Here is a 71,132-nt window from a genome sequence, read left to right as displayed (position 1 = left end):
CTTGGACCAGAAACTTATATAGCAGCCCTCGTAGATTTATTATTTATATTACCTTAATTTCCATTTCCCTATTAACAATGCCAATTTTCTATACCCCAGGTATGGTCATTTCATTCAATCTTCTCGATGTTGTTTTTCCATTTTCTTAAACGAAATGTGATCACCAATTTTGGTCAACATAATTAGATTTAAAGAAAAGATGTTTATGTTTTTCCTGCTAGGCCCTTTAGAAATAAGAAAACAGAATATTTTGTCTCTCATCAAAAAAAACCGTATAATATTTTCATTTCGTTTTTTTTCATTGGGCTGTTATGAAAGCAATGCGGTTTGTTATTTCATAATTTTCTTGAGATTAATTTTCAATCAAAACTTGTGCATAAAACTTGTGCCATTTCATCATCAACAAGAACAACAACAACAGCAGCAGCAACGGAAAAAAACATGCACCTTGCCTCGCAGGAAAAGGACTAAGAGCACAGAGCACGTTTCCTGTTTCCGTTGAACATACACACACACACACTCACACACCAGTTTGCTTGCAAGTTGTCCATTACATTGATGTTCACATTGTCATCATGTTTACTTAGGAGGCAGTCAGCCTGTCAGTCACCTGAGGTTATGTTAAAATTTTCCGTACCACACTTTCGGGGAGGAGAAAAAAGGTACAAAAAAAAACATAAAACTACCAGGAAGGAAGCAAAGTAACTTAATCTCTCAAGCTCTGTCCCGCTCTCTCTCTCTCTTACACACACACTCGCTTTTGTATGGCATCTACACTTTAGATTGTGGAGTGGCAAGGTTGTTGGTATGAATAGGGTACTGGTAACCGAACACCCCTACTGGCTTTTGCCTTTTTTTATTCATTGAGTTCTTTTATTTTTGGCATAAACTCAAATTGTTTGCCCAGGAAAAAAAGATTAACAATGCGTTAAAAATTCACAATTTCAACACCGACCAACACAAACAAAACTCTATCGCATAAAGCCATGCGAAAAAACAGGACCAAGATGACGAGCAACATGCCACTATGATGATGTGAAGCTGAATGAAGATCAGTGTTGCCATTTGGATCAATAGAATTGGCTACAATACAATAAACAAAGAAAATTAAAAGGTGTCAAACTTTGTTAGTCGTAGTTACATCGTAAACACTTTTTCGCGATATATTCGAAATAAATACGACCTGCCAATATATGGCTCTTGAAGCCTTTACACCTAATGTGGTTGAAAATTCCCCTAAGCCAGGACGAAACGGCTTTTCTTTTCAATTGCAAGAAGCTGCCGAGATGGGCGAAGGCCAATGGGCTTGGCATAAACCCCAGGAAAACAGGAGATATGGAGAGTTCACGGGATTGGTCTTTGAGCCAGTGGAACTAACGCTCTCTCGGGAGGATAAATACCTGGGCGTTATTCTTGGCCAGAAATTAAACTGGAGAAGGAACTTTGAGGAGAGAGTCAAACGGGGACCGAATGCGCTTAACTCATGTCGCAACTCGGGGGGCAGAAGTTGGGGAGGGACTTAGGTAGAGTACTGTCCACGGGATTTACAATGTAGTGATTCAGTCGATCTTTACCTATGGTTCCTGGTGTGGCATCGGACTCTCTTTCAGATGTGTCTTCGTGGTATGATGGAGAAGGTAGAGGACAATGCGGCGGTGCTGATATAGTGGACGAGAAGGAGTGCTCCGAGAGCAGAGCTGAAATCGATAGTTGATCTAAAACCTTTGCACTTGTAAGTAGATTGGGCGGCATTGAAAACTGTACTCAAACAAAGGGAGCCAGGGACTTGGTGATCTCTGGATTTCGGGCATTCATTTGCTCTGCGGAAGGCTACTGACGTGGGATGACTAGGTGACATTTGCGATGCGGCGGACTATGTGCCGGGCGGATCTCTTCTTCGATGGCAATCTGTAGGTTGTTATCCCGAAAAGGGGGCTTTGGTCTGGGGGCGCCTGGATGGATGTCGGACGTCGGATGGGGGCACCGGGGCAGAGGTTTTGATAAAATCCTTCCAATTATGGAGTCGCATAGACTTCTGGATGGGTGCAATGCAGCAGATGTTTTCATGATCCTCAGGGCCTTGGAAGTGATCCTGAGTCAGGAGCGGCGGCCCTCTCAGACTGTCACGATTTATGTAGACATTCAAGTGGCGCTGAACACCCTGGCTGGGGATCACATAAGGTCGAGGTTTGCCGGGAGATGCAAGGAGCGTCTCGGACAGTTGGGGGCTGCTGTCCGATTGTGCTCGGTTTCGGACAATCATGGGTTGGTAGGTAACGAAGCGGCAGGTAATGAAGCGGTAGAAAACGAAGCGGGTTTCGGATGGATTCTGGGTGTGCGACGGCGATAGTTAACCGTTCAAACTTCACATATCAATGAGTGCTGTCCGATTCAAATTAAAGGTCAATGATTAGGGGCCTTTTTTGTAGTTGAGTCCGAACGGCGTGCCGCAGTGCAACACCTCTTTGTGGAGAAGTTTTTATATGGTTACAATACCAGATGGTACAGTACCTCACAAATGTCACCAACATTAGGAGGGAATAACTACCGCTGAAAAATTTTGAAAAATGTTCTCGCAGGATTCAAACCCAGGCATTCAGCGTCATATGCGGACATGCCAACCTCTGCGCTATGGTGACCTCCCCAATCGCATAGGATGGGGGTTTACTTTTCTAGTCATTCTGTTTGTGACATCCCGAAATGTTGATCTGCGACCCCATAAACTATATACATATATACCGATTTGAGATCTTGGGCCCCTGGAAACCGCAATTGTTATTCGATTTTGCACGTAGTGTTCTGTTGTGACTTCCAATATCTTTGGTATTAATTGCAAATTTGCCCTTTAAGGAACTGGGGCAAACTTCTCACAAATCAATGAGTGATGTCCGATTAAATTTTAAGCTCAATGATAAGGGACCTCCTTTTCATAGCCGAGTCCGAACGGCGTGCCGCAGAGCGACACCTCTTTGGGAGAGGTTTTTACATGGCAAAGTACCTCACAAATGTCGCCAGCATTAGGAGGGGATAACCAGCGCTGAAAAAATTTCTGATGTTCCTGCCAGGATTCGAACCCAGGCGTTCAGCGTCCTAGGCGGGCGCGCTTACCTCTACACTACGATGGTAAGTATTGCCTAAATAGGTCTATTACCTGATATAGCTCCCGATTAGTTCAATTACAACAACCGTACTAAGTGCAATCCAAATCGGTCTATAACCTTTTAAAGCTCCCATATAAACCGCTGTGAGATCTTGAGCCTTTGGAAGTCTCAATTGTTTTCCTATATGGCTGAAATTTCTTTTATAAGTTCTAACACACAAGTTTAGTATGGTCTAAATCCGTCTATAAACTGATATAGCCCGATTGGTGTTTTACAGCCCCAAAAAGCTTAAATTTTTGGCTGAATTGGTAGAAATTTGGTATGTTTGTAAGTACACAGGAGCCCTCCTACTAAATTCGTTTGTATCAATTTGTATTACATACCAAAATTCGGCTTGGCTTTCCTTAATTTGGCTTAGATCGGTCCAGATTTAGATATAGCTGCCAATAGACCGATCTCTCGATTTTAGGTCTATAAAAGGCGCATTTATTGTCCGATTTCGCTGAAATTTGGGACAGTGAGTCGTCTTAGGCCCCACGATATCCTTCTTGAAGACGGCCCAGATCAGGCCAGATTTGGATATAGCTGCGATATAGACCGATCTCTCGTTTGAAGGTCTTGGCCCTATAAACGGCGTATTTATTATCCGATTTCACTGTACACACACACACACTGTACACTTGTCACCGTACACTTGACACAGTAGCTTATGTTAGGCTTTTCGACATTCGTGTCCTATATGGTTCAGATCGGTCTTTATTTGGATATAACTGCCAAATCACCAATATTGAACCAAAATGGAATAGTGACTTGTATTTATTAGACCACTCAATGTCCGTGCCGAATTTGGTCCAAATCGGACCGTATTTCGATAAGCTCCCATGTACCCATAGCGCATAAATAATTCATTTATTACCGGATTATGACGAAGGTAGTTTACATATATACCCGAGGTTGTAGGTATTCAAAGTGCGGCCCGGCCGACCTTAATACTTTTTTACTTGTTTTAGATTAAAATGCTAAGTTAAAAAAATATTCGAAAAATGCTATTTGGACGGTTTTCTATGAATTTAAAATGAGTATCAACAAGCTATCAAAATTTGAAACGGATGGCCATGTCCGTTAGTTAATAGGAAATTATACATATAAAGAAAGCATCTTTATTTTAAATCTTTGGTCCTTTGGCTCGTTTTCATTGCTAAAATCCTACGAATAAGGAAAAATCTTAAATTTTTGCCCAATTTTTTTCTCAGTGTGAAGTGGTGGTGTAGGGTGTAAATATGGACCAATTATTCCAATTATCGCCATCGCACACCAAACAGTAACTCGTTCACAATGAGGTGGCTTCTGCTGAAGTTCACATGGATTAACACCACTCCATTAACGCATGCGTTATTTGATGATGCGGCCGGAAATGGGAAAGTGAGCCTCGTCACTGGAAAAAACTACCTTATCTTCAGGCAGGTTGTCTATCAGCATTCCACATGCATTTTGACAGCGAAGGCCCCCTGCCCTTTAGACCAGAGCATGATGACAACTAACTGGAGAGAGAAACCATCTTGGGGACTTCGGCCTCCAAATGTGCCCACACTCGACCCACTCCCCTCCCAACTGACCGCTCGGAAGATTTCTTTTACGTCGATAGTCAAGAGAAAATCCTTCATGTTCAATTTCGAGAGAATCGGTAAACATATGACCATTTTATTGCAATATTACTGCAAATCGAACGAACATATATATGGGAGCTATATCCAAATCGGAACCGATATGACCCATTTGCAATCCCCATCGACCCAAATTAATAAGAAATATCTGTGCAAAGCGGCTAGCTTTACGCGTTCCACCAATATCGTGGATAAGAATTTCCTCCTCTAGAAGCCCAAGAAGTGTAATCGGAAGATCGGTTTATATAGCGGCTATATCAGGATATAGACTGATTTAGACATAACACAGTCGATGAAAGTAAAAACAAAACACTCCATGCAAAATTTCGGCCAAATCGGATAAGAATTGCGCCCTCTAGAGGCTCAAGAAGTCTATTCGGAAGATCGGTTTATATGACGGCTTTATCAGGTTATGGACTGATATAGACTATACTTGGTACATATGTTGGAAGTCATATTAGAACACTTAAAGCTAAATTTCAGTCAAATCTGATAAGAATTGCGCCCTCTAGAAGTTCTAGAAGTCAAGACCCGAAATCGGTTTACCATACCACAGCACAGTTGTCGAATGTAATACCAAAACACCATGTGCAAAATTTCAGCCAAATCGGATAAGCATTGCGCCCTCTAGAAGCTCAAGGAGTTAAGACCTAAGATCGGTTTATATGGCAGCTTTATCAAAACATGGACCGATTTAGCCGATTTACAATCTCAACTGAACTATACTAATAAGAAGTATTTGTGCAAAATTTTAAGCGCCTAGCTTTACATCTTCCAAAGTTAGCGTGCTACGACAGACGGACGGACGGACGGAAATGGCTAAATCGATTTAAAATGTCAAGAATATATATACTTTATGGGTCTTAGACGCATATTTGGTGTTGCAAACATCCTATGGTCTGGGCTTCATACTGACCGGACATGGTTCCTTTAATGCATTTTTGCATCAGAGGAACTTGTCCGCGACTGATTTGTGCGACTGTGGGAGACCTGAGGACTGGAGGCATGTACTGACAGAATGCCCGTACTATGCAGACATAAGAGATTTAGGCGCGATGGGGATTAGCGAGGCGGTGTGGGATTTCGGTAGGACCCTCGAGGACGAGACGACTGTTGCAAGGCTGGCCACCTTTTCCCGGGAAGTATTTCTTAGTGGAGGGATGAACACACGCTAGTTATCCATAACGAGGTGTTGCTGTACTGGCGCGACTGTGTGATTTGGTGCTGCGCATGGCATGGCCTGGCACCTGCCTTGCCCATGTTGATGCAGCGGTGTTTGCCCATTGTTGGTCCCCTTAGCTGTTGTGGTTGTGTTCGGTCACCCGTGAGAGGGGCCGCGTTGATTGTAAAGTCCCATGTTGATGCTGATATATGTGGCGTAGCCTGTGAGGGCTGCCGTGTCCTGTTTGTGTATATCGTCCCGTTGCATGTTTGATGCATACTTTTGTATGCTGGCTTGAGGTGGGTATAACAACTTTTTTAGGGTCTAGGTGTTCAAATTTGAGGGCTCACTAAAATTTCGGCCATAAAATTTTATCTGGTTAAGACCACAGACATTTTGGTTGCTGCTGGATTCCAAATTTCTTTCTCTATAAGAAGTTTGTCATGATCGGAAAAAAACATTTACTCTTGGCAACACTAGCCGCTATGCTTCCTTTTCACACACACACACACCTCGCTTTAGAAGCCTTCAGTGGTTGTTGTACTTGTACTTGTTCACTTATTTTGTTTCGTTGGTGGAGAAAATTCAAAAAAAAAAAAACAACTCACGGAAAAACGCTGAAAAGTAAAGTAATGTATTTAACCCTGGGGTCGAATCAAGGCACTTTTCAAACATGACTGCTTACGAACCAACGAACCAACATTGTAATCAAAACCAAAAGACCTCATACACACACACACACTAAATACTATAATGGCAGAGTAACCTGCGATCCAACTAGCCTGCGCCTCCAACCGACCACATCCTGTATAACGGTTTTCCATTACCGAGTTTTGTAAAAGTATCCTCGCTTTTTCCTGTTTGGGCATTTTGGCTGCCACTGTTGCTTAAATATTTTCCTCATCGTTTTTGTTCGCTCGCTGTAGTTGCGAAAAGTTCTTTCGTATTCTGCTGCTTGGTTTCAAATTATTTTCCGAAATACTGCGAATGAGCGCCAAAAAAAAAAAAGAAATTGTGAATACGTAACCAGAAACATTTTTAATTGAATCTATTTGCCCAAAGGTGTTGCACAACTGTGGATGAATGTTTAAGATACCAACAAATGATGTGGCATTGCATCAATAGCATAAACTTCTTTACGTACTAGGGCTGATTGTGGAGAAAACCGATATTCTAAAACAATTTTTAAAATTGTGCAGTCTATTAATATTCACTAAAAAGGACTACTTCAATTTAAGGTCACTATACAGGTCAATAAATTGTGGATACCTCAAACACTTAAAACACGATAGATAGGATAAACAAGTAAAAGCGTGCTAAGTTCGGCCGGGCTGCCGAAAATATCAGGGTATCAGGTTTTAAGCAGACTCTATTTATTTATGAACCTGTCGGCGTATGATTCGTTGTGAGATCCTTGTGAACTAAATCGGGCAAAAACTAAGGATTCTAGCAGTAAAATCCGGATTTCGGTTGTTTTTATACCCTCCACCGTTTGTAACTGCTCGAAATATTCGTCTAAGACCCCATAAAGTATACTTTGATCGACATGACATTTTAAGTCGATCTAGCCAAGTCCGTCCGTCTGTCCGTCCGTTCGTCTGTCTGTCGATAGCACTCTAACTTTCGAAGGAGTAAAGCTAGCAGCTTGAAAGTTTGCACAAATACTTCCTATTAGTGTAGGTCGGTTGGGATTGTAAATGGGCCATATCGGTCCATGTTTTGATATAGCTACCATATAAACAGATCTTGGATCTTGACTTCTTGAGCCTCTAGAGGGCGCAATTCTTATCCGATTCGGCTGAAATTTGGTGTGACGTATTTTCGTATAACTTCCAACAAATGTGCTATGTATGGTGGAAATCGGTCTTTAACCTGATATAGCTGTCATATAAACCGATCTGGGGTCTTGACTTCTTGAGCCTCTAGAGGGCGCAATTACTATCAGATTTCGCTGAAATTTTGCGTGATGTATTTTGTTATGACTTCCAACAACTTTACTAAGTATGGTTGAAATCAGTCCATAACCTGATATAGCTGTCATATAAACCGATCTGGGATCTTGACTTCTTGAGCCTCTAGAAGGCGTTATTACTATCCAATTTGGCTAAAATTTTTAACAACGACTCCTTCCATAACCTCCAACGTACGTGTCAAATGCGGTCCGAGTCAATCTATAGCCTGATATAGCTCCCATATAAACCAATCTACCTATTTTACCTCTTGAGCCTCTAGTGGGCGTAATTCCTATCGGATTTGGCATGAAGTGTTTTGTTAAGACTTCAAGTAACCCGATATAGCTGTCATATAAACCGATCTAGGATCCTCTTGAGCCTCCAGAGGGCGCAATTATTATCAGATTTGGCTGAAAATTTGTACATCGGTTTCTCCCATGACCTTAACATATGTGTCAAATATGGTCTGAATCGGTCTATAGCCTGAAACAGCATCGGGGGTATAGCCTGAAACAGCACAACAGAGCTACCGGGAAAAGAATTCGACAAATTTGATCCATGGTGAAGGGTATATAAGATTCGGCCCGGGCGAACTTAGTACGCTTTTACTTACTTGTTCGTTGTAAGATCGTTGTGGATTAAATCGGAAAAAAACTAAGGCTTCTATATATTTTTGAAAGTATCTGGTTCGAATTTGACCTGAGTGTTGGAGGGCATACGTCTACTTCATGTACTAAATTTAGCAAAATCGGATAAAATCTGGGGCTTGCAGGGACTCAAGAAGTCAAATCCAGGATTCGGGTTACATGAGGGCTATACAAGTTTACATGTCGATTCAGATCATACTAATCACAGATGTAGAAAGTTGAGACAAAAGTCTTTATACCAAATTTCAGCAAAATCAATTGAAAATTGAGGTTTCCAGAGGCTCAAGAAGTCGAATCGGGGGATCAGTGTATATTTGGGCAATATCAGATATAAGGGGCCAGCGGCAAAAGATGAAGTTGTCAGACCTATAATGCTTTATGATGTTGAGGTCTGGTGAACAGACCTTTGAAAGTTCACCCACTGTTCAATGCTCAGCCAGATCCAAAGGATGGTTTGTTTGTGCATCACAGCCGCATTGAGACCGACAGTATCTGACGCACTGAATTTAATGCTACACCTAATGCTTTTTAACATTGTGGTTTGACAAATTCGACCACTGCTGTGAGGCTAAGGCAGCTTTCGCTTTGGTCATGCGGCAGCTACGGTCACTGTAAAATCCTTGATACAATGCCCGATGTTCCAGGTAGTGTGGATTACACATTGCCTGAGACACTTTTTGATAAAAAAAATAATACTGACTACTATTCCTGATAGGACCGATTGGGGTTTTTCAATAGGGGCTTGAAATTTGAATTCTATTTGTGAACGCTCTTACTCAACATTTCCATAATGGTAAAGAACATGAACCGTGGCCGTGGTCGTTAAAAGCGGACATGCTAACCTCTGCATGTCCGCCTATAACGCCAAACTCCTGAGTTCTAGTCCCGATGTGCTGGCTACATTTGTGAGTTATCCTGCCATGTTTAAAAGTCTCAACCAAGTGGTGTGGCTATACGGCACGCCGTTCGGATTCGGCAATAAAAAGGAGGCCACTTGTCACTAAAATTAAACATTAATCGGCCTGAAGTCATTGCTATGACAGAAGTATTCCTTGTTCCTTATGGAATGTCCATGGGAACTATGGTAGTAAAGATCACGAACAAACAAAATCTGCAAATCATAATAATGTACTACTGAAATTATGAGACGGTAATCGCTACTTTTTAGAGCAAAATTATCTTCAGTGACGAAGCCATTTTTTGACATAATGGTTTCGGTCAGGTGAAAATTCACATGTACTTCACCAATCATCCATTCGTGCACAAAACAGATTTGTTTGATGCTGATTGCATGCCGGCGGCGTCATTGGACCTTACTTCTTCGTCGACGATGCCAATCGTCACTTTACCGTGAATGGACAACGCTACCTCACCAATGTCACTAATTATTTTTGGCCTGCATTGGTAGCTATGGACCTGGACGACATGTGGTTTCAATAAGACAGTGCCACAATGCACAACACACGTTACAATCGATTTATTGAAGAATAAGTGTGATGACCTTGTTATCTCAAGAAATGGCCTAGTCAATTGTCCGCCTCGTTCGTGCGATTTGACACTGCTAGACTATTTTCTTTGGAGCTATGTCAAGTCTTTGATCTATGCCAACAAGCTGAAGGCGTTGGAAGAGCTCAATGCTAACATTGAACGAGAAATAGCGACCTTTTCGGCTGAAATGTGTAGCCGAGTCATCGAAAATTCGGTCCAGCGTATTGACAGATACAAAGGTGCCCGCGTTACCCATATGAACGAAGTCGTAATCCAGTTTTCCATTTTCGCATAACTCCATTATATTTTTGTATTACGATAATTGTATACGTTATGCTATAAATAAAACAAAAAAGAATTATGAGAGTTGTTGTTTTCGCACATTTAAATGCCTACTTTGGGAAGAATGCCTACTATGGAAGGATTAATATTACTAAACAAAGTATGTACCTTAGAAATTCTGGTTGTGGTTTCTTGTACTTGGCAGCCATTTGTCTGTTGCTCTAATAATTTTTGTTATTGGACATACCAACCTTGCTTGGTAATATTTTCTTGTTTAGGTACACAGTAATGTGCAAGAGTGTTACTATTGTTGCACATTACTAGTCTATACATTTAATACTCACCCTTTCTCTCTAGAAGAAGAGACTCAAGAGAATAATTATTGGCCCGGTAAACGAATTATAATAGTTTCGGCTATGGAAACACTTCAGCCATTAAAGAGTTTTTTGGCTTGGAACAAATTAATGGTCCTTATACCGTAGGCGAAGATGCTAGAGGGTTTAGGTAAGTTAGGTTGAAAAGAGGGTGCGGATATTAATCGGGACCATGCAATTATGGACATATACATAAGCCAGTAATTGGCTTGTTGTGCGCTCTAAATACTATAAAATAAACTCGAAGAAGAAAATTTAAATAAGGAATTCTTAGGTGTCCCCACGTAAGCACCGATGTCTATTAGCCGCGAAAGCCGGCCAATGATATAGAAAATGGTCCAACGTCTCATAATTTTCCCCACATGCTATCAATTGCCTCACTGGTCTTGTAAAGGTGAGCTCGTAATCCAATATGTCCCGTTATAATACTGAAAGCTATAGTGACCTCCTGCTTACTTCCTTTCGGCAATAGCTTAGTCTTCTCACAATCTGAATTTCCCCAAAGGATTTTTGTCGACCATGTCGCTGTTCCACAGTGTTAAATGCGAACTCGTAGTCTACGCCCTTAACTCGGACTGCGTCGACCCAAAAGGCTTCGGGTTAACCAAGTACATCGACTGCTGTCCTCTGGCCTTCACTGCCAAATCGTTTGCTTTTCCATTCCCCCTTGCTCCGATATGACTCGGCACCCAAGCCATGCGGATCGTGCCATCATAAGAGAAGTCGTCAATCTTCTTCTTACACTCCAAGGCTGTTCGCGACCTTACCGTCCATGTTGTTAATGCACTTATAGCCAGTTTACTGTCGGTAAAGACGTTTATACTCGACGTCCTCTAATTAACACCACAACACCTCACACATTTCGTGATCGCCCGCGTCTCCGCCTGAAGGACCATATTAAGGTCAGGCATTGGGAAACTGATCTCTGTTCCTGGATTCTCAAATTAGACCCCAGGCCCACTCTGTCCTATAGCTTAGATCCATCCGTGTAGTATGCAATTGCAGATGGCAATACCAGGGTTCCATTAATCCAAGACTGTGCCCCGGACACTTGACCACAATGCTGTCTCTCGATAGATAACCTCTTTCATTCCTTTTAGGTTTCCTATCGTTGCCTTGTCCAACATCGTTGCCATCTTCCATGGCCTTAAGTCTCTAAGCCACAATGGCTGCCTCAAACTTAATCTGTATGTCAATGGGTCGGATATCTAGAATAGTCTCCAGTGCCCTAGTGGACGTGATCCTCATTGGTAGGCAGAGCAATGAGGATCACGCCCACTAAGGTAGGGCCAAGGTAACATGTTCTCTGAACCTGTTGTATTATTCTTACGTTGCACTTATTCTCCGTCGCAGTCCACCAAACTTCTGAGGGTTAATTAAGTATTAGTCTAATATCGCTACAGTAGAGCCAGTGGACTATTCTCGGATTCAGGTACCATTTCGGGCCTACGGCCCGTCTACATAATGACACTTCCATTTAGGAGTGTTCAAGGTCACTCCTAAGTATTTTACTAAATCGAATATCTATTGAAGAAACGTGGTGCGTCAAATTATCCCACCTTCATCTTCCTCGTGAAAAGGCAGATTTTAGTCTTCTCTGGGTCACCAATGAGACCTCTGGGTCTAGCCCAGTCGTATGCCATCTGCAAGATCTTTTCGGCCCTTTTGCATAACTGGCTCAGATCCCTACCCCTAGAAGTATTATAACATCGTCTACGTAGCAAACGGTTTCAAATCCCTTCTCAGTCAGCATCCGTAATAGGTTACTTATGACGGTCATCCTCAGGAGTGGCAACAATATGCCGTCTCTGTGGCACATTTTCCCTTATATGTGCGTCATGGGCCCCCAATTTATCCATCTGTTCCTTAGCATATGGTTTATCCAGTCTCTAAGGAACCGGTCCACCCGGTACTGGTCTAAGGATTGGATCGGTCGGTCCGCACATTGTTACTTCAGCAGTTCACTGGATGTGGTATCGTGGGTTTATCGTGGTATCCACGATAGGTTCCATGATTTTGAGTAGAAAGAATGTAAGGCTTATAGGTCTGTAGGCCTTTGGTGTCGCATAACTTGCCTTGTCGGGCTTGAGTATAGAAACCACCTGCCATGCTTTCGGAGTATATGCAAGTGCTAGGATGCTGTGAAAATAGTGGCCAGATGAGGCGCCTGATAGCCGGCTTCCTTCTGAAGTAACGCCGGAAATATTCCATCAGTTCTGGGTAACTTAAATGGTTTGAAGCTCCACAAGGCTTCCGTGACCATAAATTCTGTAATGATTAGCCTTCGATGAACCTCATTACTCCAAGATTCCGTTGTCTCAGTGAGTCTTATTGTATCCTGTGGAAAATGCGTTGTCATCAAAAGCCTCAACATGTCCTCCGTTGTCTCTGCTCTCTCTGCCAGTCTTTAAAAATAGAGATATTGAGCTGAAACTATGCCCAGATTCTTTTTGTCCATAAGCAGGTTAAGTTCAAAGATGGGCTATTTCGGACTATATATTAATATAACCCCCATATAACCCGATCCGCCGATCTAGGGTCTTAGGCCCATGTGAGCCACAATTACAATCCGATTTTGCTGAAATTTAGAGCAGTGAGTTGTGTTAGGCCAGTCGACATCATTCTTCAATTTGGATATAGTTGTCATATAGACCGATACCTCGATTTAAGGTCTTGGGCCCATAAAAAGCTCATTTATTATCCGATTTTGCTGAAATTTAGGACAGTTAGTTGTGTTAGGTCTTCAATATCCTTCTTCAATTTGGCTCAGATTGGTCCAGATTTGGATACAACTGCCATATAGACCGACCACTCGAATTAAAGTTTTGGGCCCATAAAGGGCGCATTTATTGTCCGATGTCGCCAAAATTTGGGACTGTGAGTGAAGTTAGGCCCCTCGATATCTTTCTGCAATATGACACAGATTGGTTCAGATTTGGATATAGCTGGCATATAGACCGATTTCTCGATTTAAGGTCTTGGGTCTGTAAAAGGCGCATTTATTGCCCGATTTCGCCGAAATTTGGGACAGCAAGTTGTGTTAGGTCCTTCAACATTCCTCTTCAATTTGGCTGGGATGGGTTTAGATTTGGAAATAGATGTCATGTAGACATGTCATGCATTTTTAATAAAACTTAGAATGAATTAATCATATATACTTTTTATACCCTCCACCATAAGATGGGGGGTATACTAATTTCGTCATTCTGATTGTAACTATTCGAAATATTCGTCTGAGACCCCATAAAGTATATATATTCTTGAACGTCTGTCCGTCCGTCCGTCCGTCTGTCTGTCGAAAGCACGCTAACTTCCGAAGGAGTAAAGCTAGCCGCTTGAAATTTTGCACAAATACTTCTTATTAGTGTAGGTCGGTTGGTATTGTAAATGGGCCATATCGGTCCATGTTTTGATATAGCTGCCATATAAACCGGTCTTGGGGCTTGACTTCTTGAGCCTCTAGAGGGTGCAATTCTTATCCAATTTGGCTGAAATTTCGCAAGATGTTTTTTATTGTTACTTTCAACAACTATGTCAAATAAAGTACAAGTCGGTTCATAACCTGAACCGATCTGGGATCTTGACTTCTTGAGTCTCTAGAGGTCGCAATTATTATCCGATTTGCCTGAAATTTTGTACGACGGATTCTTTCATGATCATCAACATACGTGTTTATTATGGTCTGAATCGGTCCATAGCCCGATACAGCTCCCATATAAATCGATCTCTCTATTTTACTTTTTGAGCTCACAAAGAGCGCAATTCTTATTCGAATTGGCTGACATTTTACACAGGTCTCCAACATATAATTTAATTGTGGTCCAAACCGTACCATATCTTAATATTGCTCTAATAGCAGAGCAAATCTTTTCTTATATCTTTTTTTTGCCAAAGAAGAGATGCCGGGAAAAGAACTCGACAAATGCGATCCATGGTGGAGGGTATATAAGATTCGGCCCGGCCAAACTTAGCACGCTTTTACTTGTTTTACACTTTTTTTCCAAAGCAAGCTAAAAGTAACAGCTGATAACTGACAGAAGAAAGAATGCAATTACAGAGTCACAAGCTGTGAAAAAATTTGTCAACGACGACTATATGAAAAATCCGCAATTACTTTTTGGGCAACCCAATACTTACAAATGGTAGGAGAATACATTTTTCTAAAAATGGGTTTATTTTATTTTGGTTTATTGCCGGGATTTGAAAGGAAATATAAACTGGAAAATTAATAGTAAATGTTCAAAAAGGAGAATGGAGCGAGTAGGAGAGTCCAAAAATGTCTTTGCGCTTTATCCCTTCATTCATTCATTGCTATATGTTTCTTAGCACATATCCTATGTTGTTGGCAGAGTCACCCATGGATCATCTTTAATTTGTTCAATGCGATAACGAATTTTCACCGGGGCCAAAATATGTAAAATAAGATGTTTACACTCATTCGATATGGTAGGTGTCTTGGGAAATACCAGCGAGCTATTGATACTTTTTAGCAAGACATGAACATTTGAGCCATCATAGGGTAGTTTGCCACAGACCATAGCATAGCAGACAACACCACAAGCCCAAATGTCTGAGAGAAAAGGATCATAGGGCATACCTGAGAGAAGATATAATCATAGAATTAAATAATGGTGAAGAAATTTAAATATTTATCGTTAATTTACATAAAAGGTGCCATAACTCAGAATTTAATCAATATATTCAGTTGAAAGTAAGCAACTATCAGCAATAGACGGTTAGTGACGAATTTTTAATCACATTTTCCTTATAATACTTATCTATGACTCTCTTTTCTATGACTCTGTCATAAAAATCCTTGTTATTTTCGTTGTATCCCTCCCTCTGTTTGTAAGGTCTTTTGTGTTAAGGTCAATTTCGTGTCCTAACTCGAGTACTTATTCAGATCTGTAGCCGCAGTGTCCTTATACCCTTGTTCAAGTACTTGTTGCTCTAACAACCTTCAGTTTTCTTGCAAGACTAATTATTATACCCTAGGATAGGGGTATACTAATTTCGTCATTCTGTTTGTAACAGAGCAAAATATTCGTCTAAGACCCTAAAATCCTATATACAGGGTGGCTGATGAATATTGCTACATTTTTTTTTCGGTGTATGGAATACATTTTTCTTTTATTCATGTTAAATTAAATTATTAAATTAATTATTAAATTATTATTAATTAAATTAATTAATTAATTAATTAATTTTTTTGTTAAGGTCAATTTCGTGTCCTAACTCGAGTACTTATTCAGATCTGTAGCCGCAGTGTCCTTATACCCTTGTTCAAGTACTTGTTGCTCTAACAACCTTCAGTTTTCTTGCAAGACTAATTATTATACCCTAGGATAGGGGTATACTAATTTCGTCATTCTGTTTGTAACAGAGCAAAATATTCGTCTAAGACCCTAAAATCCTATATACAGGGTGGCTGATGAATATTGCTACATTTTTTTTTCGGTGTATGGAATACATTTTTCTTTTATTCATGTTAAATTAAATTATTAAATTAATTATTAAATTATTATTAATTAAATTAATTAATTAATTAATTAAATTAATTATTAAATTATTATTATTAAATAGAAAAAAAGTTATTACATTTTTTTTTGGTAGCGGCTTTCATCAGCCACCCTGTATAAAATTAAATTTGTGTTTGTTTGTTTGTCGGTTTGTTTGTTTGTTCCGCATAGACTCAAAAACGGCTGAATCGATTATTTTGAAATTTTCACAGATTGCGTATGTTAGTCTGGAAGGAAACATAGGCTATATAAAATTTTGATATCGGGAGGGGGCGGACCCTCCCCCTTACCCCAAAAGTACTACCCAAAAATAAAAGTGGACCGATCGGGACAATATGCCATTCAAATGAAAGGTATTTAAGAGTAGAGTTCTAATTTCATAATAAAAGTTCCCCCAATTTCATGGGGAACCGCCCCAGCCCCAAAACTCTTATAATAGGTTCATTTGACAATCATGACTATATGGGACACAAATGAAGGGTATTCGGGAGTAGATTACGAATATGGCCAGGAAGTAGGAAGAGGCTTTATAATTTATTGATAACGGAAGAGGGCGGACCCTCCACCGTATCCCAAAAACACCACCCAAAATCAAAAGTGGACCGATCGGGACAATATGTTTATCAAATGAAAAGTATGCGGGAGTAGATAACGAATCTGGCATACAAATTCAGTCGGAGTATAGGGGGTCACCCCACCCCCAAAAAACGCCCAAAATGGCCACATTAGCCAATCACGGATATATGGGACTCGGTTTGTTTGTTCCATATAGACTGAAAAACGGCAGAACCGATTTTCTTGAAATGTTCGCATATTGTATAAGGAAGCATAGGTATATAAAATTGTCGGTGCCCGAAGGGGGGACGGACCCTTCCCTTATGTCAAAAACACAACCCAAAATCCAAAGTGGACCAATCGGGACAATAAAGGTATCAAATGAAAGGACAGTAGAATACGATTATGTTATTAAAATTTTAGTCTAGACACCCATCGGGCAGCCGCAACCCCAAAACTCTCCCAAACAGACATATTGGACGAATTTGATATCAATTTTCATTCCAGTGGAAGTGCAGCACGAATTTGATATCCATATTTGAATCGAAATGTCTGAGGTACCATCCCTCCCCTAATCAGAGCCGAGAAGGGACAAATTCTCACACATCAATGCGTGCTTTCCGATTCAAATTTAAACTCAATAATTAGGGACCTTTTTTCATAGCCGAGTCCGAAAGGCTTCCCGCAGCCTCTTTGGGGAAAATTTTTTAAATGACCATGAATGGCATTGTACCTCGCAAATGTCGCCAAAATTAAGAGGGAATAAACACCGCTTTGTCCGATGTTCTCGTCAGGATTCGAACGCGTTCAGCGTCATAGGCTACAATGGCACTAATTCGATATCCGTATACAGGGCGAAGTGTCCCTTAAAAAAATATTAGACAGTTAAAGAAAGCGCAGCGGAGCGGGCCCGGTTCGGCTAGTTATATATATTCTTGATCATCATGACATTTTAAGTCGATCTAGTCAAGTCCGTCCGTCCATCAATCTGTCGAAAGCTCGCTAACAGTCAAAGGAGTAAAGCTAGGCGCTTGAAATTTTGCACAACTGCTTCTAATTAGTATAGATCGGTGGGGATAATAAATGAGCCAAATTGGTCCATGTTTTGATATAGCTGCCATATAAACCGATCTCCAGATTTGACTTCTTGAGCCTCTGGAGAGCGAAATTCTTATCCGATTTGGCTGACATTTTGCACATTCCGTTTTATTATGACTGTCATACAAACCGATCTTCAGAATTGACTTTTGAGCCTTCGGAAAGCGCTATCACCACCCGATTCGATTGGAATTTTGCACGTGGTGTTTTGGTATTACTTCCAACAACTTTGCTATGTATGGTTCATAACCTGATAAACATAGCTGTCATATAAACTGATCTCCCGATTAGACTTCTTGAGCTTCTAGAGGGCACAGTTCTTATCCGATTTGGCTGAAACTTTGTACGTGGCATTTTGTTACGACTTGCAACAAATGTGCCAAGTATGGTTTGAATTAATCTATAACCTGATATAGCTGTCTCATAATCCGATCTCCCAAATAGTCTTCTCGGGCTTCTAGAGAGTGCAATTCTTATCTGATTTGACTGAAATTTTACACGTGGCGTTTCGTTATGACTTGCAATAGGTGTGGTCTAAATTAGTCCATACCTTGATATAGCTGTTCTATAAACCGATCTCCCGATTTGACTTCTTGAGCCTCTAGGGGCGCAATTCTTCTCCGATTTGGATGCGTTTGTTACGACTTTCAACAACTTTGCTAGGTATGAATCATACCTTGATAAACATAGCTGCCATATAATACGATCTCCCGTTTAGACTTCTTCAGCTTCTAGAGGGGGCAGTTCTCATCCGATTTGGCACGTGGCGTTTCGTCATGACTTCCAACAACTGTGCCAAATGTAGTCTAAATCAGTCAATTACCTGATATAGCTGCCCTATAAACCGATCTCTCGATTTAAATTATTAGGTATCTTGAGGGCGCAATTCTTATCGGATTTGGCTGATATTTTGCACCTCATATAACTGCCATAGAAACCGATCTCCCGATTAGACTTCTTGAGCTGCCAGAGGGCGCAATTCTTATCCTATTCTGCTGAAATTTAGCATGTTGCCTTTCGTGATGACTTCCAACAAACGCGCCAAGTATGTCAAATCAGTCCATAACCTGATAAAGCTGCCGTATAAACCAGTCTCCCGATTTGGCTTCTTAAGTTACCAAAGGGCGCAGATCTTATCCGATTTGCAGAAATTTTGCACGTAGCTATTAGTTTAGACTTTCAATAACTGTGCCGATTATGGTCTAAACCGGTTCATAATCTAATTAAGCTGCCACTTAAACCGATTTCCCAATTTTACTTTCTGGGCTTCTGGAGGGCAAAACTATTTATTAATCGATTTGCCTGAAATTTTGGAGGTTGTATTTTTCTATGACTTCTAACATCCATGACAATTACGGTCCATATCGATCTATAACTTGACATAGCTCATATATGTTTGAAGAGGTCATTCAAAGAATTTGTCACATGCGATCGATCCATGGAGGAGGGTATATAAGTTTCGACCCATTCGAACTTAACGCGTTTTTACTTATTCTGATCTTTTTCTGTCGTATCCTTATATACCTTTACTTCCTTGAGTACTTATTCAGTTCTCTTACTGTAGAATTCATTCGTACCCTGGCTTCAGTCCTCCGGGCCGAACGCTCTGGCCCTGACGTGCGTCCAACAGCGCAAGGGGAAACCTGTCGTTTCAAGTTTGAAAGAACCCTGGATATTTTCTGCTCCAGGCCTTAGAATCATGGATTCCATACAGACATTTAAATATGTAGCGTACATGAAAGGGAAAGACTGACAGACGGGCGGACGGACATAACTAGATTGTCCTAAGAGCTTTTCGTCGATCACAAATATATCATACTCTCACCGGAGACATTTTCTTCGTTCAGCTTTGGAATCATAGATCTTTTTAGCCACCTCAGAAATTTGGATGATGGCAACCGACAGACAGACGTAAGCAAGTGATTGGATTATTGTCTTAGAATCTTGAAGTTATAATACCTTTTTTTGTAAATCAGCGATTATAGGCTCCTACCTTTAAGTATCTCTGGACTAGCATAAGCATAACTTCCACAGTATGTTTTTGACATAACAACCTGTTCATCACTTGTCCTAGTATCCTTGCGGGCAAAACCAAAATCGATCAACTTAAGATTGAAGTCCTCATCCAACAGAAGATTTTCACATTTTATATCGCGATGTACAACACCCTTGGCATGAATATATTCAACGGCGCTTATCAACTGCTTGAAAAGGTGGCGCGATTGAGTTTCATCCAAATAGCTTCTGCTGCGCACATAATCCAAAAGGGTACCATTTTCGGCCAATTGCATTATGAGATAAACCCTGAAACGGTTCCCAATTTTAAAACTGCCTTAAATTTAAAAAAGTCGATTGTTTTCTCCCACCTGCGATTGGTCTCAATGCATTGATAGAAGGTTATCAAATTTTCATGATGCAGATCTTTGACGGCTTCAATTTCTCTGGGTAAAAATTTCATTATATATTCCGGAGGGGCCTTGACTTTTGATATTATTTTGATGGCCACCCGTTTACCATATTCCTCGGAGTAGCCAATTTTTACTTTGGCATAATTGCCGGTACCAATGACTTTGCCCAATATAATGCCATTTTGTTCCAATATCGATTTGGGCTTTCCCGATTTATTGATGTCGCTCTGTTGGGATCCCAGCATATGATCCGAAGCAGGTTCATTTTTAGCTGCAGCTGTCGAAGGGCCAGGTTCTTCGTTTTGGATCATGTTTTTAAAACAGTTTATGGTCAAAGTTTGCAAAAACCGGTTTGGATAATATTTTAGAGGTTTCCTTTCCTTCTCAGGGTGAGTATACAATATGTCTTGCAGTCTCGCGTTATGTCATATAGATATGCATTTGGATAATCCCCGGTACTCTCACTATTTCATGAATTTTGAATTTTTGACAATTTTAAAAGTTAAGTTTTTGATTTAGTTTTTTTATTGAAATATTATTGTAATAGAAAAATTTAAATTTGACATTCCATTTTATGCCTAAAATTACACTTAACAAAATTTACCTTCTCTTTAGTACAGATGTTACTAACCTCGCAAATCCATTTGTAAAACTTTAAAGTATTGGCCAAAGGCCAATATTCTTCCATTGAGCTTAAACTTGAATCGGACAGCACTCATTAATATATGTGAGCAGCACTCATTAATTTAGAGCAGTGCCGAGGGGCGGGCCTAAGAGACCGGATAAGTCATGTTCTAAGGTAAGGCTGAAATCTGTCTGTTTACGAGGAACACCAGTAAGGAAGGCAAAAGCCTGGCAGAACCGACTATACAATACCTTACACCACCAAGTCTACGTACTACTTAGAACTTATGTCTAAATTTAGTCAAACCTCAATTTTGAATACCCATTGAAATATCGAACAAAACCTTGCAAAATATTCTTACAATAGGACCCAAATTGTGACTACTGCAGTCTTAAAAGCGTATATCGGATAAACGAAACGATTTCGATTAAATTGTACACACGTATTGAGAAACGCCAAATAATAACACCTCATGTTAAAATTTGTATAGGTCAGGCTAAAATTGTGGCCACTCAAGCCACAAAAGGCCCAAAATTCTGGGTTTTACAGCCTTAAATGGTCATATCGGATGAAAGTTATACATGGTAGCTATATCTTAACCTGATCCGATTTGATTTAAAACCTTGGACCAAAAAGTGTCTTCTGCAAAATTTGACAACAATCGGACAACAAATGCGACCTGTACCATGATCACAAGAATACATGAACAGCGGACAGTCGAATATCGAATCGGGACGCGATTCTAAGTCGGTCGGTATACTTTTTAATGGGTCTAGCTCTTCTACTTCTTAGCGTTACAAACAAATACACAAAGTTATAATACCCTGTACCACAGTAGTGGTGTAAGATATAAAGAAGGTGGGCCAATTCTGTTGGCCACTTTTCTCAACAGAAGAATTCCGAAAAACCGAAAAGGTCAAGCACTGCATGCAAAAAAAAAAAATAAAACGTTTGCGACATTTTTAGGACAAAAAAATAGTTTTGTTACAAAATTTTTCTTTTATTGTAACGGTGTAACGTTTCTCTTCAATATATCAGAAAAGTTACGTTAGTCATGAATGTGGCATATTGAATGTAATTAACTTTGAGAATTGTAAACCATTTAGATGCTTCGTCTATCAGAAAAGGACCATTTTTTCTTGTAAAAACAAATATTCTTTAGTGGCAAAAGTGTTTCGATAGCCGCAAACGTTTATTCGTAAACTGTAAACGAGTTATTCTCTTATATCTCTCCTACTAGAGAGGAGGTGCTAGTATTTGAGCATATAGAGCAGTGATAGGTAAAAACGCTAACGTAGAAAAGAAAATAATCCCAAGCAAGCCCATGGACTTGCCAATTGTGTGATTGTCGCTGATGTGAACACAACATTTTTTGCTTTTTTAAATAGCAAAAAGCAGTGGAGCAGGGTTGACAAATTTGCCATTATTCGCTTAAAAATAGCAACAAAAAAATAAAAAAGAGCTGATTTTCCGATTTGTACTTTAACAAGTAAAAGCGTGCTAAGTTCGACCGGACCGAATCTTATACACCCTCCACCATGGACCGCATTTGTCTACTTCTTTTCCCGTTATCTCTTTTTAGGCCGACAAGGGGTAAAAGAAAATAATTGCTATGCCATTGGAGCTATATCATGTTATGGTTCGAGTTTGACCTTAATTGGACAACAGTAGAAGTCATTGTGTAAAATTTCAACCAATTCGAATAAGAATTTTTTCCTTTAGGGGTTCAAGACTTAATAGGGAGATTGGCTATATGGGAGATGTATTAGGCTATAGACAGATTCTGACCATATGTTGAAGGTCATGGGAGAAGCCGTGATAGAAAATTGCAGCCAAATCGCATGAGAATTGCGACGACTAGAGGCTCGAGAAGTCAAGATCCCAGATCGGTTAAAATGACAGCTATATGAGGTTACGGACCGATTTCAACCATACTAAGCGCAGTTGTTGGAAGTCATAACAAAACACTTCTTGCAAAATTTCAGCCGAATCGGATAAGAATTGGGCTCTCTAGTGGCTCAAGAAGTCAAGATTCAAGATCGATTAATATGGCAGCTATATCAGGTTATGGACCGATTTGAACCATACTTAGCACAGTTGTTGAAAATCAAAACAAAACACCTCGTGCAAAATTTCAGCCAACTCGGATAGGAATTGCGCATTCTAGAGGCTGAAGAAGTCAAGACCCCAGATCGGTTTATATGACCGCTATATCAGGTTATGGACCGATTTGAACCACACATAACACAGTTGTTGGAAACCATAACAAAATACCCCATGCAAAATTTCAGCCAAATCGGATAAGAATTACGCCCTCTAATGACTCAAGAAATCAAGATCCAAGATCGGTTTATATGGCAGCTATATCAAAACATGCACCGATATGACCCACATACAATCCCAACCGACCTACACTAATAAGAGGTATTCTTGCAAAAATTGGCCGCTGGCTTACTTTACTCCTTCGAAAGTTAGCGTGCTGTCGACAGATCGACGGACGGAGGATAGACGGTTGGACATTGCTAGATCGACTTAAAACGACATAACGATCAAGAATATATATACTTTTTGGGGTCTCAGAGGAATATTTCGAGGAGTTACAAAAAGAACATTGAAATTAGTATACCCTTATCCTATCGTGGAGGGTATAAAAAATTGGTAGTTTGTGCTGTATTGGCCCCACTTTTTCCGTATCAATATCGTCATAGTTGGAGATCACTTGAAGTGTATTTTTTACCCGGGTTTAAATATATGAAGTGTGATTTTTTAAAATCTATAGGAAAGTTAAAAAAAAAAAAACAAATGTTGACCGAGACTGCGCCTCAAATGATCCATCCGCATAGTCCAATTTTGGCATACTCTTTCCAACATTTTGGCCGGTATCTCACAAATAAATGCTTCAATGTTGTCTTTCAATGCGTCAATTGAATCGGGCTCGTCTGTATGCACATGAGCTTTAACATAGCTCCACAAAAAGTTGTATAAAGGAATTAAATCGCACGACCTAGGCGGCCAATTGTCCGGTCCCGAACATGAAATAAAATGTTCCACGAACTCGCCTCTCAATAAGTCTATTATGACGCGTGCTGAGTTTTGTTGAATCCACGTCAAGCTCTTGCATTTTGGGCAAAAAAAAGTTGGATATCATCACATGATAACGCCCATCGTTCACAGTTACGTTACAATTCGCATCATCTTTGAAGAAGTACTGTCTAATGACGCCACCTGCCCATAAACCGTACCAAACTATGACTTTTTCTGGATGCGTTTGTAGCTCTTGCAATTCTTCTGGTTGATCTTTACTCCAAAATCTACAACTCTGCTTATTTACGTACCCATTGAGCCAAAAATTAGCTTCGTCGCTGAACAAAAAAAGTGGATCTTCGGGCAACTTTCCAAAAGCCCATTCACCAAAAATTCTGTGTATCGGTAGGTCGTTCGACTTCAATTCTTGCACCAGCTGAAAGGCTTAACAACTAGATTCTTCCGCAAAATTTTCCAAGTTGTTGAGTAACAGCGGCCCAATAGCTGCGAACTGCTACGAATAGATAATTGATGGTCATCATTAGCACTGGCCGATACAGCTGCGACATTTTCTTCAGTTCGCACTCTACGTAAGCGTTGGTGGTTTAATGTCCAACAATGTAAATTTGGTGCGAAATTTAGTCACAGTAGCCCGAATAGCCGCTTCAGGGGTCGATTATACTGACCATAAAATGAAAGAAGCTCGCGTTGAACAGAGCACGCATTTTCATAATAAAAGTCAATAATTTGCAAGCGTTTTTCGAATGTAAGACGATTAATGGATAAATTATAGACCAAACTGAAGATGTTTGACAGTGAAACAAAACACGAAACGTGCGTGAGCTGTTTAAACCACTATTGCAAAAAAAGATAATAGCTAAAAAATCACCTTTCATGTCCATTGTGGTGGGTTTATACCCCACCACCACAGGATGGGGGTATACTAATCTAGTCATTCCGTTTGTAACACCTCGAAATATTGTTCTGCGATCCCATAAAGTATATATATTCTTGATCGTCTGGACATTTTGAGTCGATCTAGCCATGTCCTTCTTTCCGTCCCTCCGTCCGTCCGTCTGTCAAAATCACGATAGTGGTAGAACGCATAAAGCTAGCCGTTTGAAATTTTGAACAGATACATCTTATTGATGTACGACTTTGGAGATTGCAAATGGGCCATATCGGTTCAGATTTCGATATAGCTCCAACATAAACCGATCTACCGCTTTGACATATTTAGCCCCTAGAGACAGCAATTGTTGTCCAATCGGACTGAAATTTTTCTTGCAGTGTACGGTTGAAATCATACACTTTTCGAAGTACGGTTGAAATCGGTGACATTGCTCCAATATAACCCGATCTCCTGATTTGATATCTTGAGCCTCTGGAAGCCGTATTTGTTGTCCGATTTGGCTAAAATTTAGCATGTAATGTTTTGTTATGACTTTTAACAACTCTGACAAGTACGGTTCAAATCGATATTATAACCTGATATAGCTCATATATAAAGCGATCTCTCGATTTCACGTCTGGATCCCCTAAAAGCTACAATTTTTGTCCTGTTAGTCTAAAGTTTTGCATGTGGTGTTCTGTTTCGACTTCCAAAAACGGTGCCAAGTACATTGCAAATCAGTATTTAACCTGATGTAGCTCCCATATAAACCGGTCTCTCGATTATCCTTGTTCGGATCCTAGAAGTTTTCATTTTTGCCTGGTTTGGTAGAAATTTAGTACGTAGTGCAAAATTATGACTTTCAACTAATTTTATTTTGTATCAATTTTAAGCAGAATCCATGATGGTAGGTTGGAAAGATTCGGCCTGGCCGAACTTAGTACGTTTTTACTTGTTATATCCTCCACCATAGGATGGGGGTATACTAATTTCGTCATTCTGTTTGTAACTCCTCGAAATATTCGTCTAAGACCCCATTAAGTATATATATTATTGAACGTCATGACATTTCAAGTCGAACTAGCCATGTCCGTCGGTCCGTCCGTCTGTGTGTAGAAAGCACGCTAACTTTCGAAGGAGTAAAGCTAGCCGCTTGAAATTTTACGCAAATACTTCTTATTTCTGTAGGTCGGTTCGGACTATAAATGGGCTATAGCGGTCCACGTTTTGATATAGCTGCCATATAAACCGATCTGGGATCTTGACTTCTTGAGCCGCTAGAGGGCACAAGTCTTATCCGATTTGGTTGAAATTTTTTCCAACTTCCAACAACTGTGCCAAGTATGGTTGAAATCGGTCCATAACCTGATATAGCTGTCATGTAAACCTATCTGGGGTCTTGATTTCTTGAGCCTCTAGAGTGCGCAATTCCTATCCTATTTGCCTGAAATTTCGCACGACGTGTTTTGTTATGACTTCCGACAACTGTGTTAAGAATAGTTCAACTCGGTCCATAACCTGATATAGCTGGCATATAAAAAGATCTGGGGTCTTGACTTCTTGAGACTCTACAGGGAGCAATTCTTATCTGATTGGGCTGAAATCTTGCATGACATGTTTTGTTATGACTTCCAACAACTGTATTAAGAATGGTTTAAATCGGTCCATAACCTGATATAGCTGGCATATAAAAAGATCTGGGGTCTTGACTTCTTGAGACTCTACAGGGAGCAATTCTTATCTGATTGGGCTGAAATCGTGCATGACATGTTTTGTTATGACTTCCAACAACTGTATTAAGAATGGTTTAAATCGGTCCATAACCTGATATAGCTGCCAGGTCGCAATTATAATCCGATTTGCCTGAAATTTTGTACGACGGATCCTCTCATGACCATCAACATACGTGTTTATTATGGTCTGAAACGGTCTATAGCCTCATACAGCTTCCATATGAATCGATCTCTCTATTTTACTTCTTGAGCCCCCAAAGGGTGCAATTCTTATTCGAATTGGCTGTCATTTTACACAGGTCTCCAACATATAATATAATTGTGGTCCGAACCGGACCATATCTTGATATCGCTCTAATAGCAGAGCAAATCTTTTCTTTTATCCTTTTTTTTTCCTAAGAAGAGATGTCGGGAAAGGAACTCAAAAAATGCGATCCATGGTGGAGGGCATTTAAGATTCGATCCGGCCAAACATAGCACGCTTTTACTTGTTTTGTTTCTCAGAGCAATACTTATAGTTTTCCGGGTGTGGGTTACTTACCCAGAGCCCCAATCGCATGGGTTATGTATCCTGCGAGTTTCTGGTTTCAAGATCAGAAGCTCGCCTCCTTCCGCCTTTAGTCTAACATAATATTTCCGATCATAAAGTGATCAGATTAAAATTTATATTAATCCACATAATCTTGGAGCTTGCACAGCCCCAAATTTGTGACCATATTTTATCAATTGTTGCCTTCCAAGCCTTGTCTCCAAATATAAAGCTCCCTCATCTCCACGGTATCGGTCACAGCAATGTGTCTACCCACAATTTTCAGATGCATTTAATGTAGTATTTCACGAAACTGAAAATTCCACCATTCATGTAGAGGGCTAGGTATTTTTGCGGTCAGAATAGTTTAGCAGATTTACCCTTGCTACAGATCTGCTGTAGTCAAAATTAGATATGTATCTTTAGGAATCGTCACACTGAAATGATTATGTATCTATTAGCCTCTCCAGAGTATTAAGTGCAAAGGATTGCAAACCAATAGGTTAAAACTCGTTTGCTTTCGTGTTGTACAGTTTGTAGGTCAACCAGTGAAGAATTGACAGGTGCTGGCTAGTTTAAGCTTCATATAAGTAACGACCTCTTCCGGCATCATATTCTTCGCTGAAGAGTTTCCTGGAAAATGTGTATCCACCAGTAGTTCTAATGTTTCCCCACCAGACATTGACATGATTAACGACATGCAGAAGTTTAGCTACCGCATCTATAGTTGTAGGTGTGAAGGCTAGAATCTTCCGCAGGATAGAGTCCTTGGATGTATCTAGGATTTGCTATAAGACTTTTTTGCAACATTCCCTGTTGTTTTTTAAATTCGCAAATTTTTGCTTGTGACAACGCTATTCACATAACTACATGTGACATCTATACAAAATATGTAAAGACTGCAACCCCATATGCTGCTACACAAAAAGGACTTCTACTTTATAATAAGCAATCCTTTTGCTGGGTTGGAAACCTTGCTATAAAAATTATACACACACAATGACATATTTATCTAAGTCACAAACCTTGGCATTGAACCGGTTACTATAAATGACAGAAGGATATTTTAATACATTGCCTTTAATATACCTTGAAGCATTAATTGGCGCCACGTCGGTGGTGATGAAGGCCAGTTTCATCAATGATGTGTGTCGTTTTGGTTTTGTGGAGACTCTAGGTGTCAGGGGTTAAGGTTTTCGCTTGCGCTGACGACCTTATTATTCTTGCCACTGGGAAACTCGTAGTAATGTCCTTTGTTGATGCTTCTTGATGCGGCTTAGGTGATAATACCATGAACACTGTGTTGATTTTGTTTTCAAGGAGGAGGAAGGTGCATGAATTCAGACTGCCAAAATTGTTAGGGACAGCATTGAAATTTCAAAATCGGAAAAGTTTCTTGGGGAGATTCTGGATAGTTAGCAGAACTGAGGTTTAAATGGGGAGTCAAAAACAAGCCTCGTACCAGAGGCTTGTTGGTAGCAGTTAGGGTTTACGAACCAGATTGATGCAATGGCTGTATTCGGTGGTAGTGTCACCAGTTTTTACCTATGTCTGGTGTCATCTGATAGAGCATGTACCGCACGATAGAATAGAATCGAAAAACAAGTAAAAGCGTGCTAAATTCGGCCGAGCCGAATCTTATATACCCTCCACCATGGAACGCATTTGTTGAGTTCTTTTCCCGGTATCCCTTTTGAGGCAAACAAATGAAAAATGAAAAGAATTGCTTTGCTATTAGAGTTATATCACGTTTTGGTCCAATTCGGACCATAATTAAATTGAAAGTGGGAGACCATAGTAAAAATTATTGTGTAGAATTACAGCTGATTTTAATAAGAATTTTGCCCTTTAGGGGCTCAAAAAGTAAAATAGGGTGATCGGTTTATATGGGAGCTGTATAGACCGATTCAGACCATATTTGTATGTTGAAGATCATGGGAGAAGCCGTTGCACAAAATTTCAACCAAATTGGATAATAATTGCGCCCTATAGAGGCTCAAGCAGTCAAGAGCCCAGATCGGTTTATATGGCAGCTATATCAGGTTATGAACCGATCTAGGTCATACTTAGCACAGTTGTTGGAAGTCATAACAAAACATGTCATGCAAATTTTTAGTCAAATCGGGTAGAAGTACGCCCTCTAGAGGCTCAGTAAGTCAAGACCACATATCGGTTTATATGGCAGCTTTATCAGGTTATGAACCGATTTGAACCATATTAAACGCAGTTATTGGAAGTCAAAATAAAATACTTCATGTAAATGTTCAGCCAAATCGGATAGGAATTGCGCCCTCTAGTGGCGCAAGAAGTCAAGATTCAAGATCGGTTTATATGGCAGCTATATCAGGTTAGGGACCGATCTGAGCCATACTTAGCATAGTTACTTAAAGTCATAAAAAAAGAGGTCATGCAAATTTTCAGCCAAATCGGATAGGAATTGCGCTCTCTAGTGGCGCAAGAAGTCAAGATTCAAGATCGGTTTATATGGCAGCTATAATTTGTAGCTGCCAGCTTTACTCCTTCGAAAGTTAGCGTGCTTTCGACAGACAGACGGACTGACGGACATGGTTAGATCGACTTAAAATGTCATGACGATCAAAAATGTATACACTTTATGGGGTCTTAGACGAAAATTTCGAGGAGTTACAAACAGATTGACGAAATTAGTATACCCTATCAAAAATCTGCCGTTTGAGAACAGGTATATTGATCTACGACCCCACAAAGTATATGTATTCTGGATCGTCTCTGCATTCTATCTAGCCCGTCTTCCGAAATCAAGATAGCAGTCGAGATACTTCTTATTAATGGCGGTTCAGATTTGGATATAGCCCCACATAAGCCTATCCTCCGATTTGTCATCTTGAGCCTCCAGAAGCCTCAATTTTCATCCGATCTGGCTGAAATTTTGAACAAAGACTGGAGGTAATGTTTCCAACATCCATGCCAAGTATGATCCGAATGAGTCTATAAGCAGATATAGCCCCCTTATAAACCGATCCCCAGATTTATTTTCTTCAGCCTTTAGAAGCCTACATTTTCACCTGATTGGGCTGACATTTGGCCCAAAACCCTATCTTTTGACTTACAATATCAGGATCGGTCAATATGATGATAAAAACCTCCTAGGTACCGATATCTCGATGACTTCTTGAGACCAAAATAATTCAAATACAGAAAAATTTTTAGCGGAATCCATGGCGGTGGGTCCCAAAGATTTGGCCCGGCCGAACTTAGCACACTCGGGATTAGAGAACAAAAACAAATATTAATCATCGTGTTTGGGGTCAAACTAAGGGTTTTGCCTTTCGAAATAAAAAATCAGAGGGAGAATTAGGTTTAAAATTCAATGCTGTTGTAATGGTTTATTGTGTTTGTTGCTCATTTCATTATTTATAAGTAGTAAATCGAATTCAGTCTTTTGTTGTAGGTAAATTTAGATAGACAATTGTACATGTAGCATTAAGTAGTTAATTTCTTTTAGGATGAAGTAGCACAATTTATTCTTAGTTTAAGTAGCGAATTTTACTTTTAGTTTTGGATAGGAAATTTTAACTTTAGCTTTAAGTAGGAAAATTTAATTTTAGAGGGTAAGTAGGTTATTTCACATTTTGATTTTGGGTCTAAGGATATAGGAATTGGTTGATGGTGTGTAGAGTGGCCCGCACTTGTGTTTATTTTTGGTGTCCCGCACTTTGATGGTTTAACCATGTGTTGTGTTGATTTTGGGTCTTCTTGTGGGTTTATGTTGTATCTTAGTGTCTTCTTCACGTCTGAAAATTGAGTTTGTTAATTTTTGTTTCACTGTTTGTAATGTTCTTTTCTTTAACGATTGTTTATATGTATATATGTAAGATCACTTTTTTGCTTTTCACTTCACTTGGGTTCACTTTGAGGGGGAGAGAATACGATGCGCGGGTTTGAGATTTAAAAGCGAGACTGATCTTTTTTTGGTTGTTGCTTGTCACTTGGACCCCGCGAAAACGGTCAACTTTCCAAGCTACAAGCAACAATTCCAGGTAAACAAATATGAAGTCAAGGCGGAATCAGCGATTAAGAACTTACTTCAATGTACCGTTATGCACAGTGGGTCATGTGCATACGTGAACGCATGTCTGCACATGGGTGCACATGACTTCATGTTCAAACGTACTTTGAACATTCTCCCCCTCCAAGTGACGAAGTGACATCTTACCTTTTTAATTTTGGTTTCTTGCCTGTGAGGTGACTGGGCCGACGAACACGTATCCCCAATCTGTCTCCTGGGCGAAGACGGCTCCCAATCCGGGTTGTACAACACCACTCCTCCGGAGGTGGGCGTAGGCATCGGCCCCTACCTCTACATCGATTGGTTCGTTGCCCCTAGGGTCAGCATCTGCCAAAGAAAGGGATCTTAGGCTGCTTGTGGGGTCGGGAATGATGGGATCTGAATAGGGTCGTCGCGGCAAATCCCGGGTCACCACTGCCCGGATGGTATACATGGTCCTCCTCGACGCATGCCTTGACCGAAGTCTTATTGTTGCCAGACGGTGCCTTCTGCGCTCTCTCGTTGGTATCCCCAGGCGAGTTACTGTGGCTGCCGCGATTCGGGTGATGGTCGATGCCTGGCACAAAAGTACCCGTACCCCAGCCCAATCGTCCTGCTCCTCGGGTGCCAATTCCACCATCGCCGTGGGTACAAAAACAGTGGCCCGGCTGTAAGGTATCTCGACCGGGGGAGGGCCTTGGACGATGGGCATCTGGTTGGCTGGTTCGATTGCAAGTTGCCGTGGGTTGGCAATCTCCATTGGGGGCGGGCTGTAGCTGCCGTATGTCTCCCTAAGCTGTGGGGCTCCATGCAGCATTGTGTGATGGCGGTAGTCGCATGTTCGGCAGGCAGTGACCACGGGGCAGTCTGGGGCCAGATGGCTGCGCGCCAGACAGTTCCGACAGTAACTCCGTCTCTCAACTGTCTCGTATCTCTGATACGGTGTCATTTGCCGGAACCGCGGGCATGACCGTATGGCGTGGTCCTCCTGGCAGAGGCCACAGGCATACTGCCAAGATGCGGGGCGATACCTGGGTTCCCGTGGGTCGAAGCGAGGGCGTGTGGGTCTGGCGGGTCGTGGGGACTCTGGGCGAGGTAAATATCCGGCCATTATCTGTAACCAAAATCCCGTGAGTACCGTGTTTTGATGTGATTATGAATTGCTAGGGGTGTCTGAGAATAATTTGACAATCTTAGTTATGGGTCGACTGACTATGCCATTGGAAGTTCGAATATCTACAACTCGAGTGTTCTGATCAACACCGGGGTATGTTTTAAAAACTCGTCCTAACTTCCACTCGGTGGGATATCTCTCATCCCTGATGACAACTAAATCATTGACCTGTATGTTATCTTGCTGATACTTCCATTTGTATCTACGGTGAAGCTCATTTAAGTACTCTGACTTCCACCTCTGACAAAAGTTTTGGGATATAATCTTTAATCTCTTCCACCGATTTGCAAGCGTTATGTCCTCCTCTGAGATGTCGGGTTCTGCCGGGGTCAAAAGGGAAGAGCCTATAAGGAAGTGAGCTGGGGTCAAGGGTGCTAAATCGTTAGGGTCTTCAGAAGCTGGACTAAGGGGTCGTGAATTGAGGCAGGCCTCGATACGTGCCAATATGGTTGACAGTTCTTCGAACGTGAAGTTCATTTTGGGCATAGACTTCTTAAGGTGTATCTTGAATGATTTAACTCCTGCCTCCCACAATCCCCCCATATGGGGAGCTCCTGGAGGAATAAATTTCCACTCTAAATTCTGATGAGCATGTTGCTGAATGGCGCTGCTCTGTAAACTTTTCATAAACTCTTTCTGATCTTTCTTGAGCATTTCTGCTGCGCCTATAAAATTCTTTCCATTGTCGGAATATATCTTTTCTGGGCACCCTCTCCTTCCTATGAAACGAGCTAATGCCGCCAGAAATGATTGAGTCGATAAATCACTTGTTGCTTCTAAGTGGATGGCTTTTGTCGCAAAACAAACAAATATGCAGATATAACCCTTGGTTATTAAACACGCTCGTGCTGTTAAGCTTTTGATTCCGAAGGGTCCTGCAAAATCTACCCCTGTATTCGTAAAGGGTCTGGATAAAGTAGTACGCTCGGGTGGAAGAGATGACATAATTTGGGTCTGAGTCTTTAATCGATATAGGGTACAAACTCTGCAATTGTGTATAACTTTCTTGATCAACTGTTTCAATCTGAATATCCAAAACTCCGTACGGATGAGCCGGGTCATAAGTTGATTGCCTCCGTGCATTGAGACTTTATGAACAAATTCCACTAGAAGGAGTGCAAATCGCGAATCATATGGGATTAAGATTGGATGACGTTCGCTGTACGTCAAAGCTGGCGATTGAACTAAACGACCATTGGATCTAATTACTCCTTTTCTATCTATGAAGGGGTTGAATGGTAAAAGACTACTTCTAGGTGAAAGCCTTTTCTTTTGGGTCAAAGAACTGTATTCCTCAACGAAGTAATGTTTCTGAGCTGCCACTATAAGACGCATCTTTGTGTCTATGAGCTCTGGGCTGGTTATTTCTTGCGATGAAATTTTAAGTGAGGATCTAGTTGAACCTGTGTTACGCCAGAACCTAACTGCGTAAGACAAAACACGATATGCTCTAGCTAAAGACGAAAATCGAGTCAAAGGGTCATCAAAAGTGCCTGTTGCGAATACTTTAACTTGTTTTGCTTCAAGATTAGTGTCTGTATTAACTCGGTCTTGCGGCCACTGATCATGCGGCAATTTGAGCCACTGGGGTCCCGTCCACCATAAATTATGAGATATTAAGTCGTCAGGAGAACAGCCACGACTTGCTACATCTGCAGGATTATATTCTGAGTCAACATGTTTCCAATTCTCACCACCGACGTTCTCTAATATCTCTGAAACCCTGTTACCAACGAAAGCGCTCCATGAGCATGGTGGCTTTTGTAGCCAGGCTAGAACGATTGTAGAGTCGGTCCAGAAATGGGTCGTAAACTTTGATAATCGAAGCTTAGGCACAATGGCATTTGCTAACCTTGACAACATAACTGCACCGCATAATTCTAACCTTGGCAGAGAGATTTTCTTAACTGGGGCTACTCGGGTCTTGGCTGCTAGAAGAAAAGTGTCTACAGTTTTATCGATGTGTTCAACGCGTATATAAATTGTGGCTGCATATGCGCTTTCTGACGCGTCGCAGAATCCATGTATCTCCACAATACTAGCAGGTGTAAACCGAACCCATCTTGGTATCGATACAGTGTCTATAGAATGGCTGCCTCTCACAAAGTTATTCCAGTTCATTTGAGTCACTGGCTTCAACGAGTCATCCCATTCTACCTTATCTAGCCAAACCTGCTGCATGATTAACTTGGCTATAACAATTACTGGCGCTAACCATCCACATGGGTCGAAAAACCTTGCTATCGTTGATAATACTTCTCGCTTGGTGCTCATTTGCTTTTCTTCAACTGTAGGGGCCGTAAAGGTGAAATTATCACCTGATATATTCCAACGAATTCCTAGGGTTTTTGTCGAAGAAGCTTCGGAAATATTTAACCAATCTATTGGAAGAAGCATGTCTTCATTTAAATCCTTTAACAAACGTGTGTCATTTGACGCCCATTTTCTTAGCCTGAAACCAGCTGATTCTAATGCGGAGGCTAATTCTTTCCTAGCTGCTGTAGCTTCTTCTATGGAGTGTCCGCCCGCTAATACATCATCGACATATAAATTTTCTTTAATAATTCTTGATCCTAACGGATGAGAATCTTTCACGTCTTCTGCTAACTGGAGAAGGGTCCTAATCGCTAAAAATGGGGCGTAATTTATGCCGAAGGTAACAGTTAAGAGTTCGTAATCCTCAATTGGGTGGTTTTCTGATTTGCGAAAGAGGATCCTTTGAAATGCTGTTTGATTGGGGTCTACTAAGATCTGACGATACATCTTTGTCACGTCTGCATTGAAGACGTACTTAAAAAATCTCCAGTTCAACACTTGTACGACAAGGTCTTGCTGAAGTATGGGTCCTGTATGTAAGATATCATTAAGACTTTTCTTGTTTGATGTTGGGCTAGATGCGTTAAAAACCACTCTAAGTTTTGTGGTAACCCTATCTGGTTTGATAACTGCATGGTGAGGTAAGTAGTAGTGAGGGGTCTTGTATACGCTGTTTGGGTCTACCTTCCTCATGTGTCCTAATTCCAAATACTCTAATATGGCTGCATCATAATGTGCTTTAATATCTGGGGTCTTAGACAACTTTTTCTCCATTCTATGAAACTGTGCCAATGCGATGTTCCTAGATGAACCGATCTCTGAACAGCTTTTAAAAGGTAAAGTTACGATATATCTCCCCGCCTCATTACGTCGTGTTGTATTTTTGTAATTATTTTCGCAATAAATATCTTCTGCTGACCTCAAAACCTTTTTTGGGGTCTCTTCCACCTCCCAAAAGCGAGTGATTATCTTTTCTAATGATGATGCACTATAAAGTGTGATTTGTCTGTCGGATTTAGGGTCTTCCGTAATGGGTCCTCCTATGATCCACCCAAAAACGGTGTCCTGCGCTAAAAGTGATCCACAGGATTTCATAGTACCGCCTTTTGTGTATATAAGGGGTCCAATATCTAATCCGATTAACATGTCCACGGGTCGACTTTCAAAGAATCGAGGGTCCGCGAGACCAAGGTGTGCAAAATCTCCAAATTGATTTTGCCTTAAATCGTGTGTTGGTAAATGAGAAGGTAGGGTCTTTAAGACTGGTGCCCAAACCTCCAGCTCAAAACTAGGATTTACTCGTGAGCAAAGATTGAAGACGCAAGCTTTTGTCGATGTTTCAGAAACTGCGTCGCTTAAACCTGTGACGTGAATTAAATTCTTAACTGTTGGAAGTTGTAGTTTGTTTCTAATTTTCTCTGAAATGAAAGTTGATTGTGACCCAGGATCGATGATTGCCCTGGCATCATATCTATGTCCTCTAGATTTGATTTGAACTATTGCTGTGAACAAAAGTGTCTCTTTGGGTTGCGGAGTGGGTCTGATTTCCTGAAGTGTCAAAGTCGTTGAACAAGGTGCTTCTAAACAAGGTGTGGACTGTATATTTGGCGATACCGATGGTTGTACTAGGGTGGTTAAAGCGGCAGCACTGGTACTAGGGCGTGCGTATTCGCTAACCGGTTGAGCTAGGGTGGTAGGATCAGTAGCACTGGTGCTAGGTCGTGCTTCCTGTCTACCGGGTTGAACTAAAGTGTTGAGAGCGGCAGCACTTGTGCTGGGTCGTGCTCCGTCTCGTTGGAGTGTGCCTGTTGTAGGGTACTGGGTCTGGTTGCCTTTATGTATCAAACTGTGGTGTCGTTGACTACATTCCCTACAACTAAAACGACTTTTACACTCCCTGACTCCATGATCCGAAGAAAGGCAGTTATAGCAAAGATGACTGGTCTTAACAATGTTTATTCGATCGTTGATCGACCTTTCTAGAAATTGAGGACATTCTCGCAAAGAATGATTGGATTTACAAAGTTGACAAACCGGTTTGTTATTCTGAGCATTATAGTGTGATTGTGTGTTGTTGCTGGGTCTTGAGCCCGTGTTCTTGAAATTGGGATTTACATTTGTTTGAAAACTATTAACTCGCTTTTCCCGCTTATCGTACTCCGATCTGGGTTGATTATATCTCGAATATTGTGGCTTGATATTGCCGACTGATTCTAGGGTCTTGAATTTATGGGTCAAAAATACATCTAGTTGATTCCACGATGGAAGAGACGAACAATCTGCTAGGCTGCTTTCGAATTCTTCTAAAAATATTCTTGGTAGTTTGGTTGACACAAGATAAACTAAGATTGGGTCCCATCCCCCCGTTTCTACTTCAAGGGTCTGTAAAGTTTGGGTACAACTACCTATAGTGCGCTGTAATTTCTGGATTGTTGACGCGCTATCAACGGAAACCGAAGGTAAATTAAAAAGAGCTCGCAATTGCTCATTTACCTGCATGCGTTTATTTTCGTACCTATGAACGAGATTTCTCCACGCTATGTCGAAACCCTCATGGGTCAGTGGAACATTGGAAATTATTTCGCGGGCTTCTCCTGCTGTTTTCTGGGTTAAGTGAAACAACTTCTCGACTTTACTTAATTTTGAATTGTTAATGTAAATTGCTGAAAATAAATCCCTAAAGGTAGGCCATTCGCGATATCCCCCTTTAAAAACATCTGTGTCACAGGGCGGCAATCTTAGAGCTGGTGAAAAATCATTAGTGTCTCGCTGTTGGGTCATCGATATTCTCTCCTGTTTTTCTTGATCTTGTTGCTCGTTAAGGGCCAAAATTTCTCCGTTAAGAGAGCTTAAACACCGTTTATAAGTTTCTAGTGCCTGTTTGTAGCTATTTCGAAGCTTAGTTTTATCTATAGGTGTCTCATCCTTTTCCGGAATGCGATCCCTACAATCTAAGTATGCCTTCTTGATTTGATCCCATAAAGAATTGAGTTCTACCCGCGTGATTTCTAACGAATGTATATTATCATCCGACTTAGCCGCGGAGTAAACAGTCTCAAAATCCACTAAATCATCCACACAGTTTACAAATCTTTCGCGTAAATTCTTATCCATTTTGTAATTGGCTTGTATATGTTTTAAATAGGGTCAAAAAACTATAAAACCAAGGAAAATTTTACAACAAAATGTCCTAAAAAAAAACTGGTTATTTGTAGAAATCAAATCTATTTCAAAAAAACCTAATGCGAGAAAAAAAAAATGTGTGTCTTGATGATGGGTCAAATATCTAAGGGTCAAACCTGAAACTTTTTACAAAATTCGTAATAAATGTTTTATCTGGGTCACTAGAAAAAAAAACAGGTTAATATTTCTGATGATATCGATTATACAATAGCCGCAAAAAATTGTAAGAAAAATTTTCCTTTCAAATCGCAATACACCAGCAATTTAATTCCGCTCGAATTAAAGTTGCAAAAAAAATTTATTTTTCTCCAAAAAAAATTAAACTTTCACTTTTCAAAATTTGGCATACAGAACTAGATGATTCTTTACAATAATACTGCTTTGACTCGTTGGGTCAATTTGCTTTCTGTATAAAAAACAACAAAGGATTGCACAAACAACCACAGTCCTTTCCGACCGTTTCCACTTAAATTTGTGCAATAGAATGAAGTTTTAAAATTTCGAAGACAAATGAGGCCAGCACGCAATATTATTTTCGTTATTTCTCACACAAAAACAATTCTTGATAAAAAAAACTTCTTCTTTTCTAAAAGCACTTCGATTTTTCTTAGACACTTTTCCTTTTCTTTATAGAAAATTTCAACAAAAAATCTCGTGGATGTCTGTCCCGAAAATCCTACACACTGCCTTGAAAGTAGGGTCTGCTATATTGGGTCAAATTCACTTGGATCAAATTAATTTGGGTCAAAATTAATTGGGTCAAAATTTATCAGACAACCGAATTAGCGATTCATAATCAGAAAACGATCAAAAACAATATTAAAGTACGCTGGGTAAATGTATGAACTTTTCCTTTTTTGAAAAAAAGGTTATGTATGACGTAATACCCAAGCGCACTTTAATAGAAAAACAAAATGGTACTCACTTTGAAGCTTCTTTTTTGATGTGTGTATGTGTGTGTGTGTGTAGGTGGGCGCTTGGCTTGGGTCCAGAATTGTGTGTTGGCGCCTTTTGCAATTTTTGTAGCTTTGTGTCGTTAGAGTCTTGGATTTTGTTGTTTTAGTGTTTTTGATTTGATGAAGTTTTGGGAATTTAACCGTTGTAGCGGGTTTTTCCGTTTTTATCCCAGAGCGTAGATTTTTTGTTTTTGTGTTTTTACACGGAACGCACGAATTTGATTTTGTTGGGGTTTTTTGAAAATGCACAATATTTTATGTGTGATAGAAAAAGAAAGAATTAGTTTGGGATAAAATTTACAAATTTATCGAGCAACCCATAATTCTGTTTTAACACTCTAATTTGTTTTTTAAGTTAAAATACTGAAAAATTTATGATTTTTAGAGAAAAAAAATTTTTCAAAATATGTAGAAAAAATTAACATAAATTTTGGGTTGGACGATAAATTGTTAAATTTTTCAATTTTTTAGCTCTTTTTTTCAATTTAACACAAAGAAACTTCTTTAAACAATTTAAAAATTTTTGATTTTTATAATTTTTTTTGAAATTCCACTTTTTTCCACTTCTGTTCCACTGTGCGGGTCACTTTACGTTTTTTGGGTCTTTTGCACACTTCTTTTTTGATTTACCACAACTTCTAATGATTTTGGGGTCAATTTTTGCACATTAAAATTTAATTAATTATTTTTATTTTTACACGGGTCACCCTGTTAATTTAATTAGTTTTTGTTTTATTTGAGTCTTTATGTACTTTAATTGTCACTTTGCAATTTGGTTATTATTTTCTTTTGTTATTTCGTTTTGATCTTCATTTGGTTGGAATATTTTATCAAATTTTCAATAAAATAAATGCCACAACCAAACGAAGAACACTGAGAGCCGCTATATATTTTTTAATTTGTGATTTGTGTATTATTTTGTTTTTAATAAATTGCCAAAACTGATCTTTTATGTGTTTTGATATTTTTGTGTTGGCCGTCCGTCCATACGTGTATGTATGTACGGTTGTGTGTAACCAACCCTTTTTTCGCACTTTTCTCTATTTCATTTGCTTTTAATTGTTGGGTCACTGCACTTTTGTTGTTGCGAATTTTTTTTGTGTTTCGGTCACTGGGTCTTTTGAAATGAAAATGAATTATTTTTGGGCACAAAACAGAAAAATTTTTTTGATTTTTGGTTTTTTAATTATTTAAAAAAACCACTTATCCGGTTCGAAGGACCAAATGTTTGGGGTCAAACTAAGGGTTTTGCCTTTCGAAATAAAAAATCAGAGGGAGAATTAGGTTTAAAATTCAATGCTGTTGTAATGGTTTATTGTGTTTGTTGCTCATTTCATTATTTATAAGTAGTAAATCGAATTCAGTCTTTTGTTGTAGGTAAATTTAGATAGACAATTGTACATGTAGCATTAAGTAGTTAATTTCTTTTAGGATGAAGTAGCACAATTTATTCTTAGTTTAAGTAGCGAATTTTACTTTTAGTTTTGGATAGGAAATTTTAACTTTAGCTTTAAGTAGGAAAATTTAATTTTAGAGGGTAAGTAGGTTATTTCACATTTTGATTTTGGGTCTAAGGATATAGGAATTGGTTGATGGTGTGTAGAGTGGCCCGCATTTGTGTTTATTTTTGGTGTCCCGCACTTTGATGGTTTAACCATGTGTTGTGTTGATTTTGGGTCTTCTTGTGGGTTTATGTTGTATCTTAGTGTCTTCTTCACGTCTGAAAATTGAGTTTGTTAATTTTTGTTTCACTGTTTGTAATGTTCTTTTCTTTAACGATTGTTTATATGTATATATGTAAGATCACTTTTTTGCTTTTCACTTCACTTGGGTTCACTTTGAGGGGGAGAGAATACGATGCGCGGGTTTGAGATTTAAAAGCGAGACTGATCTTTTTTTGGTTGTTGCTTGTCACTTGGACCCCGCGAAAACGGTCAACTTTCCAAGCTACAAGCAACAATTCCAGGTAAACAAATATGAAGTCAAGGCGGAATCAGCGATTAAGAACTTACTTCAATGTACCGTTATGCACAGTGGGTCATGTGCATACGTGAACGCATGTCTGCACATGGGTGCACATGACTTCATGTTCAAACGTACTTTGAACACATCGAAAATCACTTTATTGTTTTTCAAAATATTCTCCATTAAGATCTATACGCTTTTGCATGCGGTTGAACCAATTGTCGAACCACTTTTGCACTCCTGATTGAGGTATCTCCAAATCATGCATTCTGAACGCATCAACCGCTTCTTCAGGTGTTGAAAAACGTTGACCTCTAATTTAATTTTTTTCGTACAGGAATAAAAAGAAGTCATTCGGTGCCAAGTCAGGACTGTTCGGCGGATGACTCATCAAATCGATGTTTTGAGTGCTCAAAAATGCAGTTGTTTGAGCCGATGTGTGTGAGCTCGAATTGTCGTGGTGAAGAGTGATCCGTCTTCGGCAGTTGGTTTTTCTGATTTCTTGAAAGACAACTGCCAAAAAAATGGTTCAGTACCACTCAGAATTGACTGTTTTGCGTTGATCTAGTGGTACGATTGCGTTTTTTTTTTTTGTCCAGTTTTTCCGAAAAAACAGGCGATCATTTGCTTGGAAGTTCTTTGTGGCAGAGCAACTTTTGTTGGAAACACCCATAATGTCGACTGCTGTTTACTTTCGGGCTTATATGCGTAAATTCACTATTCATTACCTGTCACGATGTCGTAGACGTGTTTCGAAGCACCATGATCATATTTTTGGTGCATTTCTTTCGGCCAATCGACACGATCGTTTTATTGAGCGATTGACAAATTGTGTGGGTTCTATCTCGAACAAGTTTTTTTGACTACCTTCGTGAAGGAGTGAACTGAGAAATTCGCCTTGGAGTGAACTAGGACATCGGTTGAATTCACCATGCCATTGATAACACTGGTCCTTGATGGAGCTTCATCGATGCACTGTTGATGAGTTAATCCATTTTTTAGGCAATTTAAGGTACTGTAAACAACACAAAAAGCGCTCGTTTGTCAAAACGTTCTAAGTACGTATAACCTCAAAAATGTCAAGCTTTACGATAGAGCTGTCTGTAGCCAGATTGCAACACAAGGGTTGTACAACCACGAAATATAAAAGGAAACCCTCGTATTTGGATATAGCTGCCATATAGACCGATCTGCCGATTTAGGGTCTGAAACCCATAAAAGCTGTATTTATTAACCGATTTTGCTGAAATTTGAAACATTGAGTTGTTTTAAGCATACTAACATCCGACCCAAATATGTTCCAGATCGGACCATATTTAGATATAGCTGCCATATAGACCGATCTGCCGTTTAAGGGTCTGAAGACCATAACAGATTTATTTATTACCCGATTTCGCTGATGTTTAAAACAGTGAGTTGTTTTAAGCGTTACGACATCCGACTGAAATATTTTTCAGATCGGACTATACTTAGATATAGCTGCCATGTACATCGTTCCTTCGATTTAGGGTCTGAAGCCCAGTTCAGATCAGACTATATTTGGATATAGCTGCCATATAGACCGAACTGCCGATTTAGGGTCTTAAACCTATAAAAGCCTCAATTATTATCCTATTTCGCAGAAATTTGGGACAGTGGGTTATGTTAGGCCCTTCGACATCCTTGTTTAATTTGTCTCTGATCGACTCAGATTTGGATATAGCTGTCATATAGACAGATCTCTCGATTTAAGGTTCTAGGCCCATAAAAGCATGAATTGTCCGATTTCGCTAAATTTTGGGTCAGTGAGTTGTGCTAGGCCCCCCGACATCCTTGTTTTATTTGACCTAGATCGGTCCAGATTAGCATATAGCTGTCATATATACCGATGTCTCGATTTAAGATCTTCCGATTTCGCGGAAATTTGTTATAGCGAGTTGTGTTAAGCTTCTCGACATCCCTATACAATACGTCCCGGATCAGTCCAGATTAGGATATAGCTGCCATATATACTGAGCCCAAGAAAAACCCTGGATGACCGGGGAGATTCGCAATATTGGGAAAGAGGTCCGCAGACTTTTCAACAGAGCACGTCGTAAAAAGCTGAAGTTCATTGGAACATGTATTACACACGGCTCAAGGAATACAATAAGATTCCAGAGCGGCAAAAAGTGTCCCAGGAAGCTTTTCTGCAAACAGGTCGATAGCGTTAATGACGCCGCCAAGAAAAAATAGTTTCTCTCAAAAACCCATATCCAAACTGAAACTTTAGTAGACAACATGGAAGCGAGAGCAGAGACAACTGAGGACACGTTAAAGCTTTTGATGGAAACCCATTTTCCACAGGATACGACGGGACTCACGGAGACACCGGAATCTTGGAATAATGACGTTGATCGAAGGTTTATAATTAAGGAATCCTTAAGGAGCTTCAAACCATTTAAGTCACCCGGACTTGATGGAATATTTCCGGCATTACTATAGAAAGAGGCAGACTATCTGGCGCCTCGTCTGGCCAATATTTTCACAGCGTGGCTAGGACTTGCATGTACTCCGAAAGCCTGGAAGCAGGCAAAGATGGTGTTTATACCCAAGCCCAGCAAGGAAAGTTATGCGACACCAAGGGCCTACAGACCCATAAGCCTTAGGTCCTTTCTACTCAAAACCATGGAACGTATTGTGAATGCCATGATAAAGAGTAGGACATCCAGCGAACTGCTCAAATACAAACAGCAAGGGAAGGTCGGTGGAGACTGTCCTGCACGAGGTTGTGCATCAAATAGAAGAATCCTTCGATACCAAATCGTACACCTTGGCATCAATGGGGCTTTTAACAATGTGCATAGCGACACACTGATCCAATCCTTAGACCAATACCGTGTGGACCTGGTCCTAAGAGACTGGATAAACCATTTGCTAAGGAACAGGTGGATAAATTGTGTGTCCCATGGTGTAAATATAAGGGATAAAGGGGCATAAGAGACGCAACAGGGGGGCATTTTATCGCCACCATAAATGACTGAGGAGGGATTTGAACCCGTCTGCTACGCAGACGATGTTATTATACTTTTAAAAAGTAAGGATCCAAACGAGCTATGCAGAAGGGCCGAAAATGTCTTGCAGATGGCATATGATTGGGCTAGACCCAGAGGTCTCAATGTTAACCCAGAGAAGACTGAAATATGCCTGTTTACGAGGAAGACGAAGTTGGGCCAATCGAACGCACCACATTTCTCAATAAGACGATTTCGATATCTGACAAGGTCAAATACTTAGGTGTGATCTTGGACAGGAAACTGAATTGGAAGTGTCACATTCAGGCGCGTACTGAGAAGTCTCACAGAAGTTGGGCACTATGTAGACGGGCCGTAGGCTCGAAACGGGGCCTGAATCCGAGGATAGTTCACTGGCTCTACAGGATCGTGATTAGACCAATACTTACCTACGCCTCAGTAGTTTGGTGGTCAGCTATGGAGAAAAAGTACAACATAAGGACCATACAACAGGTTCAGAGAACATGTTGTCTTGGCATAGGCAAAGCGATGAGGACCACGCCCACTAAGGCACTGGAGACTATTCTAGATATCCGACGCATTACCATACAGATTAAGTGTGAGGCAGCCACTGCGGCTATGAGACTTAAGGCGATGGGAGAATGGATTGAGGATGGGAGCAACTCATACCATCGCGGTATAATCGAGGCGATGATAGGAAACCTGGAAGGAAGGGAAAAGGTTTCCGATCGGATACCTGAGATGAACCTTGAAGTCGAGTGCAAGGCACTGCTGCCATCGGCACAGTCTTGGATTGATGGAACCCTAGTATTACCATCTGGAAGATCATGTTACACGGATGGATCAAAGTTAGGGGACAGAGTGGTCCTGGGGATCTACATTGAGAACCCAGGGACTGAGATCTGTTTTAGACTGCCTGACCATAATACGGTCCTGCAGGCGGAGATCCGGGCGATCGTGGAATGCGTGAAGTAGTGTGATGCTAACGCGAGGTCGTTGAGAATGAACATCTTTACCGGCAGTATAATTGGCCTAAGGGCAATAACAACTAGGACGGTAAGGTCACGAATAGTCTTGCAGTGTATGAAGGGGATTAACGCCTTCTCTGAGGATGGCAAAATCCGCATCGTTTGGGTGCCGGGCCATAACGGAATAAGGGGAAATGAAGGGGCAGACGATTTGGCGGTAAAGGGCAGAGGACTGCCGTCAATAAACATGGTTAACCCGGAGCCTTTCGGATCAACGCAGTCCGAGTTAAGGGAGTGGGCAACGAATGCGCATGCAACATTGTGGAACAGTGAACTGTCGGTAGGATGGCGAAAATACTATGGGGGATCCAGATCGTGAGAAGACGAGGCTACTACTGAACGGATTTTAGAAGGAGGCCAGTATAGCTATTGTTATCATAACGGGACACATAGGATTACGAGCTCACTTATGTAAAATCGGTGCAACAAGTGACAGCATGTGTAAGACATGCGGGGAAGATGGTGAGACGTTGGAGCATTTCCTTTGTCATTGCCCAGCTTTCGCGTCTAACAAATACCGGCACTTAGGTGGGGACATAATACCAGACATGAACCAACTAGGGGGAGTGGTATTGAAAACAATTAAGGATGTAATAAGTAGCAAGGAATTCCTGACTTAAAATTTTCTTTTTAGAGGCCAATTACTGGCTTAGGTATATGTCCATAGTGACATGGGGCGGATTAATATCTGCACCCTCTTTTCAACCTAACCTAACCTACTGATGGGTTCATTAATTATGTATTTTCCAACGTATTGTGACAAAAGGTGATTAATGTATATATCCGAGGTGGTGGGTATCCATAGTTCGGCCCGGCCGAACTTAATGCCCTTTACCTGTTACTTTTTAATAAACACCTTCAGGGCGCCTTCCATATCCAAATAATACAAATATTTGGATATGGCAATACATTTCAATACTTCACTCAACTTGACATATACAAACATATATTTAGACCAATCACGACAATATGGGACTCAAATGAAAGGTATTGAGGGTAAGAAAACGTATCTGACACCCAATTGTCGAACCAAGTGCTAGGGGGACCACCCAACCCCCAAAACACCCCTAAATCGGACATATTTACCGACCATGGCAATATGGGACTCAAATGAAAGGTATTTGCGAGTAGCATACGAATGTGATATCCAAATGTGAGACCACGTTTCTGGGGGTCCACCCCTTCCCCAAAACATCCCCCAAACAGGACTTATTTACTGACCATGGGAATATGGGGCTTAAATAAAGGTATTTGAATTAGAATCTGATATCCAAATATGGGACCAAGTGCTGGGGGCCGCCTCTCCCCAAAAACATTCCCCAATAGGGGACAAATTTATGACCATAGCCATATGGGGCTCAAATGAAAGGTCTTTGTAAGTAGTAAGTATTTGCTGACCATTGCAATATGAGACTCAAATAAGAGGGTTTTTAGAGTGGAACACGAATCCGATATACATTTTCAAGACCAATTCACTCAGTGGCCGCCCATCCCCCAAAACACCCCCCAAGCCGGTCATGTTTGCCGACTATGGAAATATGGGGCTCAAATTAAAGGTATTTGGGAGTAGACTACGTATCTGATATCAACATTAGGGACCAACTGTCAATAAGGAGTTTAATGGAGATTTGAAAACGAATTTGATAGCCAATTTTGAGGCCAATGGCAATATGGGGTTCAAATAAATGATATATAGATATATGAGAATAGAGCACGTTGCTGATATATATTCCGGGCTTAGTGTTTGGGAGACCACCCCAATCCCCAAAACAAACCTAAATCGGCCATATCTACCGACCATGTCAATGTGGAGCATAAATTAAAGGTTTTTGGGGTTAGAGCAAGAATTGATACCCACCTTCGGGACCAATTTTCTGGGGGTCAACCCCTTTCCCAAAATACCCCACAAGCAGCAACTTCTTAGTGACCATCGCAAAATGGGGCTCAAATAAAGGTATTTAGGAGTAGAATACGAATTTGATATCCAAATTTAGGGCATCACCCCTTCCCCAAAACACCCCGCAAAGGGTAAAAATTTTTCGACCATGCCAATATGTGGTATTTAAGATTAGAAAACGAATTTGATAACCTATTTTGGGCCATGTGTTTGGAGAGGTTTAAATAAATGGTTTTTGAAAGAAGAGCATGATGCTGATATTTTTCAGGGCCAAGTGCCTGGGGGACCACCTCTCCCCCGAAAACACCCCTAAATAAGATATCATGAGAGTAGCGGGCTGAAATAAAGTATTTTAAGAATAGAGTACACCTTACATCCAAACTAAAATTCGTATACCAATAAAAATCATATGGGATTCGGACAAAGGCACTTATATTGTTAAACAATTAGTCAAGCGATATACTATATTCGTAGCATGGTATTTCACTAAAAGCTTTTTAAATGTCGAAAATAAATATTCCAAGGAAACTTTTGTTCCATATAAAGTAAAAGAAGGCGCAGCGGAGCGGGCCCGGGTCAGCTAGTGTTATATATGATTAAGCCCAGCCAAACTTAACGCGCTTTTACTTGTGATACTTGACACTTGTCAACCGTTAGCAACTTCCTGGCTAGTTGCATGGACACCACGTACATATAGGCTCTGATTTCCATGACTACGGTTGACAAGGATAGTAAAACACTTTGCTTTGAAAATTTTTGACATTCTTATTCTGACAAAAGAAAATGTTTCAGTAACATAGGAAGAAAAAAATAACATTAAATTCAATGTTTAATAAATGCACAGCGTATTTTATTGATGGCGGAAGTTTATGTGATTGGACAAATACTGAAGGCTGTTGATTTCCACGAACCCCACATATTTTGCAAGTGGAGCTTACAAAGCGGTGAGTTTCCCAAAAAAAAAAGGAAATGTGAAATATCATTCTTAATGAACAATTATTTTCATATGCCTTAAGGTACTGCTTGGCGCATAACACAAGGCGAAGCCCAGGGCCAAACATTTGTCTCCGGCAATCGCTTAGAATCCTCCTCAGATTTCTGCCAACCATTGGACATACATTTGGCCACAGCTTCGGTACAAGGTTGGCCAAAACTTCACTTGGAGATACATGCGGTTAATGTTCTAAATAAAAGTTGGCCCGTGGGTTATGGTTTTGTACACTTACCCAGCAAACCTGGACTGCATCGTTTGGAAGTTTTAACTTGGAAAATAGCTCCACGTTCGTGGTACGATAATTTAAGGGAGAAATTTGGTGGAGGTGGTCTGGCATTGTGCAAAGAAGATTTAATTTTTACAGGCTTGGAAAGGTAGATTCGGGGCGGAACAACTCGGAGAAAAGTAAATTTTTCTTCATTCTTCATTTCAGATATAAACTACAAACTCGTTCTTCCGGCAAAGTCATCATAGATATCAATTTGATTTTTCGCAATTTTGCTAAATTTGGCATTGAATTTAAATAGCATGGTTTCTCTTAAAATTTTCTTTTGTTGTTGTATGGCCTTGTCCTACCTGTGGACATTGGAGGCGGTAAAAATTGGAGTATCTAGACATTTGCCCACAACCTTAGCACCCAATATTACCACAACTTTAAGCGAGGAAGATATGCCAACAGAGACTGAGACTCAAACAACAGTGACAACTACTACTTCTCCAACGTCTACAATTTCTATTACAACTTTAGAGTCCTCAAGCACCACTAAGCAACTGCCAAATTCATCAACATTACAACCAACGTCCACAGCTACATCCGCTACAACTCCCGAAGAAGAATGGCCAGAATTTCCACCCCGTAAAAAACCCACCACCATAGCCTCCAAGTCAACAACCTCTACAACCACTCGAAAGCCTATGGCAACCAAAAAATCTAAATCCAAAATGACCACCACCACTGAAATGCCTGAAGCCAGCAATACTACCGTAGCACCTTTAGATCCTATCATCACTTCCAAATCATCTACTCCACGCTCAAACAAATACTGCTTTTGTGATATGACCTTACATGGTTGTGACATCAATTGTTGTTGTGACCCGGATTGTTCGGATGAAGCCTTGCAAGTCTTCAAGTGCCTCAAAGAAGTCATCAATGATTTTGAATTGCATGAAGGACGCTTTGAGGATTTCAAATTCCAACATGGTCTACCTTCGTGCGAAGTGAATGATGGTTGGTTGTGTGTCTTTAGGACGAATATGCCATCAGCGGCCAAGAGGGTAAAAAAACTAAAAACAAAATGTCTTTAGAATGAAAAACAAATTTAAAATTTTATATTTTCTTGTCTTTCATGCACTTAAGGTGCAACCAAGGTCTTTCGATACTTCTCTTTATTACCAATGGCCAAATTTGTTAAAGGACGATATAGACATGGAAAACACCAAAAATTTCTATGTGTATGGGGATCCGTTGAAGTTGATTAATATGGAGACGAAGGATATAATTAATTTTGGTAAGAAAATTAATGATAGTTGATGGTCAAGCTTTGCGTACCACAGACGGACAGTGCTAGATCGACTAAAAATGTCATGGCGATCAAGAATATATTGGTTGCCCAAAAAGTAATTGCGGATTTTTCATATAGTCGGTGTTGACAAATTTTTTCACAGCTTGTGACTCTGTAATTGCATTCTTTCTTCTGTCAGTTATCAGCTGTTACTTTTAGCTTGCTTTAGAAAAAAAGTGTAAAAAAAGTATATTTGATTAAAGTTCATTCCATGTTTTATTAAAAATGCATTTACTTTCTTTAAAAAAATCCGCAATTACTTTTTGGGCAACCCAATATATATACTTTATTTCGATGGGTTACAAACGGATTGACGAAGTTAGTATAACCCCATCCCATGGTGAAGGGTATAAAAATGGTACAACGAGGTGTCGCACTGCGGCTCGCCGTTCGGACTCGACTATAAAAAGGAGGCCCCATATAATGGAGCTAAAACATTGAAAGTTGAATGTTGTACTTTCTTAGGAAATCAGATGAGGATTTTTAGTCTTAGCATGAAATACATAAGCAAAGAACATATTGTGATAAAATGTACGAAGAGGTAGGCAAGTGAGTCGTAAGTTGTCGTGTCACGTGATTCGTGAGTGAGATCCAAATCCAACCACGTGATCGTGCGTGACCGTGATTGGATTAAAATTCATCGTGCGTGAGTGAGTGAAATCATGCTAACGACACTTATCGTGGCTCACGAGAAAATTACGACTCACGACCCATGAGGCACTCACGAGACACTCACGAAACACTCACGATACAGTCACGATTCACGAGAAAATCACGACTAAAAGTAAAAAGGCGGAGCCGAACTTTGGATACCCACCACCTCGGGTATATATGTAAACCACCTTTTGTCAAAATCCGGTGCAAAACTGACACCTTATGCCCCATAGCAGCTATATCAACATATGTTCCGACTTGGACCAAATACTAATAAGTAAAAGTCATTGTTCAATTATATATAACAAAATATTGGTTCTTTTAGTAGTTATATCTAAAAATAAACCGATCGGAACTATATACGACACGGATGTCGGAAAGCATAACATAAGTCAGTGTGTTAAATTTCAGTGCAATCGGATTAAAAATGCGCCTTCTATTGGGCCAAGACTTTAAATCGAGAGATTGGTCTATATAGCAGCTATATGCAAATCTTGATCGATCTAGACCAAATTGCAGAAATATGTGGAGGGGCTTAACTTAACTCTTTGTCCCAAATTTTGGCAACATTGGACAATAAATGCGCTTTTTATGGCCCCAAAACCTAAAACCGAGAAATCTGTCTACATGACAGCTATATCCTAATCTGGACCGATCTGTGCGATAATGCAGAAGTATGTCAAGGGGCTTAACTTAACTCTTTGTCCCAAATTTTGGCGACATTGGACAATAAATGGGCCTAAGACCCTAAATCAGAGGATCGGTCTATATGGCAGCTATATCCAAATCTGGACCGATCTGGGCCAAATTGACGAAGGATGCTGAAGGGCCTAACACAACTCACTGCCCCAAATTTCAGCTAAATCGGATAACAAATGTGGCTTTTATGGGCCTAAGACCCTAAATCAGAGAATCGGTCTATATGGCAGCTATATCCAAATCTAGACCGATCTGAGCCAAATTGACGGAAGACGTCGGAGGGCCTAAGACAACGCACTGTCCCAAATTTCAGCAAAATCGGATAATAAATGTGGCTTTTATGGGCCTAAGACCTTAAATTGGAGGATCGGTTATATGGCAGCTATATTCAAATCTACACCTATCTGAGCCAAATTGCCAAAGGATGTCGAAGGGCCTAAGACAACTCACTGTCCTAAATTTCAGCAAAATCGAATAATAAATGTGGCTTTTATGGGCCTAAGACCCTAAATTGGAGGATCGGTTATATGGCAGCTATATTCAAATCTGGACCGATCTGAGCCAAATTGACGGAGGACGTCGGAGGGCCTAAGACAACTCTTTGTCCCAAATTTCAGCAAAATCGGATAATAAATGTGGCTCTTATGGGCCTGAGACCCTAAATCGGAGGATCGGTCTATATGGCAGCTATATCCAAATCTGGACCGATCTAAGCCAAATTGACAAAGGATGTCGAAGGGCCTAAGACAACTCACTTTCCCAAAATTTCAGCAAAATCGGATAATAAATGTGGATTTTATGGGCCTAAGACCCTAAATCGGAGGATCGGTCTATATGGCAGCTATATCCAAATCTGGACCGATCTGAGCCAAATTGACAAAGGATGTCGAAGGGCCTAACACAACTCACTTTCCCAAAATTTCAGCAAAATCGGATAATAAATGTGGCTTTTATGGGCCTACGACCCTAAATTGTAGGATCGGTCTATATGGCAGCTATATCCAAATCTGAACCGATCTGATCCATATTAACGGAGGATGTCGAAGGGCCTAAGAAAACTCTTTGTCCCAAATTTCAACAAAATCGGATAATAAATGTGGCTTTTATGGGCCTAAGACCCTAAATCGGAGAATCGGTCTATATGGCAGCTATATCCAAATCTGAACCGATCTGATCCATATTGACGGAGGATGTCGAAGGGTCTAACAAAACTCTTTGTCCCAAATTTCAGCAAAATCGGATTATAAATGTGGCTCTTATGGGCCTGAGACCCTAAATCGGAGGATCGTTCTATATGGCAGCTATATCCAAATCTGGACCGATCTGAGCCAAATTGACAAAGGATGTCGAAGGGCCTAACACAACTCACTGTCCCAAATTTCAGCAAAATCGGATAATAAATGTGGCTTTTATGGGCCTAAGACCCTAAATCGGCTGATCGGTCTATATGGGGGCTATATCAAGATATAGTCCGATATAGCCCATCTTCGAACTTAACATGCTTATGGAAAAAAAAAGATTCTGTGCAAAGTTTCAGCTCAATATCTCTATTCTTGAATACTGTAGCGTGATTTTAACAGACAGACGGACGGACATGTCTAGATCGTCTTAGATTTTTACGCTGATCAAGAATATATATACTTTATAGGGTCGGCAATGGATATTTCGATGTGTTGCAAACGGAATGACAAAATGAATATACCCCCATCCGTCGGTAGTGGGTATAAAAATAACGAAAAGCAAAATTTTTGCATTTTCTCAAATCATTCGGTATTTCAGCGTACTAGTCCATACACAAAGTCAAATTTTATTGGCGTGAGCTTGAATGGGAAATCACTTACGCACAAATCTTTAACTGATAGTCTGAGTCTCGCTTTTTCGTAATCATGGTTGAGATCACATTTGTTACCCAATCATCACAAAATTTGTCACATATCACTTTTTTATCGCAAAATGAAGCGCTATAAATTTTGGTAAAAAGGGAGACTACTTTTCATTGAGCTACAAATTGAATCGGATAGCACTCAATGCCCCTTTTTCTTGATGGAATGTCCATGGTCAAATTGACAATTCTCAATGCTCTTTGTAAAACAAAATTTTACTCTTGTTTTTACTTACAGATTTGCCATCAACGCTAAAAGCTCCCCATTGCCAAACAAAAGAGCCCGTTAGATATCTCAAATCGCAAAAGAGAACATGTCTTATCCCCAAAGACAAACCGCAAACGGAAGAAATTAAAAGAAATTTGATGGAACTGCATTCTAAATATAAAATTCTACAGAAACCTCTTATCTCCGATGAAGATATCGCTCAATCCAAGCGAGTAGAGAATTATGTTGGCAACATATCACTGCATTGGTGTAATACATCTTCAAGGAAATGCCAAGAATCTATTAAGGCTGATAAGAAGACTTTTAATGATGATTTTCTAAGTAAAATTCAAATAAAGATTTTTCATAATTTCACCCAAATACAAGGAGCAGAGATATTCCTTTGGCATGAGAGCAAGGAAAATGACAACAAGGCGGAATCCTGGTTACATTATGATATAAGTTTTTGCAACAACACTATGCGTGGACAAAACAATGATAATGTAACAACTAAATCAACACCATATCGTAGACTAACTTCTGGCCCTTTGGGCTATACCACGGGCAAACCTTTGTTAGTGGCCAAGTATGTGGTGGTCAACAAGTCCTTGCCTTTAACGGAAAAGAATAGACAAATAAGTTACTTTGTGGATGATATCAAGGAACAAAACACTTTACCCATCTTTAAGAAACGCAAAGGCTTATGTCAACTCCCACAGGCCAGCGAAGAGGCAAAAGAAGAAGGGGAATTCCTAAGCTATGGCATAAATTTAGCCAAACAATGTAAATTTAGAATGGAAAATCAAAGTTTTACCCCGCATGATCCTTTAAATACCAATTACACCGCTATATGTCTGAATCTTCAGGAGCTGATTCATCGACAATTTTTCGGTCCTCATATTACACCGGTGGATATCTCCTTATATTACATCTCACAATTGGGGAAACCTCAAAATGATACTGATAGATGGACAGCATTGAATGTCTACAATGCCGACTTTGATCCAGTGTTTGGTCAATACATGGAAAACACTCGTACATTTATATGCCGTAATATCCTACTGAGTTTATCATATGAATTCCGTGTGCGTAATTTGGATATCGACATCGGAGGTGGTTGGGGACAAAATCAAAATATCCTAAAATATGCCAATTTGATAATGGGCGAAAGACATGACTTGGAGTTTTCTTCGGATGAGCACATAGAAGTGCCCTTAACCTTAACTGTGAGATTTTTCGATGACATTAATGAAAAGGCTGCATCAGCTTCTAATTTTATACGACATGCTATAATACTGAATATCATAGGCTTTATACTAGTGTTAGATTTCTAATATGGTAGTGATGAAAATTTCCTTACTATGCTAAGGCTTCAATATTTATCAAATAAATAAATAGTGATTATAAGATTTATGAATAATACAACAAGTAAGCGCGTGCTAAGTTCGGCCGGGCCGAATCTTATATACCCTCTACCATGGATCGCATTTGTCGAGTTCTATACGCGGTATCTCTTTTTAGGCAAACAAAGAATATTGAATAAGAATTGTTATGCTATTGGAGCTATATCAATTTATAGTCCGATTCGGACCATAAATGAATGCCGAACATTGTAGAAGTCATTGTGCAATATTTCAGTTCATTCGGATGAGAATTGCACCTTGTAGGGGCTCAAGAAGCAAAATCGGTAGATAGGTTTATATGGGAGCTATATCAAGCTATTGATCGATTCAGACCATATTAGACACGTATGTTGAAGGTCATGAGAGAAGCCGTTGTACAAAATTTCTGCCAAATCGGATGAGAATTGTGCCCTCTAGAGGCTCAAGAAGTCAAGATCCCAGATCGGTTTATATGACATCTATTTTAGATTATGTACTGATTTGCTCCATGCATAGCACAGTTATTGAAAGTCATAACAAAATACCTCATGCAAAATTTCAGCCAAATGGGATGATAATTGCGCCCTCTAGCGGCTCAAGAAGTCAAGATCCAAGATCGGTTTATATGGCAGCTATACCAGATTACGAAACGATTTGAATCATACTTAGCACAGTTGTTGGAAGTGCCACCAAAATACCACGTGCAAAATTTCAGTCAAATCGGATGAGAATTGCGCCCTCTAGAGGCTCAAGAAGTCAAGACCCAAGATCGGTTTATATGACAGCTACATCAAAACATGGACCGATTTAAACCATACTTAGCGAAGTTGTTGGAAGTGATAACAAAAAACCTCATGCAAAATTTCAGCCAAATGGGATGAGAGTTGCGCCCTCCAGAGGCTCAAGAAGTCAAGATCCAAGATCGGTTTATAAGGCAACTATACCAGATTATGAACTGATTTGAATTATACTTAACACAGTTGTTGAAACTGATGCCGAAACACCACTTGCAAAATTTCAGTCAATTCGGACCAGAATTGCGCCCTCTGGAGGCTCAAGAAGTCAGCCATAGCCATAGTTTCGCCCAAGACCCAAGATCGCTTTATATGGCAGCTATATCAAAACATAGACCGATTTAAAACATACTTTGTGAAGTTGTTGGAAGTGATACCAAAACACCACCCGCAAAATTTCAGTCAAATCGGACAAGAATTGCGCCCTCTAGAGGCTCAAGAAGTCAAGACCCAAGATCGGTTTATACCCCTATCCTTCAGACACGAGAGCCATTGATCTCGCGTTCGTTCCAACTTAACGACTTAATTACCTAAATAAATAGCCATAGTTTCGCCCATCCGCGAAGTTCCAAGTCCAGGCGACCTACTGCTTTGGTCACGTTGTGATGAATGACCATCGTAACCTAAGTAGCCAACATTCAAGCCAGAGTGTTCCATTAACACTGGAGCCACTGATCCATGGCTCAAGTATACGTCCCAACCGTTAACTCCCGCGTCTCTGTGACCTAGTGATTCGATAATACCGTGAGAAGATCACGTTTTGGTAACCAAAGTTGCCTGCATATCAGAGCCTTTTGCCCCATCCGCCTACTCCCGAGTATCGGTGACCTAGTTTTCTGGTTACTCAGTGAGATAATCACTTTGATAGACTAGGTAGAGTTCTGCCATTGTTCGTGAAGCATAGGAAACACTGGGCTATTAATCACTCGTTTATCCCATCCGCCGGCACCCGCATATCGTTGGCCTAGTGTTGAAGTCACACCATGACTAGAAAAAGAGTCGAGTGTGCCGACCCCTCTCTTATCATGGTCGCAATTTTGGTCGAATTTTGGGCACTACTACTTGTTTCTTGTTCAGTCGGTCTGTTGATAGTAAAGTGTCAAGATTATGAAGTCGATTACTAATTTATTTATATCCCAGACACTGTAACTGAGTTGGTACTTTTCAACAAGAGAGGCAAGCTGGGCGCTTTCTGAGTCAAGTACCTGGGCGTGATACTAGATCAGAACCTGAATTGAAGCAAGGTCAAGGAAAGGGTCAAAGAAGGGTATTCAATTCGCGCTAATCCGGTCGATACCCGATAGGATGATGTTGGGGCTTAGTCTGGGGACATAGGAGGGGATCCCACGACGTGCTGTATACACGCTATACACGATATAAATTGGATTTGGCACTAGGGCCTTCATTAAGTTGATTAGAATAAGAGTATTGTATAAGCTTCTGGACTGGTGTAATGTCAGAGGTCCTCCGGTTCCTGAAAGAACAGGAGACGATGTCGATGTATGAGTTGCTGACCATCAGACTGTCACGATATAAGTAGACAGTCAGACAGCCCTGAATGATCTGTACTCGGGCCATGCAATTTCGAGACTGGTTACGAGATGCAAAGGCATCTTTGAACAACGGAGGTGCTGTTGTTGTTTTCGTAGCAGTATGTTGTACACTGAGCCAGCAACCCTTGCCGATGAAGGACTCCATCTGGTCAATCCGGTACGTAATACGTTGGCTGGAGAAAAGGATGTCAGGATATGCTGGGATCCAAGGCATAACAGTGTGGCGGCGAATGATGCAGCTCACCAGGAACGCCGTTCGAACTTCTTGCCAGGGCGTGGCCTGGCGCTGAGGGTTGGCCAAGGTCCTCTGGTCGTTTGTTCCCTACAACAAGACGTCACTTATCTTGGGGCCAAAACAAAACATGACCTCTAAGCGCTGATATAAGTCCTAGCATTGCAATGTCAAGTCTTTAACGTAGCACTGACTTTAGGAAAAGACGATCTTATGCAGGGTCTGTGATTATGAGGGGTAGTTGGTGACGATTAAACAACTTTTGTGTAACTACCTTGCTATTGCGGGGACAAGACACAAGATTATGAGCGAGTAACTCTTTCCGTTCCAGGACTCCCTCAACACACTTTGCCCCCTAGTCAATCCGCGTGCAATTAAAAGTGAGGTGCACTAGAGCCCTTGAAATCTGAACCAGATATGATCCATATAGGACCATATTTAGATATAGCTGTAATCATAAGCATAGAAGGGCCTCTGGGGAGTGTGCTACGCACCATCCAGAATAGATTTGAAACAGTGAGTTCCAAAGTGAATGAAAATTACTTACTTTGAAAGAAAGACTCCATCTTTCCTTATGTGACAATCATGACATTTTGTTTTCAGCTATTGTAAATAGGAACATCGATAAAAGTTTATTAAATATGCTTTTTTAAAAATATTACACTTGTCAAGCTTGAGCTTTTATAAAATAGGAACATCAAACTAGGGTATTAGGAACATTATCGTTTAGCTTACTGTTTAAAAATTATTCTGTTGTGTGGCACTTTAACTTGGTTGAAAAGTTGACGACAACAACAGAGTTTAGGCTTACATTTTAATAGGAACCTCCGATGTTATATAATAGATGTATATATAAATGTGAGTGTATATATATATATAGGAACTTCAAATGGGATTTGATTGCATATAAACAAATCACTGCTGGAAAATAAACAAAATATTATAAAATCTATATATTTTACAGTAATATATTTGTTGTACCTTCAACTGGTGTAAACTGCTTACATAATGCCTTCTTTCCATATAGAAGCAGTTCAATTCATTATCTGCCTGCTGCTCGGTAATGCACCAGCATATGCGAAAATTATCCAAAATGATCAACATTTCGGAATCCAAATCAATATGCCATTGATTTTCGGAACATTTCAATATATCATTGAAATTCTTGGAATGATTGGCTATCATATCAAAGTCTTGCGCCTTAACATCCTCCAAATGATAGGGTGAGAACAAAACGCGTTCACAGCTATCCTTAATGTTAATAACGGTCTCTTTTGTTTTGTGACAATATCCCTGTTTATCCTTAAACGAATATTCCATAACGTATTGCGTTAAAAAATCATAAGATACCTTGTGTAGATGTTGCAATTGGGAGGCGGCATAGAAACCGTCGACTAAACATAACTTAATTTTGATATTTTCTTTGTGATATGGCACAGTGAGCATTTGTAGACCTTTATCCATGGACTCAAAGGTACAATTGGTGTATGGTGTATTGTGGGTGGCACAGAAATGGGAACGTTTCTCACTTATCAAATTATCCCAGACATGATTGAATAGTTTCGATATTAACGTTCGTTTCAATACGGAATCGGTGTCCGATCTCGGTAGGGCTGTTATAACTAAAATTCCAACTTTTTGAAGTCTTCTAAGAGCGGTGGGTATAATGTTACTGTCCATTAAAATATCATAGCATGGCAATGGCTTAAAATCTTCACCAGCTTTTGTATCTTTCGCTGTCCATAGCACATGATTACGCAGAGGATTTGATAATTTTTTTAGTTGGGTTTTCTCATAAATCTTATTTAGGTCATATGTAGAGGTATGACCATCATCCCCTGAAAGAAAAAATTGTGGAAGAAATTGGTAAAAAATCAATGAGACAAACGTGATGGTAAAAAGATAGATCGAAAAGGGTGTTAACGAAGTACTGCCTACATATTCTGGTAGCCCTTAAGATCCTAGCCAACGAAAAGACTGTACTCTCCAAACAACAACAACATGTAACAGAAGAAGAGAGGTTTATGGTCAAATAGCCCTACGGGAAATGGGACAGGATCCAAACCTGTCACGGGATAGGTCCTGTGGTGATAGGGACCGGCCCCAGTTCTCGTGTCCTTACATAGAATTATGGTGACGAATTGCCACCATTCTAACCCCGTAGGATAGGTCCAGTGACAGTTTGAAAAGGATGAGTATACTTTGCAAGTATTTTTTAGGAAGATCCATCAGTTAGCAAATATATTTAACGGAAAAACAATTGTTTAAAACAATTAAGCGACGTTTTAAAAAATAATAAAGAATCATAAGTTATGACAATTGAAACTTTTCATTCCCTGTAGGATATGTCCGGTGACAGGTAAATAATTCTCCAGTTAATACCGTCATATTTGGTGCAATTGAATACACATTTCCTGTAGAGAGGTGTATACGATGACGAATGACCGGCATCAATACTGGAAGAGGTCTCGATTGGGAAGATTGTGAATAGTGCAACTGCACAAGGAGGAGTTTTTCACCCTTTTTGTTGTTTCTGTTTATAACTGAGATTCTGTGGTCTTTCAAAAGGGAGATATTGAAGGTTATAACCTACAAGGATGCCGGGACCTTTTGGCTATTGGTTACTTAATGGCGCCTATAACTCGCCTCTTCACTACGGGTATCACAGGCACTGAGTATTTAAATAAGAGCCGGCCTCTCACTGCGACTCTCCACCCGATATTGCTGATTTTTCCCAACTAGAATTACAGCTAATCCTTATAAGAAGCGTGCACAAAATGTAGCGGTAGCTGTCAGCTGAGCTTCTCGTGATGACGATGAACGCAGCACAAATCGGAGCTCGAAGTTCCAACCCATGTGGTGCTCACAGTCATCCCCATGATAGGTGGCCGACTCCTCTCTCCTATTATGCAATTGGTTCGGGGGGCGCTCAGAAAGCAGACTGGCTGGGCGAAGGCCAACGGGCTTGCTATTAATCCCGGAAAGACTGAGCTGATACTTTTCACCAAGAGGCGAAAACTAGACGTATTCAGGGGAATTGTTCATAATGGGGTATAGCTGCGGCTCTTTCCAGAGGTCAAGCAACTGACCAATGACTAAGGAGAAAGGGTCAAATCAAAAGGGGACTGTATCCGCCATACTTCTGTCGCCACGCGATATGAAGTTTTTGGGACCTTAGATCAGAAAGGGTGCACTTGATGTTTACACCAGTTGTTCGACCAATTCACACATATGGGGCATGGTCAATTTCTACCTACATGAGCGCCGCTAATCTAAGGTGCAAGGAGTGCCCCGAGAGAGGCGCTGAATGCCATACTCGATATTAGGCCTTTGCACCTGAATGTTGGGACAACGAAGATTGCCCCTAGACTGAGGGAGTCAGGAAACAGGTGCTCCCCAAACTTTGGGCACTCTTCTGTTTTTCTAGGGGGTGCGGCGTGTCACGATATACGTGGACAGTCAATCCACCCTTAAGGCTCTGGCGTCGGGCCATGACTGGTTAAAAGATGCAAAAGCTTCTTCGAACCTTGGGAAGGGTTCCGGACCATCAAGGTGTGGCGGGGAACGAAGCGACCTAGGCTAGCTGACTGGCTAGGAATAGACCGCTTATTGCAGCAGATGGTACCTGTTGTGGATTGAAAGGTGGCAAGGACCCTATGGCCCAGTGTAGCGCGAAACCGGACATTGTTTATTCTGGTGCTGAGTAAGCATGATTTCAGACTGCTGATAAGATTTCTGACCTGTCATTGCAACGACGCAATAGACAAAGGATGAGGCAGACTTATTTGGAGTGTGCGATGACGAGGAAGAAATAGATAAAGATGAGCATGAACCTTTTGTGTTACTGCCCCGCGATTGCGAGTAGAATACAAAATTCGCTCGACACCCATTTCTTGGCTGGGTACCCTCCAGGTACCTAGTCTTCTTGTTATTATGGAGCCTGGTTTCGCTGACTGGACCATACTCTCATCAGCTTCCATTATTCCCTATTTTTTTCTAATGCGCATTGGTTTCCGTTTTTTCTGTTTCTTTTCTAACCTAACCTGTCGTTGTAGATGTTGTTGTTTTAGCTGTGTGTTGTAGTACACTGAGGTGACAGCGCTTGCCGATGTAGTATTCCATTGGTCATTCCGGTACGTACAACCGGCTGGCTTCTCTTCTGCCTTCTTCTAGGAAACCTAACGTGTACGAGTGATGCGACTACCAGAACTCTGAACGCCAGTAAGCACACAACATACTATCACAATAACAACACACTCCCATGGCAGCCGCTTGTACTTACCGGATTGACCCGATTGAGTCCTTCATCGGCAGGGCTGCCCCCTCAGTGTACAACACACTGCTACAACAACAATAACCACACTTATTGACGCCTGTAAATAACCAATGGCCACCCTGTTCCGTGGCGATCGGGCCTTTGAACTAAAACAAGCTTGCTCACCTACAGAAGCTTGATGAGGATCGCCACCTCGACATGAAAATGTGACTACAATAACAACCTATTGCTAAAGACAAAATTCGTACACTAGGCATAAGCCGCAACTGCAGACGGGAGCAATCAACGCTATCGAGTAAATAGACACTCAATATAAAGAGCCGGAAAGCACTGGTCCTATGGGCCAGAACAACCTTGCCCTATTAAGAGGAGGATCGCAACCTCCACATACACCCAAACATTTTACCTCTACTCTCCGGCCAATCATTTTGGACGCACACAACTCAAGTAGCTGAGGTCCTAGATGTGGATATACATCAGCACCCAGCAAGCAAATTAGATACAAACGAATAAAACCATTTACAAACATCTACTTACATACGATTTCCAATTTTGTGGTCTCATCCGATACATTGGCCATTATAGGTTGTACATCTCTTGGCAGTTCAAAGACATTCAACTTTGGCAAACTATTCTCAAGATCATAGCATAACGAACAATGGCATAGGGAACGTAACCACAAGCTGTTCAATTCATAGTTTCGACCCAACTTGAAATCGTTAATTTCAATATAACCATCGTCTAGAAACAAAGTGAAGTCACTGCAAGTGTCCTCCCCATGAACGCATGAAACCGGAGCGGCAATGGGACAATCACTAGTTGGCACATTTGAGCTAATGCCTCCATGGCAATATGGGGTTTCAAGTTCAGTTTTATTAAGTGCTACGGTGGGCGGCAAGGTTGTAGTTGGGGTTGCTGGTGCTGATGTTGCTGCTGCGATTACCGGTGGACCTATGACGTTTGTATGGCTATCTGAGCTGTGCCGTTTCAAAAGCTCCAATTGTCCTCTGCTCTTGCTTTCTTGCATCCATATGATTTCTTCAGCTGTAAGAACAGTCGCCTTCTCCACATCTCCCTGACGGCATTTATCCAAATCATTTAAATTCTGAAGATTTAAACTTGGCACAGCCGCTATGTTCAAGGTTTTCGACTGAGGATTCACATAGTCTTCCACGCGAAAGTGTCGACAACATATCCACAAAAGATTCAAACGTTCATGAGGTATGGAACTCAGGCGTGTACTGCCAATAGCATCTAGCCATTGCTGAAGTCTCTCCTGTCTTCGGGGAAATTTATGAACTAAATTAAAACGTAATCCGGAACACTGTGGCAATGCACATTTACGAAAGGGTCTGTGCCTGTAAGAATGCAAGAAGATAGTGTTTAGAATATCAAAATCGTAATAATTCTAAAGTTCCGTGAAATTTTCTTACATTTTCCTCACATTTGTATGGTTGTTTTGTTTGTTTTTTATTTTTGGCAGATAATATCGATTTAATGCTTGAGAAACGATAACGCAGTGGTATCGATTACATTAACATGTGGAAGTAGTAGAAAGCGTATCGTAAACTATTTTTCAAATGCTTCAACGTTCGCCCTCAGGATTCACTGAATAACTCTGAGTATTATGTTTATCTTTTTGAGCGAAATGCCAAACTCCAAAAAAACGTCGGCAAAACGTTGGCTAAAAATAGGCGGAAAAGTAGTACACTGTTTATAGTGAGAAAAATTTAAAAAAAAGGAAAATGGCAACACTTGAAACCATTGCCGGCACCATTTTTGTATATTTTATTTATTTGTTTTTTTTTTTTTTATTTATTTGAGAAATAATAAATTAAGTAGAGAAAACAATAAGTGTAGATAAAAAATACATGTTTTGGTATGGAAACAACCCTTAGTTTGTATGGAAGAAAATGCTATCCCATTTTAGCTAATCGGCTGATATTATCGCCTCTCAGGTTAGATTGTGCAGGTATTAATATGCCCCATGCCACTAAAGACATACACCTAAGCCAATAATCGGCATGTTGTGCGCTCTAAAAACTAAAAACGTAACCTCGAAAAAGAAAATTTTAAATTAGGAATTCAGTGCTACTTACAAAATCCTTATTTGTTTTCCATGCCACTCCCATAAGTTGGTTCATGTCTGGTATAGTGTCCCCATCTAAGTACCGGTATCTGCTAGACGCGAAAGCCGGGTAATGAAATGCTCCAACTTCTCTACACATGCTATCACTAGCCGCACCGATTTTACATAAGCGATCTCGTAGTCCTAGTGTCCCGTCATGATTCCAAAGCCAAACTGACTTCCTTCTTACTTCCTTTCAGCAATAGCCTCGTCTTCTCACGATCTGGATCTGGCCTTCACCGCCAAATAGTCTGTCCTTTCATTTCCCCTTACTCCGTTATGGCCCGGCACACAAACGATGCTGATGTTACCATCCTCAGAGAAGGCGTTAATCTCCTTCTTACACTGCAAGACTGTTCGTGACCTTACTGTCCTGGCTGGTATTGCCTTTATGGCAATTTTACTATCCGAAAAGATGTTCACATTCGACGTCCTCGCGTCAGCACCACACTACTTCACGCATTCCGTGATGGCACGGATCTCCGCATGCAGGACCGTATTATGGTCAGGCAGTCTAAAACAGATCCCACCGATTATACCGCTGATCCCACCCTCAATCCATTCTCCCATCGCCTTAAGTCTCATTGCCGCAGTGGCTGCCTCACACTTAATCTGTATGTCAATGGGTCGGAGGTCATTGTAGCGCAGATGTTAACATGTCCGCCTATGACGCTGAACGCCTGTGTTCGAATCCTGGCAGGAACATCAGAACATTTTTCAGCGGGGGTTATCCCTTCCTAATGCCGGCGACATTTGTGAGGTACTTTGCCATGTAAAAACTTCAACCCAAAGAGGTACGCCGTTCCGACCCGGCTGTAAACAGGAGGTCCCTTATTAATTCGCACAGCACTCATTTATTTGTGAGAAGTTTGCCCCAGTTCCTTAATGGAATGTTTATGGGCAAATTTGCATTTGCAATGGGTCGGATATCTAGAATAGTCTCCAGAGCCATAGTGGGCGTGATCCTCATGTTCTCTGAACCTGTTGTATGGTCCTTATGTTGCACTTTTTCTCCATAGCTGTCCACCAAACGGAGCCGTAAGTAAGTATTGGTCTAATAACGTTCCTGTAGAACCAGAACCTCGGATTCATGCCCGATTTAGAGCCTACTGCCTGTCTACATACTGTCCAACATCTGTAAGCCTTCTCAGTACGCTCCTGAATGTGACACTTCCAATTCAGTTTCCTGTCCAAAATCACACCTAAGCAGTTGACCTTGTTAGATATCAAAATCATCTTATTGAGGAAACGTGGTGCGTTAAAATATCCCACCTTCGTCTTCCTCGTGAACAGGCTGATTTATGCCATATGCAAGACCCTTTCGGCCCTTCTGCATAGCCGGTTCGGATCTTTACCCCTTACAAGTATTATATCATCGTTTGTATAGCAGACGGTTTTAAATCCCTCCACAGTCAGCATTCGTAATAGGTCATTTATGGTGGTCACCCATAGGAGTGGCGATAAAATGCCCCCCTTTGGCGTGCCTTGTGCCACTTTCTCCCTTATATTTATGCCATGCGACACACAATTTATCCACCTGTTCCTTAGCATATGGTTTATCTAGTCTCTAAGGACTGGGGCCACCCGGTACTGGTCAAAGGATTGGATCAGTATGTCGGTCCGCACATTATTAAAAGCCTCCTCGATGTCAATGCATGCCGCCAAGGTGTACGTGTTGGCATCGAAGGATTCTACTATTTTATGCACACCTCGTGCAGGGCAGTCTCCACCGACCTTCCCTTGACATAGGCATGATGTTTGTATTTGAGCAGTTCTCTGGATGTCTTACTCTTAATTATGGTGTCCAAAATAAGTTCCATGGTTTTGAGTAGAAAGGACGTAAGGCTTATAGGTCTGTAGGCCTTTGGTGTGGCATAACATGCCTTGCTTGGCTTGGGTATAAATACCACCCTTGCCTCCTGCCAGGCTTTCGGAGTATATGTAAGTCCTAGGCACGCTGTGAAAATAGATGCCAGATGAGGCGCCAGATAAAGCCTCTTATTATCACCGTTTATTAAAGATATGCTGTCATCATATAGTTTGAATGACAAATCTATAGGAGGAATCATTTATTCACTGATAAAACTTTCTGAAGTGCCAAAATTGCTTAGGATTTTAATAGAATTACATTTATGAACTCCAAGAAACATTTAGTTAAAATTACAATTATTTATTTTGTTGTGTCAGAGCTGCCAACGTTAAAGTACAGAGCATTTAGCGGGAGAGCGTCTTATTTATTTATAGCGAATCCGCTGGACTGGTAAATAAAAAAACTCAGATATATGTGTGCACCTCATTTGCATTATTCTCTCCATATCCTTGTATAGCCGCTTTATAAGTTATTTTGGATCATTACGATAGTGATTTACGTATTTGTCATCCTCTTGTTCTGACAATAGATTATAGAATCTTTCTGTTTTTTATTTGCCTTTGTGTCACCCTGTTTTGAAAGACTGAAAATCATCATTTCAACAAGCATACAAAGGTTTAACTAATCATCCAAGGTGAATGATTTGTTTATAAACATATGAACATGTGTTCTTGTTCTGCTATTTACCGATTTTTGCGAAATACATGTTACTGTTGACCACGGAATTACGATCTTAGTGGGTAGATTGCAAGTGCTGTCACAATGTCTCGTGAGGCTCAACAAGAGAATATTAAAACTATTGCTGTTCTCGATTTGGAAACCAATGGCCTGCCGTGGCAACAAAATAATACATGTGCCATCACTGAGCTGACCATTTATGCCTTTCCAGCAACGTGCTTGAAAGACACCAACGAAGATGCAATTGTGCTGCAATTAAATGATGACATGGATGTTATTGAGAACATGACAGTGAAGCCACCAGAAATGCCTCGTGTCTTACATAAGATAACAATGATGATAAATCCAGAGGGGCCCATACATCCGGTGGCAGCAAAAATGTCGGGTGAGTCTACAAACAATTTTGAAAATATGACTCAGAGTAATTAATTAGAATTAATTAGCTTAACAGAAAGAGTGAATTTAAAGCCTCTCTTCAGCAGATGTTGAAGGACTTACTTGTTGAAGTCCTTGATTAGGTATTCGAGGTCCGATAATGGAATAATCCATACGGAGTTTTGTAACGACAGTCGAGGACAATCAGCGGTGTCGAGCGGAGAGTCTCAGTGAAATACCGGGTGGCACCGGCTCTACCACAAATACGGAGTGTCTATGATGCTCGATATGACAAGGCGAGTTATTGGCGCAAACAAATGGCCACCCTGTTCCCGCAGCAATCGTCCCTTTGGATCGGAACAAGCTTGCTCACCTACAGGAGCTTGACGAGGATCGCCACCTCCACATGGAGATATGGCTACAACAACTATAACTAGGTTTGAAAGGACAAACCTCAGCACACTCGTGTGCAAGTCATGCTACCTGAGCCGGTAAATTGAACCCTTCCTTTGGGTATTAGTCAACTGGTATTAGGCGAGGAGAAGCTTCAATGGAGCCATTAATTTGCTTTGCCAAAGCTTTGGCCGTTGACTAGGACAGAATTCCAAAACTCGTGATGCTCACTAAAGTCTCGTAGTATCAGGAGATTAAAGCCAGATAACAGGAGACTGATTTTAGACTTATAACTGAAGTCAACTAACTACTAACAGCGATCGTTTTTTTTTGCACCGAAATGATCCAGTCCGCCTTAAGCAACTGATCAAGAATCGCTTACACCACATATAGCCATGTGCTTACAACCCAACTTGATGATTGCGGTGCATTGCTAACACCGTTAGCACAACACCAAACAATATAGTCAGCATAATCAAACTTTTTATACCCACCACCGAAGGATGGGGGTATATTCATTTTGTCATTCCGTTTGCAACACATCGAAATATCCATTTCCGACCCAATAAAGTATATATATTCTTGATCAGCGTAAAAATCTAAGACATCTAACCATGTCCGTCCGTCTGTTCGTCTGTCTGTTAAAACCACGCTACAGTCTTTAAAAATAGAGATATTGAGCTGAAACTTTGCACAGATTCTTTTTTTTGTCCATAAGCAGGTTAAGTCCGAAGATGGGCTATATCCGACTATATCTTGATATAGCCACCATAAAGACCGATTTAGGGTCTTAGGCCCATAAAAGCCACATTTATTATCCGATTTTGCTTAGATTTGGGACAGTGAGTTGTGTTAGGCCTTTCGACATCCTTCGTAAATTTGGTCCAGATCGGTCCAGATTTGGATATAGCTGTCATATAGACCGATCCGACGATTTAGGGTCTAAAAGCCACATTTATTATCCGATATTGCTTAAATTTTGGACGGTAAGTTGTGTTAGGCCCCTTTGACATTCTTCTTAAATTTGGCCCAGATCGGTCCAGATTTGGATATAGCTGCCATATAGACCGTTCTCTCGCCCATAAAAGGCGCATTTATTGTCCGATGTCGCCGAAGTTTGGGACAGTGAGTTAAGAAAAGCCCCTCGACATACTTCTGCAATATGGCACAGATCGGTCCAGATTTGGATATAGGTGCCATATAGACGGATCTCTTGATTTAAGGTTTTGGGCCCATAAAAGGCGCAATTATTGTCCGATGTCGCCGAAATTTGGGACAGTGAGTTGGGTTGGGCCCTTAGGCTTTCTTCTTCAATTTGGCTCAGATCGGTCAAGATTTGAATATAGCTGCCATATAAACCGATCTCTCGATTTAAGATTTTGGGGCCATAAAAGGCGCAGTTATTGTCCGATTTCGCCGAAATTTGAACAATGAGTTGTACTTATTAGAATTTGGTCCAAATCGTAACATATTTCGATATAGCTGCTATGGGGCATAAGGTATGCATTTTTCACCGGATTTTGACGAAAGGTGGTTTACATGTATATCCGAGTAAGTGGGTATTCAAAGTTCGGCCGGCCGAACTTTACGCTTTTTTACTTGTTTACTATATTTTTATACCCTCCACCATAGGACGGGGGGTATACTAATTTCGTCATTCTGTTTGTAACTACTCGAAATATTCGTCTGAGACCCCATAAAGTATATATATTCTTGATCGTCGTGACATTTTATGTCTATCTAGCCATGTCCGTCCGTCTGTTCGTCCGTCCGTCTGTCCGTCCGTCCGTCTGTCTGTCGAAAGCACGCTAACTTCCGAAGGAGTAAAGCTAGCCGCTTGAAATTTTGCACAAATACTTCTTATTAGTGTAGGTCGGTTGGTATTGTAAATGGGCCATATCGGTCCATGTTTTGATATAGCTGCCATATAAACCGATCTTGGGTCTTGACTTCTTAAGCCTCTAGAGTGCGCAATTCTTATTCGATTGGAATGAAATTTTGCACGACGTGTTTTGTTATGATATCCAACAACTGTGCCACGTATGGTTCAAATCGATCCATAATCTGATATAGCTGCCATATAAACCGATCTTGGGTCTTGACTTCTTGAGCCTCTATAGTGCGCAATTCTTATCCGATTGGCATGAAATTTTGCACGACGTGTTTTGTTATAATATCCAACAACTGTGCCAAGTATGGTTCAAATCGGTTTATAACCTGATATAGCTGCCATATAAACCGATCTTGGGTCTTGGCTTCTTGAGCCTCTGGAGTGCGCAATTCTTATCCGATTGGAATGAAAATTTGCACGACATGTTTTTTTTATGATATCCAACAACTGTGCCACGTATGGTTCAAATCGATCCATAATCTGATATAGCTACCATATAAACCGATCTTGGGTCCTGATTTCTTGAGCCTCTATAGTGCGCAATTCTTATCCGATTGGCATGAAATTTTGCACGACGTGTTTTGTTATGATATCCAACAACGGTGCCAAGTATGGTTCAAATCGGTCCATAACCTGATATAGCTGCCATATAAACCGATCTTGGGTCTTGGCTTCTTGAGCCTCTAGAGTGCGCAATTCTTATCCGATTGGAATGAAATTTTGCACGACATGTTTTTTTAAGATATCCAACAAGTGTGCCAAGTATAGTTCAAATCGGTTCATAAACTGATATAGCTGTCATATAAACCGATCTTGGGTCTTGGCTTCTTGAGCCTCTAGAGTGCGCAATTCTTATCCGATTGGAATGAAATTTTGCACGACATGTTTTTTTAAGATATCCAACAAGTGTGCCAAGTATAGTTCAAATCGGTTCATAAACTGATATAGCTGTCATATAAACAGATCTGGGGACTTGACTTATTGAGCTTCTAGAGGGCACAATTCCTATCTGAGTTGGCTGAAATTTTGCATGACGTTTTTTATTTTTTCTTTCAACAACTGTGTCAAATAAGGTTTAAAACGGTTCATTTTGAGCCTCTAGAAGTCGCAATTATTATCCGATTTGCTGAAATTTTGTACGATGGATCCTCTCTTGACCATCAACATACGTGTTTATTATGGTCTGAATCTGTTTATAGCCCGACACAGCTCCCATATAAATCGATCTCTCTATTTTACTTCTTGAGCCCCCAAAGGGCGCAATTCTTACTCGAAATGGCTGACATTCTACACAGGTCTCCAACATATAATTTAATTGTGGTCTAAACCGGATCATATCTTTATATCGCTCTAATAGCAGAGCAAATCTTTTCTTATATCTTTTTTTGCCTAAGAAGAGATGTCGGGAAAAGAACTTGACAAATGCGCTCCATGGTGGAGGGTATATAAGATTCGACCCGGCCGAACTTAGCACGCTTTTACTTGTTTACTATATTTTTTCCTTTTCTGTATTCTAACTTTTTTTTTCAATAAAATATGATTAAGGGTTTATTTTTTTCTTTTTCAGGCCTCTCCAATCAAATGTTAGATAGCGAAACACCATTTGATGAAAATACTGCGAATTGTCTGTTAATGTTTTTGGAGCGTCTGGAGAAACCTATTTGTTTTGTTGCCCACAATGGGTGGTCGTTTGATTATCCAATCATACGATATGTTTTTGATACCATAAATATGGTAAGTACAAAAAATCATGTATACCGCATAAAAAGGTTTTAATTTGAGAAAATAATCTTCTTATAGACTATACCCGCATCTATTTACTGCATTGACTCCTTTCAAGCATTTCGTGAAATTGATGAAAAACAAACCCAAATTGACGAAGTGAAGAGTGAAATTTCAGAATGTGATCATATGTCTCCGAGTTTACAAAGAGAGTCGGATAAGCGCTCATTTGCCTTAAGCAGATATCGATCGTTATTTTCGGAACCTTTTAAACCCAAGACAAGATTTCCCGTAAAAGGCACCTATGTATTGGGCAATATCTATGAACGCATATTCCAGCAATCTGCTGAGCATTTACATCGTGCTGAATCTGATGTGGCGATATTAACCGAGTTAATTTTACACCACGGGTTAATATTTTTAGCCTATGTCGAAGAGCGTAAACGATCGTTTGCGGAGGTATCGAAACTTGGATCCAAATCCACATGAGATCCATAAGTCTTTTATATTTGTTATGCATCTAATCGTGTAGTCTGATGTTCATATTGATCTATTGAAAGTTCTTGTTTTATTTTTAGAGAATTTTTTTATTTAAATATTTTATATACATTAATAGAGTATGTATACTTTTTAAGGAAATGAAATGCACGTTTTATAGTCATCACGTTTGTTATATTTATATAGGACAACATAAATATATTTTTTTATACAAGTTAATAACTAGGATAATTTTTCCAATAAACAATATATTTTGCTAATGTTTTATAAGCAAAAGAAAAACCAAAGTATTCGTGAGTGTTGTGGGTTTCATTTTTCCCCTAAAGTGAATTGCTTATTATCTATCACGTTAGCCAAAATTAAAGTTTTTTGGGACGGAACAAGGATAATTGAGAAACCGGTTTATTCGGGATATCTGGTTATAGGCTGATTTGGATCGTACTTGGCAAAGTTGTTGGAAGTCGTAATAGAACACTTCTTGCAAAATTTCAAATCGGACAAAAAATGCGGTTTGTAAGGGCTCAAGAAGTCAAATCGGGAGATTGGTTTATGTGGGAGCTATATCAGGTTATACACCGATTTGGATCGTACTTGGCATAGTTGTTTGAAGTCATAACAGATCTATATGTTAAAAATTTCAGCCAAATTGGACAAAAATTGCTGTTTCCAGGGGCTCAAGAAGTCAAATCGGGAGATCGGTTTATATGGGAGCTACCATCAAAAAAAAATTGTCAGCGGTGGTTTTCCCC

At 40.4% G+C, this 71,132-nt stretch overlaps 6 protein-coding genes across 8 annotated transcripts; 3 read left to right on the top strand and 3 right to left on the bottom strand.

Annotated features, from left to right (window-relative positions):
• Window positions 1-14,979: 14,979 nt before the first annotated feature.
• Window positions 14,980-20,797, bottom strand: LOC106088478 (testis-specific serine/threonine-protein kinase 3). Its single transcript, XM_013254000.2, has 3 exons — window positions 20,209-20,797; window positions 19,836-20,146; window positions 14,980-15,267 (listed from the first exon to the last, which is right to left on the bottom strand). The coding sequence occupies exons 1-3, from the start codon at window positions 20,559-20,561 to the stop codon at window positions 15,005-15,007; spliced, it is 927 nt and encodes a 308-aa protein (XP_013109454.2). The 5' UTR covers window positions 20,562-20,797; the 3' UTR covers window positions 14,980-15,004.
• Window positions 20,798-30,386: 9,589 nt separating this feature from the next.
• On the bottom strand, window positions 30,387-32,645 carry LOC131995872 (uncharacterized). Its single transcript, XM_059365109.1, has 2 exons — window positions 31,249-32,645; window positions 30,387-30,826 (listed from the first exon to the last, which is right to left on the bottom strand). Exon 1 carries the CDS (start codon window positions 32,189-32,191, stop codon window positions 31,253-31,255), a length of 939 nt encoding a protein of 312 aa, XP_059221092.1. The 5' UTR covers window positions 32,192-32,645; the 3' UTR covers window positions 30,387-30,826; window positions 31,249-31,252.
• Window positions 32,646-47,345: 14,700 nt separating this feature from the next.
• On the top strand, window positions 47,346-48,137 carry LOC106088475 (B9 domain-containing protein 2). The gene is made up of 3 exons (XM_013253997.2): window positions 47,346-47,536; window positions 47,609-47,960; window positions 48,020-48,137. Exons 1-3 carry the CDS (start codon window positions 47,449-47,451, stop codon window positions 48,111-48,113), a joined length of 534 nt encoding a protein of 177 aa, XP_013109451.1. The 5' UTR covers window positions 47,346-47,448; the 3' UTR covers window positions 48,114-48,137.
• On the top strand, window positions 48,115-53,998 carry LOC106088474 (tectonic). The gene is made up of 3 exons (XM_013253996.2): window positions 48,115-48,861; window positions 48,944-49,094; window positions 52,622-53,998. The coding sequence occupies exons 1-3, from the start codon at window positions 48,115-48,117 to the stop codon at window positions 53,923-53,925; spliced, it is 2,202 nt and encodes a 733-aa protein (XP_013109450.2). The 3' UTR covers window positions 53,926-53,998.
• A 3,145-nt stretch (window positions 53,999-57,143) lies between these two features.
• Window positions 57,144-62,301, bottom strand: LOC106088473 (trimethyllysine dioxygenase, mitochondrial-like). 3 transcript variants are annotated; one of them, XM_059364935.1, is made up of 4 exons: window positions 62,262-62,301; window positions 61,366-62,186; window positions 57,534-58,390; window positions 57,144-57,473 (listed from the first exon to the last, which is right to left on the bottom strand). In XM_059364935.1, coding segments are annotated over exons 1-4 (1,686 nt in total). In that variant the 5' UTR covers window positions 62,264-62,301; the 3' UTR covers window positions 57,144-57,467. The 3 variants fall into 3 exon arrangements, with proteins under 3 accessions (XP_059220918.1, XP_059220920.1, XP_059220919.1); XM_059364937.1 differs by having other exon boundaries at window positions 57,144-57,470; XM_059364936.1 differs by having other exon boundaries at window positions 62,273-62,291.
• Window positions 62,302-65,492: 3,191 nt separating this feature from the next.
• LOC106088477 (three prime repair exonuclease 2) lies at window positions 65,493-70,670 on the top strand. The gene is made up of 3 exons (XM_013253999.2): window positions 65,493-65,889; window positions 69,731-69,897; window positions 69,964-70,670. The coding sequence occupies exons 1-3, from the start codon at window positions 65,589-65,591 to the stop codon at window positions 70,372-70,374; spliced, it is 879 nt and encodes a 292-aa protein (XP_013109453.2). The 5' UTR covers window positions 65,493-65,588; the 3' UTR covers window positions 70,375-70,670.
• The last annotated feature ends 462 nt before the right edge of the window (window positions 70,671-71,132 follow it).

Source organism: Stomoxys calcitrans, chromosome 3, assembly GCF_963082655.1.
Source record: "Stomoxys calcitrans chromosome 3, idStoCalc2.1, whole genome shotgun sequence".
NCBI classification, from domain to species: Eukaryota; Metazoa; Arthropoda; class Insecta; order Diptera; family Muscidae; genus Stomoxys; species Stomoxys calcitrans.
Note: the sequence above shows the minus strand (reverse complement) of the source record. Positions and strands in the feature narration are given on the sequence as shown.

What these genes read in the sequence shown, in the direction of transcription:
- LOC131995872 (XM_059365109.1), bottom strand. Translation starts at nt 32,191, where the DNA reads ATGGCCGGATATTTACCTCGCCCAGAGTCCCCACGACCCGCCAGACCC.
- LOC106088473 (XM_059364935.1), bottom strand. An exon ending in CACAAAATTGGAAATCGTAT is followed by an intron (nt 58,391 to 61,365) that starts GTAAGTAGATGT and finishes TTTTTCTTTCAG; the next exon opens with GGGATGATGGTCATACCTCT.
- LOC106088478 (XM_013254000.2), bottom strand. Translation starts at nt 20,561, where the DNA reads ATGATCCAAAACGAAGAACCTGGCCCTTCGACAGCTGCAGCTAAAAAT. An exon ending in TGCATTGAGACCAATCGCAG is followed by an intron (nt 20,147 to 20,208) that starts GTGGGAGAAAAC and finishes GAACCGTTTCAG; the next exon opens with GGTTTATCTCATAATGCAAT. An exon ending in TAGTCCAGAGATACTTAAAG is followed by an intron (nt 15,268 to 19,835) that starts GTAGGAGCCTAT and finishes ATCTTCTCTCAG; the next exon opens with GTATGCCCTATGATCCTTTT.
- LOC106088477 (XM_013253999.2), top strand. Translation starts at nt 65,589, where the DNA reads ATGTCTCGTGAGGCTCAACAAGAGAATATTAAAACTATTGCTGTTCTC. An exon ending in GGTGGCAGCAAAAATGTCGG is followed by an intron (nt 65,890 to 69,730) that starts GTGAGTCTACAA and finishes TTTCTTTTTCAG; the next exon opens with GCCTCTCCAATCAAATGTTA. An exon ending in TTTTTGATACCATAAATATG is followed by an intron (nt 69,898 to 69,963) that starts GTAAGTACAAAA and finishes ATCTTCTTATAG; the next exon opens with ACTATACCCGCATCTATTTA.
- LOC106088474 (XM_013253996.2), top strand. Translation starts at nt 48,115, where the DNA reads ATGGTTTCTCTTAAAATTTTCTTTTGTTGTTGTATGGCCTTGTCCTAC. An exon ending in TGCCATCAGCGGCCAAGAGG is followed by an intron (nt 48,862 to 48,943) that starts GTAAAAAAACTA and finishes CATGCACTTAAG; the next exon opens with GTGCAACCAAGGTCTTTCGA. An exon ending in GAAGGATATAATTAATTTTG is followed by an intron (nt 49,095 to 52,621) that starts GTAAGAAAATTA and finishes TTTTACTTACAG; the next exon opens with ATTTGCCATCAACGCTAAAA.
- LOC106088475 (XM_013253997.2), top strand. Translation starts at nt 47,449, where the DNA reads ATGGCGGAAGTTTATGTGATTGGACAAATACTGAAGGCTGTTGATTTC. An exon ending in CAAGTGGAGCTTACAAAGCG is followed by an intron (nt 47,537 to 47,608) that starts GTGAGTTTCCCA and finishes ATATGCCTTAAG; the next exon opens with GTACTGCTTGGCGCATAACA. An exon ending in ATTTTTACAGGCTTGGAAAG is followed by an intron (nt 47,961 to 48,019) that starts GTAGATTCGGGG and finishes TCTTCATTTCAG; the next exon opens with ATATAAACTACAAACTCGTT.